Below are 62,734 nucleotides of genomic sequence, written 5' to 3' on the forward strand. Positions count from 1 at the left end.
CTCGAGCCTGGACACCATCACCCTCAGCTCAAGGGTGTAGACCCAGACCCAGCACGTTCTAGGGGCTCGAACTAGGGAAAACCTGAAATGCTCCGAGGCCAGCCACATCCCACTACAGAGACAGGGATGAGGGAGGGAGGGAGGGATGGAGGGAGGGCAGCCTGACTGCAGGAGTCAGCTGGAGTTTAGCTAGTACCCACCCCACCCCCACCCTCCAAGCAAGGCAGCTGCTGCCAAAATGCATTCAGAACAGCTCGAACTTTAATGGACACTCGGTAACCCCTTCTTGGCTGAAGGCCGTTTGAGGAGGTTCCCACGGGCAGCATTTGCCACCCTCAGGACACAGGGACAGGTACACAGGGTGAGGCAGGGAACCCGAACGCTGCGGAGTGGGGATCAGTGGGCCGCTCGCACCGGGCCAGGACTGGCGGCACTAGGCCTGGGGCTCGGGCACCATCCTCCACCATTTGAAGGCAAAGGGCACCCGGCGGATGTTGGCACAGGCACAGAAATCCCCGATTTCGGTCAGGTAGCAGTCAAAGTCATCGATGAAGGTGCACTTGAAGCCCAGGGGCTCGAGCAACTGGCAGATTTTTTCTTCCAGGCAGCAGGTACCCTTGATCTGGGGCCCAAAAGGCTTGGGGATGCCCAGATTCTTGCCCATCACAATCATCTGCAGCTGGCACACAGGATGGGCAAGGCCGAGGTAGGGGTCAGAGCCATGGAAGACGGCCTCCTCACCCCACCCCGTCCCTCCTCTCGGTGCCATTGGGTCCGACCCAAGGGGAAGCGCAGGCTGTGTTCAGGCTTGGCCGCAAGCAGTTTCTCTAGACTGTCCCTGCAGACACCACCAGTCAACTGCAGCAAGATCCAGCTCACTTTTGCTTAACCTTCCCCTGGCTCGGACCTGTTTCAGCAACACTGAAATCCTGTTGGGCCAAGGTCTGGCTCTGCAGACTTCTGGGGTCCCTTGTTCTACTGCTCTTCTCTTGCTCTGGACAGGAAGTTTCTTTTACACTGTAACCCAGGTGCCTCTCCTGGGGTGACCCCCCCCCCCCAGCTGTCGGTTGATCTCCATCCATTTCTCAATTCCAGCCTCTACTTCCTCAAAGACGTTTCCCCCACTGCTACGCACGTGGGCTCCCAGGGCCTGTGTCGTGCCCAGAGGGCCCCCTGGCCTCCTAGAATTAAAAGCCACCTATATGTGACCAATGCTGCAGGGCCTGTGTCCCTGGGACTCAGAAGAGGGTAAGCAGCGCCCCCATCCATGAGGTGGGCCCACAGCATTCCCTCGAGGTTGGGATGAGCCCAGGGCCTGGGGCTAGTCACCCAGCCTGGCACCTGCTGGCCTGTGCCCTGTAGCAGTGTTCCCCTCCCTGGGAGGGAGAGAAGCTTCCATCTCCCCTCCTCCCAGAGCACTCCTGCCTGCTATGCCCGAGCCTCAAGCCCAGTATCATGGAGGTCCAGAGACCAGCCAGGGTTGGCACAGCAGCCCCCCGCGCCACCCCTGCGCGCCTCACCAGGTCAGGGAAGTAGGGCCTCGCGAAGAACTTGCCGGTCTGCTCGCTGGAGGGCACGTTGGTCAGCTGCTCCAGGCAGAAGAGCTGCGGGATGTCGATGATGTCCCTCTCAACCAGGCCCAGCTCCTTCTTCAGGATGTCGCGGTTCAGGTTGATGCACTTCTGCGGGGCGGGGAGATGGGAGTCGGTGGAGCCCGGGGGGGCGACCGCCTCCATCACTCCCCGCAGACGGGCAGCCCGCCCTCTGATAACGCACACACGGTCTGTCCAGGGGGAGCGGGGCTCACGAGAGGCCGGGACCTCACAGCTGGTCTGTGCGGGCAGCAGCCAGTTTGATGCCGCTGCAGCGTGGGCGTCGTTTGGCCCTTGAGCCTGGCCAGGGTGGAGGGCCAGGGTGGGAGGAGTCCTCAGGAGGCACCCTGCTTCCTTCCTTAGGGACGTGAGCAGTTGCCCCCACACCTTGGGGCATGCTCCTGCTCGGACCACCTATTTCCCGGGTCTTGACAAAGGGCTCACGACCTCCACCCTCAGGAGTCACCGGGGCTGAGGTGCTAAATTGACCCCATACCTGGCCAGCACCCACCCTGCTGTACCCAGAGGCCATCCCTGTTCAGCAAAGGTCAGCACCGCCCTGGCACCGAGGCACAGCACACCCCCCTCAGCTTGGAGCCCTAAGGTCCCCGTCAGCAAACCTGTTTGTGCTGACCCCATGACCTTGGACAAGTCCTTGCCCTTTTCCAGACTTCCGCTTCTTCCCCGGAAGTTGGAGGATCTCTTCTGGGAACAACTCTGCTCCCAGCCAGTGGTTCACGGGGTGAGGCCCGAGGTGCTGGCTGGCCCCGAACACAGCTCGTGGGCCACTTCAGGAAGCATCTGGACGATGCTTGCACTTGGAGCTTCTTGGGGGGGAGTGGCGGGAGAGGGGCCCTCTGTTTTCTGGTCCAACACCAGGCAACTTGAGGGACACAGAGCGCCTGTCTTTGGGGCTCAGCTTGGGATCACGCCCAGTTCTCCCCACAGTTAGGCTCACACCTGGGCGCTAAGCCTCACTATCCTCCTGTGCTTCGGGGACTGAGCTCGGGGATCTCGGAGCTGTCATGATGCCTGGGCTAGAGCCCTTGCCAATTAGGACTTCCTCCCCCCACTCCTTTGGGGAAGGTCCCTCACACCCTTGGCCCCTACCTCTACGTAGTCATTCTGCTTTCTCATGTTTTTGTCAGCCAGAAGCTGATTGATGGTGTTGGCCTGCCGCCCTGTAGGGAAAAGGAGAGGGTGGGAGGGCAGTAAGGCCAGGGAGTGGGGCCACCCGGGGCCAGGCTGACCCCCCAGGGCACAGCCCACTGGGTGTATTGTTGCTCCTCTGTCTGATGGGCGACCTGGCTAGTCTCCAGTGACCTACTCAGGTCACCTGTCACATCTGGGGACTGACATACATCAGGGCTCTTATTAGACCCCAGGGAAGACTTTCACTGCCACCTGCCTCTCTGGCCCTGGTAGAAGGGGAAGCAGCCTGGAACGAGTCAGCAGGTGCCTCCTACCTGCACTCACGTCTCCCCTGGGCAGCGCTGTGCATCATTTGACCCAAACAACCCAGCCACCTTCTACGGGGGACCTTGACTAGATTTATTCCTCCAGTTGCTCCATCTTTGAGACAGGGGCCAGCTCAGGCCCCAGCTGACGTCACACAGTCTTTGGCATGTGGGGTGTGATACTTGGTTCGTGCTCAGTAAATGTCACCTTCTGGAAGTGCTTCTGGGACCCATGTGGTTCCTGGGCCCCGCCCCAAAGGTTGATTCACCAGGTCTGGCGTGGGGCTGAAATATTGTGTTTCCAACAAGCTTCCCAGAGACGCTGAAGCTGCACTTTGTGTAGCATGGGTCTAGAGAACTTCCCAGCAGCCCCCCTCTGGGGACCCACGGAGTTTCAAACAGAATGACTGTGCCCCAGCCAGCCGTCCAATCTTTGCCTGTCCACCTAGGTTTTCCACGTGGGTGACCTGGGGACCTCTGAAGTCCCAAAGCCCAGGCACCTGACTCCACATTTCCTGAGCAGACAGATGTGAGTGTTGGTAGCACCTGGTTTTGTCGCACCCCCCCTCCCCCCCGCTGCCCGCCACAGAGCCTCCTTCTCATCCGCTCGGCCACCTCTCTGCCACCCCAGAACTTCTGATTGGCCTGGGCGGCCCTAGCACTGCTGGAATAGCCCCGAACCAGAACAAGCTGTGCTCATGTGCTACACGTTAGGCTTTGATGCTTCCCTGGGATTCTTTGAACCAGGAGGAATAAAGGAGAAGCAGCCCTCTAGCAAGGACACCCTGGAAAGGAGGAGCTGGCCTCTGCTCCAGCGCCGGGGGCTTTCCTCACCGTTAGAAAGGAGCTGGTCCTCCCGGACCTCTTCAAACAGAGCCATGTCCCCGTAGCCCTCCTTCTGTTTCTCCTCGAACAGTCTGTAGCAGGAGCTGGGGCTGGCCAGTAGCAGCCGGAAGCCCTGGGGAACAGCTCGGGTCAGATGCAAGCTTCCCCGCCAGAAGCTTCTAAGGAGTTTGAAAAGGTGGGAGACACCCTCCCTCTCCCCCACCCCCCCACCCCCTCCAGACCTTTTCACCCTCACTCTTGTCCTGTGTGGGGATGAAGCACATGAACTCATCCATGTGGCCCACCATCAGCCAGTCCGAGAAGAGCTCCACCGGGGCCTGGACTCGCTGGGCGTAGAGGAAGTCCCGGAGGGCCTTGCTCATGTCTCGGCCCTCCTTGCTAAGGGAAAGACGGAACAAACAGCCCTCGAGCCGACATGGTGTGTGTTGGCGGCCACCTGCTCGGGGGTCAGGCTCCCTTCAGCTAACCGGCTGCTCTAACCCTTGGGCCCAGGTGCCCGGTCCATAAAGGAGGGGGTGGCTAAGAATCCCTTCCCCTGGCCCAACTCAGGGCCAAGCCAAGGGGTTCTAGCTAGATCAGTTCTGAGCCCTGGGATGCAAGGAGCTCTTAGCTTTGGATTAACGACCACCCAGAAGTCCACACACCTCGTAGAAATTAGCTCCTGCTGGCCACTAGGCCACTCACCTTTAACATCTAAACCCTGGAATTGCCACTCAACAGGATGAGCCGTGTGTCTGCTTTTTCTATCTATAATCTCCCACGACAAAGACTCAAAAATCCTTTCTTAGCAGTTTAGAGAATGATCCAGAGCAGATGACCTGCTGAGTCATGTGTAAGTCAGGCGGAGCCAGAGGAGTTACCAGGTCCCTTTAGTGTTAGGGCAGTTGGCCACCACCTGGCCCCTTGCCTCACCTGGGGTAAAAGCAGCTGCCAATGAGGATCCTGCCTAGGGGGTACTCTTTCCCTTCCACCTTGACAGGTGGGGACACCATCAGGTTCCCAATGGAATCCATGCTGGCCACCCTGTGGTCCTTGGTGCACTGGATCACGTAGCCAACCCCGGGGCTCTGGAAGACGACGCAGCGGGGCGGGCGGGCGGGGGGGGGGGTGGTAGGTTAGGAAGGATGGGTGTTCAGCCCCAGGCTCATCGCTAATCCAGACTCTCAGAGTCCCACACCCCCTGCCCCCAGAGGCCCCTCGGGCCCTCCCCCGCTTGGCACCCCCCTATCCCTTCTGGGCAGGTGGGATGGGGTCTGATCGGCCACACTGAGCCCCACACCAGTGAGTATTTCATGGGGAAGTCTTCCAGCGTGAGGACCCGAGGGGTGTCCAGGACCAAGGAGAGCGTCTTGTGGGGCGCCTGGGTGTAACAGAAGGCCATCTCGTCCTGGAGGAGACAGGAGGAGGAGTTGAGTCCCCTTGCTCTACCGGCTGCTTTCCTGCCCGGGTCTGGCTTGCCAGTCCCAACACTCCCTGCACACAGGCCGCCTCCAAGGGACGGGGGGGGCACCAGGAACCCCCATCTGCCAACTCCTGCTTGGGCCTTGAACCTCAGCCGGACATCCCCCCTTCCTTGGGGGCTTTTCCAGACCCTTCTCTGCATCACGTTTAAAACCTGGGCCACCTAGATCCTCCCCGCTCTTCGCGTCTGCACCCCGTCCACACACACACAAGCCTCAGCGTCTTCAGGTGGCAGGTGGACTCCTCCCTGAAGCCAGCCTGCTCCCTTCCCCAGATGCTGTGGGGCCCCTACAACCAGTTCACTCGGACTCTTGCCCCTTCCTAAGGCCACTTCTCTAGTTCTCAGCCAGAGGGGGCTCTTTAAAAACCTAAGTCAGAACATTTCACTCTGAATTCTCCCCTTTCGACATCATCCCACCTTGTGAACTCGTGTCTAGTCCTTACCTTGACTTAAAAAGGTCTCTAGTATAGGATCTGGCTCTTTCCTACCTCTGGCCTTTCTGCTCTGACCTGGCCACACAGCCCTTCCGTTCTTCTGATCCTCCGAGCACACTCCCACCCCCTCCACCCCATCGGGGTCTTCCCATCAGCTGTGCTCCTACCCGAAGAGCTCTAATATCTCATGTAGCACCTACCCCCAATCTTTGCGTGGCCAGCTGGGTTTCCTGAAGTTGAAGGTTTTCCTGACCACCCCAAACTGCCTAGTCTGGCTAGAGACTCACTATGGCATCTTGCTTTCCCAGTGCTTAGAGCCCTGTGTCCTTGCTAGTATAGGAGCACGATCTGTCCCATTGTCCTCTACCTCCAGGACGTAGAATGGTGGCCAGTGTACAGTCCTCACTCAGCCACCAGGGGAGAGGGGAGCACCAGACCTCAGGGCTCCAGCAGTCGGGCTGGACACTGGAGGGGTAGCCCTGCTCCGACGGCCCGGGGGTGAAGGTACCAGACTGTTAGCACCTAGGTGTTCTGTGGTCTCGAACACACACATCGTGGAATGGAAGGAAGTTGGACCCTAAGCTATCCCTTAGTGGCTAGGACTTGGGCACGTCATTCCATCTGAGTCCTTGCTAAAAGTCCTAGGAACAGATCCCCTCTGGTTAGTCTGAGCTTTGCTGGGCAGGTGGAGTGGTCACATGAAGCTGGTCTGAGATGCCACATGCAAGTCTCCCAGCCCCTCCCCAACAGGTGGGTTTACCTGGAGCCACCTGCCCAGGCGGTTGGGGTCCTCATAGACAGATGCCACCTGGCTGTTACTCTTCTCGCTCAGCTCCATCACCGTGTTCACAAAACCCTGGACCTGCAGCTCTCTGCCACAGGAGAGACGCCAACTGTGGGGAGGCCCTCGAGGCTCCCTCCACCCCGTCATGGCCTCACTCTCCCAGGGGCAGGAGGGACACCACCTTCTGGGCAAGAGAGATTATGCCCCCAGCCCCGAGGTAAGCAGAGCTGCTGTCCCCCACCTCCTGGAGCACAAGCTGGTTCCTCGATTGGGTCTCACTCAGCGGCACCCAGCTCATGCAGTCAGGTCAAGGGTTACCAGTTTCCATCCCCAAGAGCTTGCTTTGTCCCTGTCCTGCTGTCCCTCCCCATGTGTGCCTCCCAGCCCCGCCCCAGGCTCTCCCACACCTCAGTCTACCCAGAGGGCAGACTTCTACCCGGAAGGAGCTATAGTTTTCTCCCAAGAAGCCAAGCAGCCAAGCACCCCCGCCATGGGAGGCCAACAAGGTTGCCACGTTTGTGTGGTTGATGGGGAGGTAGGTCTTGGACGCTGGGATCGTAGTGCTGTCGTGCACAGCCACGTGGGACCAGGACGCACAGCTGTTCCTTGTTGGGGATAAACAGTAATGTTTGAGGTAGACATTAAGACCACTCATTTTATAAACAGATCCTTGGGACGCCTGGGTGGCTCAGGGAGTGATCCTGGAGTCTCGGGATCAAGTCCCGCATCAGGCTCCTTGCAGGGAGGCTGCTTCTCCCTCTGCCTGTGTCTCTGCCTCTGTGGGTCTCTCATGAATAAATGAATAAAATCTTAAACAGATCCTCACAAGCTGAATGCCAGTGGGGTCACTGTTGGGAAGTGCCAAAATGGAGATTCTAGTCTGGTTCCACGTCCAAGACTTCCATCGTTATTCTGTGGCCCTGAAGAACCGATCTCTCTGGTCAACAGACAAGGCTGCCGGTAGCTGACCAGGCTGACCAGGTCTGGAACAGTCTGAGGACATGTGCTGGGGGAAGGGCGTGTGGCCCCAGGCTGGCAGCCACGCTGGGTCAAGCTGTGCCTGCTGGCCACCCTCTAGGGGAGAGTCTTAGAAGACCAGGCTTTCAGCAGATGCCTCTTATGAGCGAGCTTTGATCTTCAGATACAAAAGACAAAGTAGAAAGATCTGGTGTCTGGGTATCTTATCAGCAAAATCCCTGGAGCGCTTTCACTTTTTAGTCTGAAGCCTGGCCTTCCTCTGGGGTCCCTTCTGGAAGGCCTCTCCTGAGGAAGGGCTAAGCTTTCTTCCATCCCCACCAGGCCTGGAAAAAGGAGCGTTGCCCCTCGCCATGAGGCACTGCTCGGGACACTTGCACTTCCTCCAAGCTCTCCATCTGGCATCTGGTTCCACCCCCTCCCAGCTCCCCCTTTGCTGGGACCTCTGGTCCTCAGCTGCTGGTCCCCCCGGCTTTCTGCTTCTTGGCCTTCCTCTTTCCCTTGGCTTGGAACCTAGGATCGTCGTCCTAGTTCTATGCTTGCCCGCGCACTTGGGGTGACTCGCTTGGCAGAGCCCAAGCCTGGTTAGTCCAGTTCCATGTTTCTTCCCTAGAACTCGAGTTACTGAGACTAGCTGGAGAAGAGCCGCTGGTGACAAGGGGAACTGGTCCTAGTCCCCGACAGCTGTCATCCTAGCACATCCCTCGTCCTTTCGCTCTGCTCTCCCTCCCAAGCTGCGAGTGAGCAGTCCTTGTACCTACGGACAGGACCTGTAGACACGTCCTACCAGCCTGGTTCCTGGAGCTGCCACTCCCCTCCCCTCGGATTTTTCCTGCTCTGCTGGGTCATTCCATTAGCATCGTTCTTTGCTTTCTACCTTAAAAACCAGCCTTCCCTTGGCTTCATATCCCCTTCTCGCTTCCCATTTCTTCAGAGTTTTGCAAAGTACTCCCTTCCCATTCGTCCTTCAGTGCTTCCAAACCCACCTCGTAGGATTTCTTGCTGCATGGTGCATGGCCCCTATCTTGCCAAAACCAGCGGGCATCTCGTTCTCTTGGGGTTTCACACAGCTGGCCCCTCACCTTTGCCGCTGAGTCTCCCCCTCTCCTGGTTTCTAACCGAACCTCCTCTGCCTTCTTGGTTGCCTTTGCCAGATTCTTGCCCAGACTAGCGTCAGGTCACCCCAGAGCTCACGGCCCAGCTGCCTTTCCTGGGTACAGTACTCCTCGTGAGCACGGCTAGGCCTGTGGCTGTGAACATCCTCCACCTGCCAGGGACACCCAGACTCATCTGGAGCTTCCAAACTGTCCACGGAGCTCCAGAAGTTTAGAAACCCAGTGGATGCCCCCAGCTTTAAGTCACCAGGACCAGAGCACCGACTCTACCCACGTCAGCAGTGGTATCACCATTCACCTTACTGTGGACCCCAAGCCCAGGGGACAGTCTTGTTTCCTTATAGCCCATGTGTCAGCAAACCTGGGTCAGGGGGTGGGCAGGGTCCACCTTCAGTGCACCCCTGAATCTAACCTCTGTGCTCCCACCCCCTGGCCTGAGCCACTACTGTGTCTGGCTCACACTGTTGCAGCAGCTGAGCCGGTTCCTGCCTTCTGCTTATGCCCCGGTTTTCCAGATGGTCGGAGCGATCGTATAGACAGGGCCCTTGATGGTCTCCTGCGGGTTTTACCAGCCAGGGCCCTTTGTCCCCTTCTCCATAGGGATGTGGCCACCTAGCTAAGACGCCAGTCCTGGCTTCCCTGCCCTCAGATGTGGCCCTCTGCAGGCCGTGAGCACTTGAGAAGTAGTTCAGGAGACTTCCAGACCTCAGCAGTGCCAAGTGACAGCTTTGCCCGACTTTGACACTTCTTTCCCAGGGGCTGGGACTGGACGTGCTTGGGCCCAGCCTCCATCACGAAGATGAAGATGCCACCCCAGGGGCAGCCCGAGGGTTTCTTACCTGCACAGATAGACCTCCAGAGGCATCTGGGTGCTGGGAATAAAGACGCAGGGGGCCACCCGAAACACTACCGTGTCTTTGTACACCAGGGTCTCTGGAATGGACTGCAACGGCCCCCACGGCCCCATCAGCGAGCTGCTTCCACCCCCCCATCCCCCTCGTCCCCACACTCTCCCCCTCCCACGCGGGCCCCGGGCTGCTGGTCTACCTGGGGACCTACCGGGTCCTGAGGTTCTTCCACCAGGGAGACGGAGTAGGAGATCAGGCCCGAGAAGTCGGCAGACGGGAACTCGATGGCTTCCACGTAGAAGGTTTCCTTCAGGTTGTTCTCCAGCGGGGCGAACGTGTAGGTGCACTGGCCGGGCCCCAGCAGCACCTCAAAGGTGCTCGAGCTGTCTCCTGGGGACAGAGGGACGGGCCAGCTGCCGGCACAGCCCAGTGCCTGCCTGCGCACCGGACGCTCGGGGTGCCGGCTCCCTGCTCCGGGGAGAAGCCAGGCTGGAAGCCCCCCGGGGAACAGGAGCCAAGCTGGCTTTCTGTCCCTGTGTTTCTGGTGTTTAGGGCTTAGTGGACAATCCACTGCTCGTTCCCGAACGGGGGCCAAGGCTCAGCGACCCAGCTCCCAGACCCATCCCACATCGAGGACAGGGGTTCAGATGAAGATCCCCGCCTTCCCGGCCCTCAGGCCAGGGCAAGACCCGAGGGAGGCGGATCTACACTTGGGCCAGCTTTGGGGAGATCCTAAAAAGCCTTAGAGGGGAGAAGCTACAAGGGGCGGCTTGGCAGCCTCATCTGAAAAGTCCGAGCCTGCCCGAGTAAGCGCTAGGGAGGCGTCCGTGGGAATGGCCTGTCGGACAGGGCAGGCCTCGGAGCGTTTCCTGAGAAGCCAAGGAAAGTTCCCCTCAGCTGTGCGGAGCCCAGCGCTCCTTGGGGTGTGAGATACAACACCACGCACAGAAGAGAGAAGTGACCCCACCCTGTGGTCATATCTAGTTAATTCAGTCCCAGATCGGTTCGTTCTCCGTTCACAGAGGAGGTCCTGACCCGAGGCCACCGAGCTTCCCCACCGGACCTTCCTGCCACCACCTTCGGCCTTCTGACTCCTTCCCGGTGTGGCCACTCTACCCTGATGGCAGCTGCTCCCACTCAGAGCCTCTAGACAGCCTCCAACTGTAGGAAATCCCAGGTCTACCTCGGTCCACCCAGGCCCCGGACCATCTGGGCACTGCGTCCTCTCACAGCAGGTGCCAGCAGATGGCTGCTGCAGCCACCGCCACCTCCGGGCACAGGCTCGGCTCCAGTTCACTGACCCCTCGCTCTGGGGGAGCGCACTGTGGTGGCCCGCGTGGGGCTGTGGGTCCAGACAGCTGCTAGCTCCCGGTCACTCTGCAGAAATCCTTACAGGCACCCAGGCCTCGAAGGAGAAAAGCCGGACAAGATAGAATCTGCCACCAGAGCCCCCGAAGCTGCTCAGCACAGGGACACAGCCCTTTCAACTGGCTGCAGAGGTTCGCAGCAGGTAACTTGGAGCCCTGTGGGGTTCCCAGCTACCCAGACAGGCCTGTGCTGGCCACCACTCGGCACCCCAAAAGCTGCTACCATAGGCCTAGCACCTTCCACTGCACCAGGGCCCCGGGCTCCACCCAAAGCTGACTCGGCATGGAGTGGTGGGAGGCAAGGGGGTCCCAGGTCTGCCTGCCACGGGCCTTCCCAGCCACTTCAGTTCTTCTGCCGTTGACTGGGGGAGGGGGTGCTTCTCTTCTAGCTGCTGGTGTTTAAGCTCGGCTGAAGTTTTGTTGTGCACATACTATGTGCCGGGAACCGCGGCGGAGACCCGTGGATTCCTATGCACCTTCTCCCCACCTTGGGGGCAGAGGCTGTGACTGCCATCCCCGTTACAGGAGTGAGGAGGGAGCAAAGTACCTTGGGCCCCAGACACGCTCTTCTGCCCTCATGCCTGTTCCCACTCAGCTCTCAGCTCCGCTACCTCTGAACTGTCCATGACTGTCCGTCCCTAGCAGGCTTGCAGAGCAGCCAGTGAACCTACCCTTGGAGCTGGAGCCCCAGAACAGAGTAAACACGGGTCGGAGCTGTGCTTTTTTTCTCCTACCTTCTGTGTACCGCAGGGTCTGACCCTCCATACCTCTAGCCCACTTCTTCATCCCTCGAGAATCCTAGTCCCTTGGAAGCACATGCTAGCAGATAATGCCCCCGTCCTCCATGGACTGTTCTAGCACCGGCTCGTCTCTACCACGATTGTGGTCACTGCTTGTCACACCGTAGACCACCCATGAGCTCTCTACTTTGAGCTCATTGCAACGAGCTACAGCTCTGCGCCACCTCGGCCGCGAAACTCCGTGCTCACGGCCCGACACCCCCTCCAAGCAGGTTGTCGTCATCTCGTCTTTTCAGCTCATGTACACTCCACCTCTGATGCTTAACCCCAGCCCCCACCCTGCTGACCCATCTCACCCCCCCACCCCACATGCACGCACATTCTAAGAGCCACAGCTACGCCTGCTCCCTGGCACACGTACCATCGGCTCCCACACCAAGGCCTCCACTCCAGTTAAGCCACATCTGCAGGGCTCTCTTGTATCCGAGCAGCCAGAGGAACCACCATGCTGAACGACCCCACTTTAGCAGGGACCAAGCCTCAGAGCCACCCTCAACCCTGCTCGGGAACACCACGGTCGTGCTGTCCGCTAGCGCACCCGCTTCCCGTGTCCCCAGGGTGGGATGGTCTCCTGTAGCTCCTGCTCTAGATGTGCTTCCTCACCCCCGCCAGATCCGGGCCACCTGCAGGGGTGCTGTGCTCTTCCTGCTTCAGACATCACCCCTCCTCCACCTCCACACGGTTCCCTCTACGGCAGAGTCCTCCCACCTGCATCTCCGTCTGCTTGCTTCGCGGTGGCTTCCACCCCCACTGCTCTCATCAAGTTCACAAATGACCATCATTTAGAAAAACCAAGACTTTACCATAGATTTGATTCTTCTAGCAACAGCATTGGCTACAGTCAGTCACGGCCCTCCTGAAAGGCTTCCTTTTCCTTTGTACCAGAACTTCTGCTCCGGCTTTCTAGTTCTCTGGAATCTCCCCTTAGTCATCTTTGCTGTAACTTTTAGAGCAGGGATTCTCAACCTTTAGGCTGCTTCAGAATCACCTGGAGGGCTTGTGAAAACAACGTCTGTGTATCCCTGCCCTGTTGTAGAAGTTAAACATTTTTAAGAATTAAAACTCTAACCCCAACGTGGGACTCGAACCCACAGCCCTGCAATCAGCAGTCACATGCTCCACTGACTGCACCAGCCTGGCATCCGGTTGCCCTGTATTCCTAAGCTGTTTTTATTTTTAAGTAATCTCTACACCCAACACGGAGCTCAAACTCATGACTCCGAGATCAAGTCACACGTTCTACCGACCTAGCCAGATGCCCTTAAGTTTTTGTTTAAAAAAGAAAAAAAGAAAAAAGGAAAAAACAAAAAACAAAACAAAAAAAACCACCCTGACAGCTTGGTACAGGTGATGAAGCACAACATCTTCAGCAAGCTACACATGTCACGGCTTCTGTTGTCTGTACACAGCGGGTCACACTGGGCCAGAGCCTCCTCGGGGCCTGAACCCGGCTTAAACCCCTCGGTTAAGGCTCGCTCCCAGCCCACATACGACCAGCGTGGGCTGCCTCACTCCCAAGTTCAGCCGTGGTCTGCAGAAGAGACGGAGAAGACAAGCTAGCAGGCTGAGCACAGGCGGGGAAGCAGCTGAGGCATGCTCTCCGGTGCAGGAGATGGCGAGATGGGCACGCCATAGCCGAGCGCTCCCCAGTCGCCCAGCCGAAGCTGGACTTGGCTTTTGAGAGAAGGCACTGAATCCTACACCTGGTTAGATGCGTCAGAAACAAAACAAAAAGCCTGTTCGTTCAGGGATGTTTTGCTGGACACGCCGACCTCCACTTTCTAAACCAACAGCCTTTGTGGCTTTATCTGTAGAAGGTGAACACGCCACCTGTCTCTCAGGTTGACAGAGCTACAGATGGGATGGGCAGGGGGTGGTGCGATGCCGGAGACGGACATGCCAGCGCCAAGCTGCCACTCCGCTCCTTGGCCTCCGAGTTCTGGGAACAATACGGCGGGGTCTTGGTACAGGAGCGAGATGGCCCCTTCTGGCAGGAGCAACTGGCAGAAGAGCCTGGCTGATGCGTAGGAGGCAACAGCTTCCAGCCAGCATGGGTTTCCTCTCCCCCAGCCACGGGAATCCCGCAGGATGGGCCGCCACTACACCACTGCTACGGTCGCTATTGGGGAAAGTGGCTTAGAGGCACAGCCACTCACCCGCAGGTCTCGGCTTAGTCCATGGATGTGGCAGCCAGAGAGTCCCAGGGACGCAAGTGTGGCCACACCAGGCCCCGACCTGCAGCCCCAGGTGGCCTCTGACGGGGTCCCTGCCGCCAGGAGCGATGTGGCCACTGCCGGCCCCTGGGTGCGTTGGGAGAGCAGGTCAAGCGGGAGCTGGCACCAAGAACACTCACTTTGGGGCCGATAGACTCGGGCTTTCCTCGCCTCTTCCTCGGAGGTGTGGAGAACCAGCCGGTATTTCTTTAAAGTGGCGCCGGGCCCTTGAACGTTCAGGGTCATCTGGGACAGGCTCTTTATTTCTGGACAAGAGACAAGGTGAAGGTTTAGGCGCCTCCAGAGGTGGAGGGAGGAGCTGTAGGGCGAGGGCTGGGGCTTGTATGTGGGGGCACTGGGGACCTCCCACCCCGTCTCTGCCCTGGCCCAGCCCCGCAACAGGTGTCTGCAGCAACAGGTGTCTGTGGCTCGCTGCCCCACTTGGCCACAGGCAACTTGCCATCTCTGGGGTCTGCTTGGAGTCAGGTCAGCATTTGCCCCATACGGCCTGGGAGAGCACCTGGCCCCCACCCCCAAACACAGGGAACGGGGCCTGGCACGGTCAGCTCAGGGAGGGTCCCCCTCCAGCCTTGGTGTGAGCCAGGGCAGCCCCTCCTGCTGTAAGGCCCGGAACCTGGGTCCCAACCACAAATGAGGACCAGATCCAACACTGCTCTTGCCCAAGACAGGTCGGGGTTCCCAGCCCAGGTCACGAGGGGGTTTTTAGGAAGATGCTCGCATCCTCCTCGTGCTTAGTCTTCTCAACTGCTTAGTGAAGCCAGCTGGATCATCCCCATTGTACAGATGGCAAAGCGAGACCCGGTAAGTGGACACGCTCAAGTCCAGAGACAGGAAGTAGTTTGTTGTCCGCCCTCAGGGCCCACACTGCTGCCATGGGGCCGCTTTCTTCCTGGTTACAAGCTCCAAGCCTCTGATGAGGGGTTGTGGGCGCAGAGGGTGGACCTCCACCTGGGATCCGTGTGCACCGAGGGGGGCGGCAGCAAAGCCCCGGGAGAGGCGGACCCCAGCAAGAAAAGGTGGCAACAGTCCCAGGACAGTGGCCAGTTCTTACCCTCTGGAAAGAACACCTTGGTGGTCTTCTGGTCTATGATCTGGCCCTTGTCGGCAGGGCTGCAGTTCACAAGCAGGATGGCACCCCAACCGCTAGGACCCCAGACCCAGTTTTTCTGCAAAGACAACAGGAGAGTGGATTCAGGAAGCAGCCAGATAAATCCTGCTTTCCAGAGGCCACCCCACATCGGGAGCAGAGCCAAGGCTTTCTCCAGGGTGACAGGGACCTCCTTGCCAACTCGACACCTAATAGGAGAAGGCAGTGCCAGTGGAGTGGGGCACCCAGGGAGTGGGTCTAGCGGGAGGGAAGAAGCTGGGTGCAGGTTGCAGCTCCCCGCCTGGTTTCAGTGCCGGAGAAGCAGGGACAGAGGTACAAGGGAGAGACCCGTCCCACCTAGGGGGCCTGTTCTGGTCGACCACGTACGACCAGGCCAAAATGGGGACCTACCATCAGATAGATGTGTTTTTAAGGAGCTAGACATGGACTTCATCCATTCTGATTGTAGTGGAGCAATTTGACATCAAAGACACTACAGGATCCAGACAGTGTGAACCCGCGCCCTTCCCCGGGCCGCCTCACCTTGGCCTGCTTGTCACTCGCTATCTCCACCTGCCCACTGCGGTAGATGTCCACGTCCAGGGAGACCACTGAAACAAGAGGGAAAGTCTCCGCCACCCAGACCTGCTGGATGGAGCCTCGCAGCGGCAGGTAAGGCCAGCGCTGCCCAAGGCTGGATCAGGGATGCCCAGTCTTGGGGGCATGAGGTAAGCTGTCGAAGGAGGTTTCTGAGAGGGGAAAGGACCTGAGAAGGTTAACCTTGCACCAGACTCACCCCAGTTGTAACAGAGACACAGAGTGCAGGTGGGGCCGAGAGTAGGTGGGTAGATGGCGGGGTCGCGGGGAAGGTCCCATGCTGCCCGCAGGGACCAGGTCAGGGTGAGGAGGGCGGCCGGGAAGGGACGGTCCATCCAGGACCCACGGGAGGCAGCCTATTGCGGGAAGAGCCCCACAGACCCTCTTGCTGCTGCGATGCCTGCCCCTCGCCCTGGGGTGGGAGCCCACTCACCAATCCCGGTGAGGCGGAGCACGGCCGTGGCCACGGGGGCGTCCTCATTGGGCAGATAGTAGGAGACCAGAACCTGTGGAGATAGAGCCCAGAACAGGTGGAGCGGAGGCTTCCTACCCACGTCCGGCCATTTGACATCGGTCTCACGTTCCAGCCTCGGAGCTTCTGAGGTCTGCCCAGGTGGGGCAGGGTCCTCCAGGGGTGGGCCTGGCCACAGCCCACCCGAGGCTCGACCCCAAGGGGAGACACCAAGGCACCTGCCCTACATCATTCAACCAGAAAGGGGTGGCACGAGATGGGAGATCCAGGCTGCCTGGCCCCGGAGGTCGAGATTTAGGCCATGCTGGACATCCTCCTCGCCCTACCCCCACCCTCCTGGGGTCGCACCTGTTGCCTGGAGATGGGCAGCGGGGAAGCAGGGGTGCTTCTGAGTGTTCAGCTGATTACTCAAAGGTAGGACACCTGGGATGGGGCCTGGAACCAGAGTAAAGTCTTTCCTGCATCCTGCACCAAACTGCTTCCAGAAGGGCCTTTGTACTTGAGACAAACACCTGCGCTTCAGCCACGGGCCCGGCCCACCAAGCCCTCATCACGGACCAGAGAGCTAACCAGTACGTGGGGCCATGTGACCCACCACCTGCTTCCAAATGGAAGCTTCTGTCCTCCAAAGTCCAGGGTCTCCCTAGACGCCTCCTGACGGTGCTGGAGGCTGAGCCCCGGGCAGAGGACACTGCTCAGGTCCTCCGGGCTCAGCCAGGACACCTCACAGCTGTGAATCCTACCTGTGAGCTACGCAGGGCTTAAGTGTGCTGCCTGCCGCCGAGGGAGGCCCTGCGCTGGGCACAGAGCGCCAGCCGACCATTCCAGCAAGTTCTGCAGACCGCGTGCCCTAGTCCTCGCCCCCACTTCACATTGGGGGCATCTGGTGGGGGCTATGAGCCACAGAAGCCAGGGGCCCACCCAGAGACTGGCGTAATTGGCAGGGGCTGTGGCCGGGGTGGCGAGTTTTTCAAAGTCCCCGGTGGTTCCAATCACCCTGCACGGGCCGTCAGCCGCCGCCACAGAGCCGCCACCACCAAGCGGAGCCCGCCTCACAAGCTCAGCCTCCCGCCACCAACGGTGCCCTTTGGGAGACGGCTTGCCCAGGAGAAAGAACACGGCCCTGGGCTCCAGTCCTCGATCTGCCCCACTCTAGTCACGTCATTCAGGCTGGGGAGAGGTCATTCTGTGCCTCAGTTTCCTTGTGTGTAAGCTGAGGGAAGGCGGACCTCCTGACCTCCAGATAGCCAGCGCACAGCCTTCGATACACGTTAGCTCTTAAGTCTCATTAAAATCTCCACCCCGCAAAATAGAAAAATAATGAAGGGCACCTGGGGGGGCTCAGTGGCTGAGCGTCCGCCTTGGGCTCAGGGCATGATCCCGGGGTCCTGGGATCGGGTCCCACATGGGGCTCCCCGTGAGGAGCCTGCTTCGCCCTCTGCCTGTGTCTCTGCCTCTCTCTCATGAATACATAAAATCTTAAAAAAATAAGATCTCCACACCCCCAAGGACCAGCCTTAGTCAAAAAGCTCATCTGCGTTTTGCCGCTAAAACCTTGGAGCCAGACTTTAAAGGCGGCTTGTTGGGAAGCCAGCCCGGTGCGGTCAGGAGGTGGGGAGGAGACAGGCGTGCTTGAGCTTGCATCCGGGTCAGCAGGGGGCCGGGCACCCCCTCTCCTGGGCTCCGGGCCCAAGACACCCCAGCATCAGGAGGCCGCCCTCCCCCCCCCGAGGTGGCCCCGCCCCAGCGCACCTGGTCTCCGTCACTGGCGGAGCTGGGGCAGGTCATCTTCACCAGCACATCCGTGGGATTCGACAGAGGCCACCGGGTCACGGCCGTCCCCTCCTGGCCCGTCCCCGGGAGCGTGCCGTGGAGGTCAACCGAGACCCCTGGGGAGCTGCTGATGGTAAACGCCTCACACCTCTCCGGGGTGCACCTGGTCGGCCCGACGAGACGAGGAGACTTTAGGGCACAAGAGCCTCCCTCCTCGGCCCACAGCACAGCCGGCTCCTTATCCTCTTTCTCCTTAGGGTGCTGAGCCAAAGGCGGGTGCTCAGGGCAGCCTCGTGGTCCTCACAGACCTGAGCCCCCCTCCTACTTTCCCCCACTCCAAGGGCCCCGTAGCCTCCCTCCCACCAGCTCTAGCCCAGACCCCACCCTCCCACCCAGGCTCCAGAAGTCACTAAGGCTACATCTTATTTGTAAGCCCATGAAGAGAGGAGCTGTTTGAGCCAGAAGGGACCCCTATAGGGACCCCTATAGGGAGCCGGGTCTTGGGAGGTCCATGCTGTGACCCCGGGGAAGACTGGAGCTCTCAGGAGCGAGTCATCCCCCCCAAGGCTCCAACTTATAGAACACCCCCCCCTTAATCCTCATGGCCTCCTAGAGAGCCAGCCTCATGCCACTTTCACCAGTAAGGGAACAGAACGGGCAAGGCCCTGGTTTCTCTGAGGTCCCACAGCCCATATCGAGCAGAGGCAGGATTTAGGGGACTTGGGTCAGGATTTTGCAGTGTTGGGACTGGGAGGTCCTTAGACACCCAAGCCACACTCCTCGAGGTGAGGCAGGAGCCAAAGCTGCAGAGAAAGGAGGTGACCCCGGCCCCCACATAGTTTAGGGGCAACCCCAGTATGGGAGTCAGGCACCGGCGTCCCTGTGCACACCTGTCCCCCAGGCAACCCCAGCAGAGCCCCCAGCTCCTTACCCATTGACATCCAAGCAGATTTCCATGCCCAGCACACACAGGGCACGGACAGGGCTGTCCAGGGACAGGTGGATGATGCTCTGGAAAGACATGGCACGGCTCTCCAAGCCGACTACCCTCAGACCTACACGACAACCCGAGGTCAGCACAGCAGCCTCAAATAACCCCACTCTCCCCCGACCCCTCCTCTCTTATGGGCTCAGGGCCTCCCCAGCCCGCCCCTTGTTAAGGACACTTCGGCAGCTGCCCAGGTGTGACTGATTTTCCCCAAGGAGACTTGCTGGGGTGGGAGGTGGCGCAGAGGAGCAGGTGGGGTCGGAGCCCGGCCAGCGCTAATCCATCAGCTAGCTAGTTCCTGCAGATCCAGGGCATCTGAGGCTGGCTGCTCAGGTCTCTGGCCTTCAGCTGGGAGCAAGAGGTGGTCTGGGGAGCCCGTGCAGGGCAGGGGTGCAGGGCGACCCGGCCATGGGCTGCAGGACTGGCTCAGCTGGAAGTGTCAGGAATACATATCTGCAGGGTGGGGTGTGGGGCGGTGGTCAGGATGGCAGCGTGTGGCAGCATCTCGGGGCCCTGGGGCCTCAGTTCTAGGGCGTGTGCTTCCTGGAAACTGAGGAGGTGAGCCGGGCAAAGGGCTGGGCCCGGGGTTCTCAACGCAGGGCGGTTGCAGAAATGATCAGGGCGCTCGTCAACGTCATGGACTCCTGGGCCCGCCAGGCCTGGGGTCCCATCCTCAGGTGATTAGGGGCGCGCGGGAGCCCGATGTGGGACTCGATCCCGGGACCCTGGGACCATGGCCTGAGCCGAAGGCAGATGCTTGACAGACTGAACCCCCCCCCGCCGGCCCAGGCACCCCAGCAGCGAACTTTAAAGCAGTGTTCATTTTATGGTTTAAAAGTGAAGGTTTATGGTTGTTTTTTGAAATAAGCACATTCACAGGGTCCCAAGTTCAAAGGGGGCTTGCAACAGCGCCCCCCCTGCTGTCACCTGCCCAGTTCCTGATGGAGGCAGCCAGCGGCATCCGTGTCTGTCCATAGAAACGTCACGCATGACCGGCAAATGCGTGTGCATGTCCTCCCCTCCTCCTTATCTTTACGTGCGTGGCAGCACGCGCTGCCCAGGGTCCGTGTCTCGCTGTCTGCACTTCATGGTGCGACCCGGAGAGAGGCCTTCCTGGCAGCATGTGAAGAGCATCCTCATCCCCCTTCCTGGCTGCAGGGTCCTCCCAGCAGAGCCGGACCGTTGCAGGTAGACTCGTTGGTCTTCAGGCTTTGGCCCTGACGCGCAGCGCTGTGACGGGTGTCTGGTGTGTAACGACCGGCACAGGGGGCGTGAGTTGGGTCCTGAGTAAAGTCCGCTCCGTCAGCCAGGCTTGTTAAATTCGGGACTAAAAGTAGAAGTATCCCTCCTTGGAAGCGTTAAACGCGCAACATTTAACTGTCAGGGGCGGCTTTATTTAGGGGCTTGTCTTGGAGACAGTGGGTGGGCCAGGAAGACCCTAAAAGCCCTTCTGGTTGGGCTGAAAGTGGCAAAGATTCAACAGGGAGGAGGCGCTCAGCCCGAGTGTGCTCACGCCCACGGCCGCCCACCTGCCTGCCTGGCTGCTCACACACAAGCCGGAGGAGGTGGGCTGGAGGGAGGGGATGGCCGGGCTGGGGAGGGCGGGTGCTGAGCGCTGGGCTCTGGCTTCTGGAGCCTCTGGGAGCTCTGTCCCCCTGACCTTGGACCACCCTGCCTTGTGCCAGGGTTCTGAGCGGGGTGTGTGTGGGGGTGCAGAGCACTCTCAACTTGGGGGATGGAGACCCCTTTGGGCCTGGAGAGGACTTGGGGAGATCTAGAGTGGGTCTTGCTCCCCCTCCAGGGGGCTTCCTGTTCATCACTGAATCCCCAGCACCCACAAAAGGGTCCTGGATGTAGGAGATGCTCAATAAATTCTTGTGCAAATGACTACATGACCCCCATTCCCCTCAAAAAGATAACCCAGTGGGCTTCCCTGGGGCTCTCCAAGCAAACCAAGGGCTTTGTGACCCCGAGGCAAGTTTGCTTAGACACCCACAGCTCCCTGCATGCTTACTCAGTGTACACAGTCCCCCTCGGCTCCTCCACGAAGCTCACTCCCCGGTCACCGGGTCCCACGGTCACTTCAGGTCACTGTGGGGGATGCTATGGTGCGCCACCTGACCCCCTTTGGGATGCAGGCACTCACTCATTCCCCCAGCTGCTGCAGGGCCCCCCTCCTGGAATTGTCCACCCTGCCAGTTCCCAAGGCCACATCCCCCCCCTCTGGGGGCAGCTTCCTCCAACACGGGGGGAGGGGAGGACAAGGGCAGGCTGTTTATCTTAATTCAGGACAACTTCAAGGGTTTATCCCAGCACCAGGGCATCCCCCGGGTCACCCAGAACCATTGTAGCCACCACACCGCTCATTGTCTCCTGCTTCTCCCCCACCTCCCCGCCCCCATCCCCCACCTGCCGGCACATCTCCCCCTCCCCGCATCAGTTTCTGGGAACCAGACACAAAACAGTGACCAGATCATTTCAACTCTGAGGTTCAAAAGTCAAACTCCACACAAAAGAAAACCTCCCACTTGGTTTTATAAAATTAAATCTGCCCCGTACCCCCCCACACACAGAAGACAGGATAATTATGTGGCGTGCAGAGGTGTTAGCCACCACCATGTGGTGATCCTATTGTGTGTAAGTGGATCAGATCGACGCTGTACTTCTTAACCTCGTCCAGTGTTACGTGTCTATTATAGCTCAGTCTTCATTGATTGATTTATCGATTTATTTATCGATTTATTTATTTATTTATTTATTTATTTATTTATTTTCAAGAGAGAAAGCAGAGGGAAGGGCAGAGGGAGAGGGAGAGACAATCCCAAGCTGACTCCGCATTCAGCGCAGAGCCCCAGGCGGGGCCTGATCTCATGACCCTGAGATCAAACCGGAACCAAAACCAAGAGTTGGCGCTTAACCGACTGTGACACCCAGGCACCCCTATATCTTAATGTTTAAAAAGTTGAGTTTTGTCCCTTTGCCATTAGGGTTTATTTTTTTTAAAGATTTTATGTATTTATTCATGATGGACACAGAGAGAGGCAGAGGGAGGAGCTGGCTCCCCGCCAATGCAGGACTCGATCCCAGGACCCCGGGATCACGACCTGAGCCAAAGGCAGAGGCTCAACCACTGAGCCCCCCAGGTGCCCTGATCATTAGAGCTTAATGCAGGTGCAACGCTTCAGGCTGTGGAGAAGGGATGCTCAGCTTCTCTCTGCCCCTTCCGCCTGCCGCAGCTGGACCGGGGGGCTCCTGACCTGTGGCATGTGGACTAACAGCCCCAGCCCCATGAGCTGTCAGGTTCTAATCCCTGGAACCTGTGCCACCTCGTACAGGCAGTCTTTGCACATGTGACCACGAGTCCTTGAAATGGGGAGATTATCCTGGCTTTTCTGGGTGGATCCTAAAAGCAGGGACGAGCGTCTTTGTGAAGCAGCAGAGGGAGATTTGCCACATAGAGGAAGGCAAAGTGAGCACAGGAGGGTTCTGGAAGCGTGCCGCGGCCACCAGGAGCTGGAAGAGATGAGGAACGGACTCCTCCAGGAGCCCCCCCCCCCGGGGGTGGCACAGCCCTGCCCCACCCCCTTGATCTCAGCCCGCGGACCCTGATTTGGGGCTTCTGGCCCCCAGAACTGAGCGGATCCATGTCTCTTGTGTTACGAACCCCAGTTGGCGGTAACCTGTCACATACGGCAGCCTCGGGAAAGTAGCCTGTGGCCGCTGGCGAAGGGACGGGAGGCAGCTGGAAAGTTCTAGCTTCCCAGGCGCTGTCCTCGGATGGCTCGGTGCTCCAAGGGGCTGGCAGGACTCACAGCCGGTGCTTTCCCTCCCCTGGGCTTCCCTGGCCCTTGGCAGATGCTCTCACGCCGTGCAAGCGGCCCGCGGAGGCTCACCTGCGTGTGTCGTGGTGCCAAGGCTGCTTCAGTCACCAGCCCGTCCCTGGGTCCTTCTGCAGCCCTACAACCTGGCCAAACCGTTAGCTTTTGTCTGCTGAGCCCGTCGGTCAGGTCTGGGGATGACCTCCTGGGCACAGGCCCCTTGCTGGTCCGCAAAACCCACTCGTGTATCCTTTGCCTGGCAATTTGGGAGGCGAAGCAGCGGACTCTCCTCAGAGAAGCACAGTTCGAGCCAGGTTTTCTGGGATCCCTTTCTGTGTGGTGCGAGGGTGGAGGGGCTGGATGTCCACCTTTTCCACCATCGTACGTTCTCCAACGACCACATGAAACCAGTATCTCCGGGTGTTTTCTGAGCATCTCAGGCTCTATGCAGCCAAGATCTGGCCTTGATTTTTAAAATCTCCAGGCACCAGATGCATCAGATTTTGTTTTCTGCAGAGGAACCTAAGTCCCCATGTCAGGGCCATGAAAGGAAACATAAAGGCCACAGAGGGAGAGGGGGACTTCCTTCCGCAAAGCCTGGGGACAGAGTCACACCGGGCCCTTCACCGGGCTGGAATGGCAACGACAAGTGTGAGGGACACAGAGAATTCGCTGCTCCCCGGATGGATTTCACGATCCTCACGCTCCCCTCGGGTTCTTGCTCCAGGCGTCTGTTGCCTTTGTCTCAAAGGACAGCGTGAACAGGAGTGCAACCCCTGGCCCCACCTTTGCCCTGGGAACTTTATGCGCATCCCTTTGGGGTCTCCGACCAGTCCGAGGCCCACAGGACTGTCCCTGCCGCTCTTCCTGCCCATGTGCTCGGAACCCGGTGTACTTCCTATAATTCTCCTTATCATGAAGCACACAGCACAGGTGCGTCCTTTACACGTCCACACGACAGCGAACCATCAAACGGGCATCCGTATGCCTCAGGATGTTCACGCAGCTGCCTGCTTGGAAACGGACTTCAATGCACTTTGGAGGAGGGATGTGCTGCATCCCCGGGGCTGGAGGGGGAGCTCAGCCCTCCCCTCACCCCCCACTCCCACCCCTGCCCCATCAAGGGCTCTGTGGGAGCTTAGAATCAGCTGGGCTCTGGTCACAGAAGACATCACAGACCAAGGATAGGCTGGGAGAGAAAGCCACGCGTAGTCACGCTGGCCTTCCACGTGCCCCAGAGCACCTTCGAGCCTGTGACATTCAGTCTGACGGTGACAACGAGCGAATGCACAAAGGATGGCGACGCTGGCTTGACCTCACTTACAAAGAGATTATAAAACTTTATTGCGGCATCACACAGCGGAAACGAGTTTGCAAGGCCAGGACTATCTTGGGGTCCTCAGAAGGGGGTACCCCAGAGGCCAGGGCACAGCGGAAGGGGGCAAGCTGCTGCCGGGAGGGTGGCTACAGCCAGGGAGCCAGCCTGTGCCCAGGAGCTCTTGCAATGCCACACTGCAGGGGACCAGAGCGTCTGGCCGGGAGCTTCGGGAGGGCAAGGACTCCGGGGTGGCGGGTGGAGGTGGGCTCAGGGCACCATGTTCCACCACTTGAAGGAGAAGGGCTGCCGGCGCACGTTGGTGCCACAGTGGACCTCCCCGTGCCGCACGTGGTAGGTGTAGAAGTCGTCGATGAAGGTGCAGTGCAGGCCCAGTGGCTCCAGCAGGGACCGCACCTTCTCCTCCAGGCAGCACTGGCCGTTGATGATGGGCCCGAAGGGCTTGGGGATGCCCAGGTGCTTCCCCAGCACCAGCATGTTCACCTGCAAGGAGGTGGAGGGGGGTTCCCAGCTCAGGGCAGCAGCCTGCATCACCACCCGTGTGTCCCCTTTTTCTTCTGATCTTCAGAAATAGCAGCCCCACTTCACAGATGGGGAAACGGAGGCCCAGACAGGTAAAGTGGGCGGACTCAGGCCACCCAAGTCTATCAGACTCTGGGGCCCATGTTATGGATGCTACACTCTCCTTCCCCATCTGCCACCTTCTGGCAAACTCTGTGTGACTCGAGGCCCAGCTCCAGGGGTGCCCCCTCTGTGAAGCCGCCCGTGAGTCCCCGAACCCTGGCAGTTAGTGCTCCCCGTGTATTACCACTTATGTAAATAGCTGTTTCCTCCCTTATCCCGGGAGGTGAAAGGAGGAGGATTTTGGCTGCAGGCCAACCCGGGTTTGAATCCCAGCCCGGCTACTCAATAGCTGCGTGACCTTAGGCAAGTCACTTGGCCTCTCTGAGCCTCACCAGCAACAGGAGCCCAAATGCGGTTACGTTGCTGGGACAACGAGCTGTCACGCTCATGGAGCAGGGGCAGGGTCAGTCTCCCAAGCTCAGGAGTCGTTGTCACGGCTCAGACCAGCCCCTGCTGGCCGAGTGTCTCACTCCCTGAGTCTCTCTGCCGGTTCCACGTCCACACCCGCACCTCCTGCCGGGGGTCCCTGGGGCTGAGCCAGGCTCAGGCCCCCTGCAGAGCCCGCAGTCAAGGCACCGAGTGGCACCCACGCCTTCGTTCACGATGCCCCATCCCCTGGCCGCCAGTGTCGGCCTTTCCTGCCTGGGAACCCCGGCTGGGCTCACGTGACGCAACTGAATACTTGGGGCCAAGGAATTTTGTTCAAGGGCCCCCCCTCCTGCCTTCTGCCTTTCTTTAACCACAGACCCTCTTCTTCTAAACAAAATCTAAACAAAATCTCCTGCAGTACCTTGATGCCTAAAACAGAGAAAATCCAAACCACTGGGTTTTGAGGCACTGTCTTTGAACCCCAGTGAGCCGGGGGGAACCAGTTTGACATCCACTGTGCCAGGGGCTCCCCGCTGCCCCTGACCTGTGACCTCCAGCCCCGGCAGGAGAGGGGAGCCGAGGGGCCCCCGGAGAACTGGGTGAGGTTGCCGCCTGGCCCTCCGGTATCCTTGGTGGAGACGGAGGAAGGGCACAGGGACAGTAAAAATATAACAGGCGGCCTTGAGATGGCGCTGGTGGGAGGGGGTCACAGTGTAAGGTCCTTGGTAAGGGCGGGAGCCCCCTCAAGTCTGCCCTTCAGAGGAGAGAATCTGCCCAGCCCGGCAGCGCTGGCTTCCTGCCCTCAGAGGGGCCTCCCTGAGCACCCAGTCTGCAGTGCTGCGCCCACCCTTATCCCTTCCAAACGCGACCCGAGAGCACCCTGGTAGCGGCTTGCTCTGCCCACACGCCCCCACCGCAGCCTGCGCGGGGAAGAGCCCTGGTGGTGACGGCGTGGGCTCTGCAGCCAGACCCTGGCTTCGGGTTCCAGCTCTAAATCCCATTTTACCAGCTATGGGTTCCTGTGCCGGAGACCCGACCTCTCTGGGCCTCATCCGTGAGGGGGACCCATGAGAGTCTGGGGCTCCCAGGGCGGCTGTGAGATGCCCAGGCCTCCTGGATCCGCACCCCGGGTCCCTGACTTAAGGCCCTGGGCCCACCCCGGAGCCCACCTCCTCACCATGTTTGGAAAATAGGCTTCGGCCTTGAGGATCCCACTGTTCTCCTCCTGAAGCTTGAAGAGCTGGGGGATGTCCACGATGTCCCGCTCGCTCAGGCCCAGCTCCCGCTTCAGCACCTCCCGGTTCCAGTCGATGCATTTCTGGGGGGGCAGGGGGGGTGTGGTGGGGCCAACTCGGGCAGGGGCCGGGCGATGAGGGGGTGGAGGGCCGGTGGGGGTGATGGGGCGCAGCAGGGCGCCCCCGGGGGTTGGGGACCGTGGTGGGGAGGGCACCAGGGACAGCGTGGGCAAGGCAGCGATGGCACCTTCTTCGCTTCCCTCCTTCCCTGGCTCTGCTCTGCTCCAGCCCCCCGCCTCTTGCTTCTGCCCGCCTGTCCCCGTGCTCCTGGCCACCCCGTGTCCCTCTAGCACTTGGCCTCTCTCCCACCTGCCCCTCCGCTTCTGAGACTTGCACCCATCTTCCCGGGGCTCCAGCTTTCCCGGCCTCCCTTCCCCCCTTTCCCACGCATCCTTCGTGCGTGTTCCCACGGTGGTGACTAGCGTCTGTCTGTCGGTCCCACGCACGGCTACCCAAATCCCAAATCCGTTCACCACCCCGCCGACACGCAGCCGGCGGAAGGGGAAGGCTCTGCGTCGGGTGCCCAGGTGAAGGCACCCGCCCCGCACCTGTCCGCCCGGACTGTGCGTCCCCTGCCTCCCAGGCTGGTACCTCCACGTATGAATTCTGGTCTCTCAGTTTCTTGTCTGACAGGATGTCCTTTATTTTCTGGTTTTTTTCTGTCATGGAGAAAAAGAGAAAAGAATGCCGATGAGTTCAGAGGCCGAGGTCCCCCCTCCTGGTGGGCCCGGTGGGGCCTCGGCCTTCCCAGCTATAAAAAGGCGGCGGTTGTAATTCCTAATGCACAGGTTCGTTGTGAGCATCTAGGAGGCGAATGCCTTTAATAAAATATTTCAAGAGCGTAAGTTCTCCTTAAAAGCATTTTTCTTGGGGCCCCTGGGTGGCTCAGTGGTTGAGCGTCTGCCTTCGGCTCAGGTTCTGATCCCGGGGTCCTGGGATCGAGTCCCGTGTCGGGCTCCCTGCTCAGCAGGGGGCCTGCTTCTCCCTCTGCCTCTGCTGCTCCCCCTGCCTGTGCTCGCTCTTTCTGTCTCCCTCTCTCTGTCAAATAAATAAATACAATTTTCAAAAAAATAAAAAAAATGTTTCAGTCCCTTAAATTACCTCCAAAGGGATCCCATCTCCGAGAGGCAGACGGGGGCCTAACGGGTCCCTGATATCACACGACGCCCTGCAGATACTTGGTAAAACCTCTCGGCGGTGGAGGCTCACCAACCTCTGAGCCAGCGCATGCCTGCGGACGTCAGGATTTCCTTCTGTGCTCCAGACGGACAGAACTTTCATTCGCTGGTTCATGTACTCGCTCACTCATTCATTCATTCACTCCTTCAGCATTTGGGCCGGACTGGACTTCATTCGGGTCCTCAGACACTTCATTTTGCTCTCTCCTGCCTCTGAGCCTTTGCATTCCCTGTTCCCTCTGCCTGAGATGTGTCTCCTCCTCCTCTCATCCCAGCGCCCCGTTGGGCGACCTCCTGCTCACTCATGCTCCCGCTCGCCGGGTCTGTTGCCTCCTCCAGGAAGCCTCCCTTGGACTCCTCCTAGGGACCCACCACCTCCCTTCTCACAAGGCCCCCTGAGCTGTTGTCATTTACTTGAGTCACTTCCCCGAGACCTGAGCCCCAACGGCAGGGCGGGGAGCTACTCGGCCCGGGGTCACGCGGAGCCTGGCGCACAGCAGGTGCTCAGGGGACAGCCACCGCCCGCTCGCCGCCATCCCCTACGGGGAACCCCGTGACGGTGGAGAACGGAGCCCGATGCGGGGGGCAGAGCCAGCTTACTCTTGATGCCTTCAAAGAGCGCAGCTTCCCCGTGGCCCCCCTTGAGCTGCTCCTCCAGCAGTGCGTAGCAGGCCCGGGGGCTGGCCAGCAGCAGCCGGAAGCCCTGGAGGCAGGAACACGGGGGCAGAGGTCAGCCGTGTCCCCGGGGGCTCCCCAAAGCATGGGCTCCGACCCAGGGAGGCCCCCTCCTGGGGTGGAGGGAAGGCCAGGCGGCTGGCTGTACGCGGCCGGGCAGGCCTCCCGGGGCAGTCGGCAGAGCGAGGCTTAGGGGCCCGGGGAGGAGGCATGGGGCTTCCTTCAGGGAGCCCCCCGGGACTGCACCTTCTTGGGCGCGGGCACGAAGCTCAGGAACTCGTCCACGTGGCCCACAAACAGCCAGTCGGAGTAGAGCTTCACGGGCGCCTGCACCTGCTGGGCGCTGAGGAAGTCCTGCACGGCCTGGTGCATCTCCTGGCTCTCCTTGCTGCCCGCACAGGACGGAGGGGGTGTCACGGGGGCGGGGGCAGCAGGGGAGCCTCTGAGGGACATGGAGGCCTGGCAGGCGCGTCAAGCCTCCCCCCTTCAGCGAGGAAAGGGATTCAGAGGCCTGGACTCCTTTACGCCATCCTCCAAACGGGAGGAATTTACCAGTTTGTTGGAGGGAGGGAAACTGAGGCACCAAGTCGGCACAGTCAGTAAGACCAGAGCTTAGCCTCAGAACACACTGCTCACTGACTCGGCCCAGATGCTGCTGTTGGGGGTAAGCCTGAGGCTGGCCCGTATTACCCGGTGGATGTGGAGAGCCGGCCCCAGCCGAGTGGGTAAATCCCTCCTTGGCGGTGAAGACCGGGGACCATTCCTCCACTTCCACGGGCTTCAGTCTCCTGGCTCTGTCTCCACGGTCCTTCCCAGTCTAGCCCTCTGCTCCCCATCATGCAATCTGTTCCGGCCACTCTGCCTTCTTGAACACCCGCAGGGCCTTTGCACGTGCTCTTTCACCCGCCAGGAACCCTCCACCCCATATCCCACACAGCCCTGTCCTTGTTGTCATCGGGCCTTAGCTCCAGGGCTGCCCTCTCAGTGAGCCCCGCCCTAGTCACCCTAACAGTTCCCACTCTTCCTCTGCCCCTCTCTTTTTGCTTTCTTCACTATTTGAAATGATCTTATTTGTCTAACATTGTGTCTCGCCCACTAGAACAGCAGCAAGGCCTTGTCCCTCTTGCTCACGGCTGCCTTCCTTCCCCGCGCCAGCAGAGCCAGCCCTCCCCTCCTCACCTGGGGCCCCTGGGTCCAGCCCTCTCCACCCCTCCCCTCCTCACCTGGGGCCCCCAGGCCCGGCCCTCTCTGCCCTGCCCTCCTCACCTGGGGTAGCCGCCACTCCCAATGAGGATCCTGCCCAGAGGGTACTTCTTCCTCCCGACGGTGACCGGGGGGCTCACTTCCAGGTTTCCAAAGGAGTCGAAGGTAGTAACCTCTCCAGTATCGGGCCCTCGAGTCACGTAGCCAAAATCTGGACCCTGCGATGGGAGAAGCGCATGCCAGGCGTGGAGAGCGGGTCCCCGCGTGAGGACGGGCCTCCAGCCGCAGGAAGGCTCGCCGTGGCCGGAGCTGGTGCAGCGCAGACCCGGGCGGACTCGCCGGCCGCGGAGGGAGCGGCGGTGGGGGCCTGGTGCGAGCCCACGGCGTCGCAAACCTTAACTGGGGAGTGACAGTGAATCTGCCAAGTAGCATTTTTGTCCTCATTCCACAGACAGAAGGCTGGTCAGAGTGGTGGGTGGCTTCTTCAGGCCCCACAGCCAGATGATGGAGGGACTGGCCGTCTACACAGCGAGCCTCCTGGACCGCACCGTGCTCCCTCCCGACTGGGCTGGAACCGGCTTCCCCAAGTGGCTGTGGCATCCCTCGTGGATCTTCATGGGAAGAACAGGCAGGCGACACGTCTCTCACCCCCACTATGAGTTTCCTGTGGCTGCTGTGACACAGCTAGTGGCTTAAAACAACACACATTTGTTCTCTGTGGGCTCTGAAACCAGGGCTAACATCAAGGCAGGCTGGTTGCTTCTGGAGGCCCCGAGGGCAGACTGTTTCCCTGCCCTTCCAGCTTCTGGCCGTCACCGTGCCTGGTGGCCTCTTCCCTCGTGGTCAGGGTACTTGCTGTGTCTACACGGCCCTTCTCCCACTCCGTCTTCCGTCTTCCAAGGAGCACCAGGATGGTTAGAGCCCGCCAGATAACTCAAGGCGCCTCCCCATCCCAGGGTCCCGAACTGAGTCACACCTGCCAGGGTCTTTTGCCACAGGAAAGCCTCGGGTTCTGGGGATTAGCACGAGCCTGTGTCTGAGGGCCACCATTCTGCCTACTGCACTGGCCCCAGCGTTCCCACTTCTCCCTTTCTCTCTGACACCCATGCCAGCCCGACTCCCATGCCCGCTGTGCCCTGGAAACTTCCTGACCACACAGCTGAGCCCTGAGAGCCGAGCCCTCCGGCGTCAGGAGAGTCAGCTGGTCACACTCATGTCCTCGCACACTCTCTGTGCTTGGCCTTCAGGACACTGCACGCTGTCGGGTCCTGCGTCTCAGGCTCCTGTGCACGGGGCAGCCTGCCCCAGCCTCTTCTCTCATCCTTTATTCTCTATAGTTGTCTTCCTCCAGGTGCTGGCACCATCTCCCGGAACATGGAACACGTGCTGACCACCCCACACATCTTTCTCCCGTCTGCACTTCCCTGCCAACCCCTGCCCCCTGCCTCCTCCCTGCACTTCTTGTCCCTGCCCACCTGCCCACCTGCCCCCCTGCCCCTCAACAAGAAACCAGAGCTTCCCTTTTGTAACATCCATCAGGTCAAATCCTCCGTTTAAGACTCTGCAACAATCCCCCAGTTTCTCAGGGTTTAAACAAACAGCCCCGCAGTGGCCACAGGACCTGCCCCCGACTCCATCCCCATCACCTCTGACAGCCTCTCCTCCCGCCCTGCCTTCATTCTTCCCTCCAAGTCAATCCAGCTTTTATTGCATCTTTCAAATATCACAAGTAAGTCTGAAAAACCATCCGACATCTTGCTGTTTCTGTAGCTGTGGATCTTATCCATCAGCCTGGTGAACTGTTCCTTTTTCAGAAACGTGGATACCGTCCCCAGATTTTCCGATATCCTTACTTTGAACTCCCGTGGCTTGCCGAATCGAAGCTGCTGAGTTTGATGCAAGTTCAATGCCATTTCCTTCAAGAATTAACTCGTTTTATCTCGAGATACTGAACACGCAACACCTGGCCTTATCCGAGCCCAGGGGACGTATTTTTCACCCCAGAAATGTTGGATTTCAACACGAGAAGCATCCTCCTGCACCACGACGTTGATGGGGAAGTGAGCGCACGCAGACCTCGTCTTGTAACGGAAGCCCGGAAGCCCGGCGCAACGCCCTTGCCCTGCTCTGCCCACGACTCCAGTTCTGCTCCAGTTCCCACCATGTGTCCACTTAGAGCCTCTTCTTCTTCTTTCCAACGAGACTGGCTTCCTCGTGGATGTGACTGAAGTCCCTCCGCGGGGTCCCCCTGGGGCCCTTCGCAGTAACAGTGCGTCCCTCCAGAGTGACGTCCGCGTTTTCTGGAATGTCGACAGTCTGATCATTGAGAACGGTCTCCCTTCCCAGCAGGTGCGGCAAAGAGATCCCACCCTTCCTCTTGCTCTCTCTGCTCCACCCCTTCTGGCCTCCTCGCTCTTTGCTCTTCGTGGATCCTGCCGGGCTTGCTCCTGCCCCAGGGCCTTTGCACTGGCGTTCTTCTGCCTCGGACACTCCTCACCCAGACATCCTCGCAGCCGACTCTCTCACCTCTTTGGAGTTTTTGCTCCAGTGTCCGCTTCTCAAAGAGACCTACCTTGACCTTTTCCTATTTAAAATTGCCATGTAGGGACACCCGGGTGGCTCAGTGGTTGAACGTCTGCCTTTGGCTCAGATCATGACCCTGGGATACTGGGATCGAGCCCCACATCGGGATCTCCGCAGGGAGCCTGCTTCTCCCTCTGCCTGTGTCTCTGCCTCTCTCTCTCTGTCTCATGAATAAATAAATAAAATCCTTAAATAAAAAAATAGAATAAAATTGCCCCATAATCCCCCCACTACTCCAGCACCTGGGAGCCCCTTGATTCTGTTCCTTTTTTTTTTTCCCTGTGGCGTTAGATTCCACTTTCCAACGTACGATATAATGTATTTGTTCACGGTACTTAATGTTCACTGTTTGTCGCCTTGGGCTACAATGTCACCTCCATGAGGGTGGGATCCTTGGCGCTGCTCATGATGTATCCCAAGTGCCCAGAGCGAGGCTGGGCACGGAGCATGGGCTCATTAGAATATTTGATGAACGAATGATAAATTCACTGCCTTGGCCTTTGGCCTTTGCCACAAGAGGGGCTCAGCTCCACAGGCCGCGGGCTTGGATTTCCCAAGGCAAGTGGGGGTGCACCCTTGGCCCACGTGCAAAGTGGACCCCCAGCAGCAGGGGGGTGCAGGGGCCACTCACACCTGCTTGTGCAGCTTCCCGCACAGACTGACACGCGTCGCCCTGTGAGCTCTCCTCTAGTGTTTCAGGCTCATCAAGGACCCAGAGTGTGCAAATCCATCCTCAAAACCCATGTTAACATCCAGGGAGCAAACCTCGGCTGCTCAGCTCTTGCACCCCCTTGTGTGGAGCTGGCTCCGGTGGCATTATTTTCACTCTGTCTACCTCCACCGTTGCCCTCTGCGCACAGTAAGTGCTGCTGGTTTTCCACTCACTGCTGGTGTAAAAATTTACTGATGTTTTTTCTTAGGGGAAGAACAGCCCCTGCGAGCATGCAGTGTGCTAAGCGGCCGTCCGCGTGATGGGCGCCGTGGCCTTGGCCCTGCTCCCCCCCGCCCCCCAGTGCTGCTCACAGTCTAGCGGGAAAACAACAAAAGCAAAACAACAAGTCAGAGATTTATGTGAAGCGGGAGGAGCACGGTGGGCAGAGAACGGCCCTGCGGAGGCTCCGGTGCGGGGGAGTTGGGCACGTTGGAGAACAGGAAGGCGGCCTGGAAGGTGGGGTTGGAGCTGGGTGAGGAACAGGCAAAGCGGCCCATGAGGAGTTTGGAAGAGCAGATGGCGACGTTGTCTGGTGACAAGTTTGACTTTTACCCCAATTCCCCTCCTGGGTGATGCGAGTCAGAAAACCGCAGCTGCGCTTGCCTGAGCAAGCATCGCAGCCCCTCGCACAAGGCCAGGTGTGGGAAAGGTGGGGACACCTGTGCTGAGGTGACGCTGGCGATTAGGCTTGTGATGTCAGAGACTCTGGCCTCTGTCACCCTCAGCACAGCGAAGCGGGCGACAGGCCGCTGAGCGGAGCAGGGCTGAAAGCAGCGGGAGGGACCATGGTCCCTGCAGCAGCTGCCCCTTGATCCCCGAGGTCCTGAAACAGGAGGAACCGGATTCCAGCCAGAGAGACACCTGGACCCAACGAAATCTGTGTGGCACCGCTCAGCGCGGGAGAGCGAGCGAGACTCGGACAAGGTGCAGAGTCGAGCTCAGACTTGCTTTCAAAGCCTCCCGTGTGGGCAGGCCTGCCTCCCCTTCCCCGGGGCGCAGGGTGCTCCCCGGAAAGCCATTCCTCGGTGCAAACCTTGCACCCTGCGCCTCCCACTCCTTTTCCCCTGCGCTGCCCTGGCACCTGCAGTGCACACCTGGTGGCATCCTGGGAACGGAGCTCGCTCCCGGGGCCAAGCCGCCTGGTTCGAGGGCCAGCTCCTCCCCTCTTTTGTGTGACCTTGGGAAAGCGACTGTATCTCTCTGAGCCTCAGTTTCCTAATCTATAAAATGGGCCTAGTGATAGCATCTAGATTCAAGGTTGCTGGACGAATTAAACGAGTCCGTGCTTGTAGAGAACCTGGCATCGTGACCAACACAGAGTGTGTGCTCAGTCAATGTGACTATTCCTATCATGATGATTCTCTCTCTTTTTTTTTTTAAAGATTTTATTTATTTATTCATGAGAGACGCAGAGAGAGCGAGAGAGCAAGAGAGAGAGGCAGAGACACAGGCAGAGAGAGAAGCAGGCTCCATGCAGGGAGCCCGACGTGGGACTCGATCTTGGGATTCCGAAGGTGGCGCTAAACCACTGAGCCACCTGGGCTGCCCCTATCATGATAATTCTGTGCTGAGTCTACACGAACCCACCGGGCTGGTCCAGCATGACCCACCGATACATGCCCCCCACTCCACCCCCACACACATGCAGACTCACATCTAGGAAATGACCACTCTGATCCCCAAACCCGCCCCATATCCCAGATGGACCCACCACGAGGGCCAGATCCCTCCTTCCCAAAAGATAGAGCTTCCACTCGGAGGGTTGGGGAGGTTCCAATTCTGCTCCCCCCCCCCCCCCCCCCCCAGCGAGAGCATCCTCAGTGGGACCAGGACGACCCAGGGTGACCTGCCGTCCTTGGCAGGGTTATTCTGAGGACAGGCTGAGCTCATGGCTGGAAGGAGCTTTGGGAAAGGGAGAGCCCGCTTTCATCTCGGCAGTGACAAAAATACAGGAAGTAACCTGCCGAGCCTGGGGAGGAAGGAGGCCTGGGGCAGGGGGTCCCGGAGCCGCCGGCCCCCCAGCACGTACCAGCAAGCACTTGATGGGGAAGTCCTTCAGGCCCCTGTTCCTCGGAGAGTCAAAGACCACGGGCAGGGTCTTGTGCGGGGCTTGGATGTAGCCGATCTCTATCTCGTCCTGTGCAGGGCGAGCGGAAAGAGGGCTGAGGGGCGTGGGGATGGGGGCCTGCGCGCGGTCACCCTCCCCTGTGCTCAAGGGCTAATCCCTGTGCAGTGTGTGATCCCAGAGAAGGGGCTCTGAGGAAGCAGAGCTTATTATCCTGTGTGTGCCCAAAGGGGCTCACCCCCACTCCTGGTGAGTGTTGGGGCCAGGTGCTGCAGGTGCTGGGGACCCGGTGAGCGAGAGTCAGGCCCTGTCCGCAGGGAGCTGGGCACCTAGCACCCAGTGTGAGGAGGGGAAGGAGGGGTTCCTGATGTGCTTGGGACAGGAAGAGAATGGGAACTGGCAAGCTGAGACCTGGGGCGGGGGGGAAGAGCAGCCCTCCCCCAAAGAGGGGGCAGGTCAGACCCAGCCTTGCCCAGGGGGCAGAAGCAGGGAGGGCTCAGAGATGCACCCGGTTTTCTGACAGATGTGATGTCGGATGTGAACTCAATTAGGCTGAACCCCCTGAAATTGCCAGTTTTGTAGGTTAAAAATGGTGCTGCCAGCAGTCTTATGCTCGTCAGCCCAACTTCACGCAGACAGGACGATGGGAAAGGCAGCGAGGGTGCTATCTGTGGGCTTAGGAGAGGGATGGGAGACTTCTGGAGGGGAAGCTTTGGAGCTGGGATTGTACAAGCAGGACCGGTTGGGGGGGATGGGAATGGAGAGCGGAGAGAGGGACCATCAGTGGGTCCAGGCACAGGGGCGGGAGCAGGGTGGAAGCGCCAAGAAGGGAAGGGAGTGGTGAGGAGGTTGGGTTCAGCCTGCCAGCACCTGCAGCCACTGCCCATGCCGGTGCTGGGTGCTGAGCTGAGTGAGACTCAGTCTCCGTCCTTAGGGAGCTCGTGGCATGATGGGGGAAGCAGAATAGGGATGCGGTGCGGCCAGCAGGCTGGCAAAAGGTGAGGGGCAGCCAGATTGGGGGTGGGGGGCCCTGGAGGCAGGCTGAGAAGGAGGAGGTGGGAACCACGGAAAGTGCTGGAGCAGGGGAGCGGCCTGGTGTGATGGCTGAGCTTGGAGGGAGGGCCACTGGAGGGACAGGTTTGATCATTTCTGGAGGGTCATCTGAGAGTTTTCAGGCAGGAAGGTGGCTTTCATCTTGGTGACCATGGCAGGCATGCCGTGGCTGGCAGCCAAAGCCGGTTTGTTCACTTGCCTGAGACCCCATGTGCCAGGACCCTCAGCGGTTCCTCACTTCCTGCCCATCTGAGGAGAGGTGGCCAGCAAGCCGCCAGGCCCAGCCCCAGGAGTGGGGGCCCCCTGGTATGTCTCAGGCCCCCTGCCTGCCCCACAGGGCCACGTACCTGCATCCACCGATCATCGTTGCTCTGTTCCTTGGAGGGGATGGTCAGCTTGCACTTGGCTTCCTTGGCCAGAGCAGTTACTGATTTCAGGAAGTCCACATTTTCCAGCATCCTAGAAGCAGAAGACAAGCTCCTTAGTGCTCTGGATCCTGGAGGCAGTGGCCTTGGCCAGGCTCCAAGGGGGCAAGCTGGACCCCTATAGGGTCCCCAGGACTGGAGCAGGAGCTCAGGCCTGGATGGAGTGGGCAAGGTGCACGGTGGCAGCTCAGGAGATGCCTGTGCCTGGATGGAGAGGCCCGGCTCATCTCGTCTCTCTGCTCTCAGCAAACAGCTCACTGAGCTCTTGTGGCGATCCACGAGGGGACCGGCAGGTTCCCCTTCCATCCAGAGGAGGCCACCATGAGGAGGTCAGTGCTCGAGGTCATGCCACTGCGGGGGGGGGGGGGGGGGCAGCACCAGGATTTGAACCCAGGCCTTGCTGGCTTCCAGGCTGCGTCCTGACCTCCAGGTTGCCCCTCACCCCTTCTGCCCAGAAGCCGCTGAAAGAGTAGATGGGAAGCTCCTCCCCGAGGCCCCAGCATACTCAGCAGGTGCTCTCAGAGGGCAAGGTGGACGCCGAGGCTCCCAGAGCAGCTTGTTACAGGGCAGACAGACCCCGGACCCAGCCCCGGCCCCAGACCACAGACCCCAGACCCCACAGCTCTGAGGTTGGCCAGAAACAGGCATTTGAAATGGTTTCTGGTGCAGAAGGTGCAGAGGCCTGAGCCCTGAGGCTGGCTCACAGGCTGAAGGTTTTCATCCATCAGGTCTAGCAAACTCCACGGGCCTTCAGGAGAGAAAGCCGCCCTCAGCCCGCATCAGGGCGGGAAAGTGGGGACGAAACGGTAGCAACAGGAATTTTCCTGCCTTTTTATTCCAAACTGGCCAGAGAGCCCCTCGGCATGCTGCAGCAGGGATCGTCTCCCCCCATTTACACAGCAGATATTCGGGGTGCGGGGGGAGGCTGTAGTTGAACCCAGGGCCCCTGGGGGGGTGTCTGTGCCCCACCCCCTGGCCCCCAGGTGCTCACCTGCACACGTACACCTCCTCCGGGGGCTGAGTGTTGGGGGTCATGATCCAGGGGGCCACCCGGAAGATCACACTATCTTGGAAAAGCAGGGACTCGGGGAGCTCCTGTAAGGAGGGCAAGGGCAGGGCTGCCACGGCCGCCAGGGCCCGACACCCGCTCCTCCCCAGCTGGGCTCCGCACCCCCGGCCTCTAGCGGGGCTCGGGGTCCCCGGGGGCTGCCCTTGGCCTACCGGGTTGGCCGTGTCCAGCAGGGAGACGGTGAGGGAAACGAGCCCCGGGAAGTTGACGTCGGGGAAAGCGAGACCCTCCACGTAGAAGTCTGTGCTGTGCTGGCCTCCGGGGAGCTCCAGGGGGTGACAGGGCTGCTCTGGCCCTAGGACCGCCCTGTACCTGGAGACCTGTTTGCCCCCTGGCAGAGACAAGGGAAGCCCGAGTCTTAGTCTCCCCAGGGCCGCCAGGCCTTCCCAGAGCCACCACCGTCACGACGACACGTCGCAGCAAAATGAGCCTCCCGTAGGGGAGGGAAACCAGAGCGTCAGCTGGGACGTCGCGCTCCGGCTGGGGGTCCAGGGATGGGGTGACGCGGGTGGGGGGGCGCCCGAGCCGGTCCCGACCACATACATGCAAGTCCAACATGCACAGGGTTCATTCATTCATTCACTCATTCATTCCTGAGCGCCTGCTCTCAGCTGGCAGCTGGGGAGACCAGGGACATGGTCACTGTCCTGGTCCCCAGGGAGCGCACAGGCTCCTGGGTGAGCGAGGAGCAGCAGAGATGGTAGTGAGTGCTGTGACGGGGGGAACCCCGGAGGGCCGGGGCCGGCTTCCGGAGGAGGTGATGCCTCAGCAGAGGCCAAGACTAGGTCTGTCACCAAATCAGTAGCAGGCTAGTCACTCGGATCTCGCATGGCCTCCCCCACGGCCCTCAGACTGGAAGCCAAAGCTGTCCAGGCCTCCCCGAGCTGGCCCGTCCCCTTCTTCTCCCCCTCATCTGCCATCCGAACGCCCGCCCGCCTGCTCCGGTGCTGCTCTCCAGCTCGCTGGCCTCCCTGCCTCCCTCCCTCAGGCCCACAGGTGCCACCCACCCCAGGGCCTTTGCACTCACGGTTCCCTCTGCCTGGAATGCCCTTCGCCTGGTGCCTGCGCGGCTGTTCCCTCACTTCCTCCGCTCACGTAACTCCCCCCACCCCTGCCCCGGACTCTCCCCCTCATCCACACTCCCCTTCCCTCTTGCTTCTGTGCAGCATTTAACGCCTTCGGACACACTAGATGTTTCATGTAATTATTTTACACTCGGTCTCCCTCAACCACCCAGAGGAAGGGGACACGAGGGCAGGGGCTTTGTTCTGCTCTTTGCTCTACGCCCCGAGCCCCGAGCCCCCCGAGCAGGGCCGGCACCCAGTAGCAGGTGCGGATGCTGGAGGACAAATTATTACGGAATGTACGCAGTCGGCTTGGATTCAACAAGCCCTGGAAGCAGGCGTCCTGTGTGTGTGCGTGTGTGCATGTGCGGGCGTGTACAGAGAGGAAGACACAGACACAATTACAGCCGTCCTTGGCAGGGACGGTATTTCCTCCTCGGTGGCCACCAGCACCGGACATCGGCTTGCTGCGTGTTTGCATCTCGTCTGTGTTCCCTTTCTAGAAGGGGGTGGAGGGATGGCCGTCTGGCTCGCTGCCGCAGCCTTGGTCCTCGGAACAAGCTACGTAACGGGCTCGGGAGTTATTCACCGAAGGGGGTGCAAAGGGGCTGTGCCGGGGGTGGGAAGGGGACACCGAGGGGACGGCCGAGGATGACTCACGGCTGGCGTGAAACACCCTGACTTTGTCCATCTCCGATTTGGCCACGTGGAGGAGCAGCTGGTGCTTGGCGAAGAAGTCTCTGGGGGTGTTGGTGCTCAGGGTCACCAGGGACATGTCCTCCAGGTCTGGAACGAGAAGACCCTCTCCTCTCTCACTGCTCCCTTCAGATGCCCCTTGACCCCGTCACCTGGGTTTCTTTTCTTTTTTAATTAATTAATTAAATCAAATTAATTTATTTATTTGAGAGAGAGCACAAGTAGGGGGAGCAGCGGAGGCAGGGGGAGAAGCAGGCTCTCCGCTGAGCGGGGAACTGGATGTGGGGCTCGAACCCAGGACCCCGGGATCATGACCTGAGCCAAAGGCAGATGCTTCACCGGCAGAGCCCCCCAGGTGCCCCTGGCCTGGTTTTATTTTCTTTGTGCCCCTGCTGGGATTTAAAGGATGATTTTATTTTGGCATCAAAGCTAATGACGTTTTGGGGCTTCTGGCGCTAGAATGAGCTTCCGAGGCGCTCGGTGAAGGGGGGGCCACGACCATCCTGTTTATTGCTCCGTCCCCGGCCCCTGGAGCCTGGAAGCACCCAGAACTGTGATGAGCGCGTGGCAGGCTGCTTGATGACGAGTTGTGGAACCATCCGGGTTTCTGCCCTGGGCCCAAGTGGGAAGTGAACCAACCCGAATAACGGCCAACAAAGGCGAGGGCGGAGCAAAGCTGGACCTCGGTCACCTCCGGGCAGCAGGCACCGGGTTGGGGGACCTGGGGCCCCGGATGTGCGTGAGCCTGGGAGCTCCTTTGGCTCCCCCGGCCTCTGCGTCCTTGTCGGTCAGCAGAGCTCGGAGCAGGGCCCACGCAGAGGGAGGAGGGAGGTGACACGCGGGAAGGGAGCCGGCGCCCTGGGGCCCCTTCCGACTGTTCCGTGTCCGGGCACCGCAGAGATGCTGCCCCTCGGCAGCGGGCGGACACGATCACACGGACCCTCAAAACGCATCTGTTCCTGGGCTGTCCTGGCAGGTCCCCGGGAAGGCCCCGCAGCAGGCCCTGCCAACCTCACGCCCTCGGCGCCCTCCTCCAGGGCGGGTGGGCAGTGTGTCTTCCACCCCGGCCACACTCAGAGGGGTGCCAGCAGAGGCCCTGCGCCCGCCACCCTCCTCGTGCCCCCAGACCTGGGTCGGGATGCCAGGGGTCTGGGTGCCCGGGCCCAGATCCAGAGCTTGTGACTTACCGGCTGTGTGACCTTAAGCAAATTGCTTCCCCTCCCTGTGCCTCAGTTTCCCCCGCTATAAAATGGGGATGAGGACAGGACGTACCTCCAAGCCTTGTACTCAAGGATCGGATGAGTTAGTGATTCTGAGGTGGTCAGAGCAGTGTCCAGCAGGGGGCAGGGTGGCTAGACTTGACTTTGGGGCAGTAGTGAGGCTTTCATTTTGATTTATTCCCCAGGTCCCAGGGTTTGACTCAAGAGCAGAAATGTAGGTCGGGCAGCAGATGGGAACATGGGGCCCAGAGGCGTTGGGAGACTCGGGTCTGGTCCCAGCTCTTCTCTGGCTACTGTGTGACCTTGGGTGGGTCACCTACCCTCTCAGGACCTTGTCTACTCTTCTTATACAACGGACAAGCTAGGGACAGCCGGGTGGCTCAGCGGGTCATGCCTTCAGCTCAGGTCACAATCCCGGGGTCCCAGGATTGAGTCCTACACCGGGCTCCCCGCAGGGAGCCTGCTTCTCCCTCTGCCTGTGTCTCTGCCTCTCTCTGTGTCTGTCATGAATAAATAAATAAAATCTTAAAAAGAAAAACCCAATGAACAAGCTAATAAGAACACGCTTCTTATAACCCCCATTTCTGAGGCCTGATACTAAGCTCAGGCTGCGTAGACAGGAGGGTTTTACAAAAAGACAAAGCTCTATTTCCCTTACTCTCTGGGCAGGGGGGAGGCTGGGTGTGGGGGTCCTTACCTTTGCTGTCAACCACCTCATCATCCTTGCAGTCCATGGTGGAAGATTTGGGCTGGTCTCTGTCACAGTTCACCAGCAGGATGGCACCTTGCCCGTGGGGGCCCCAGGTCCAGGTCCTCTGTGGACACCCAGCAGAGACGGGGCATGTTGAGCAACCGTGTGCGTCCCTCCAACTCGTGGGGAAGCCCAGCCACCTTTCCCCAGCACCTCGATAGTCTGTGCCATTTACACATCTCGATCCTACACCAGCTAATTCTTTGGTTCCCAAGAGAGTCTTGTTTGCCTGCTCCAAAAATCCTAAACAAATTCACCAAAAATGCAATTTATCCACTTCAAAAAAAAAAAAAAAGTTTTGCTGTCTTGCAAAACTGATTTTCACAGCTTTTAAAAAACTGTCGGATTGGCAAACCGGACCGTGCTGAATATTTATGTCAAGATCCTAATCTCAATAGTTGCTCTTGTGTGAACTCTTAATTACTCATTCACCAAAGTGTGGGTGCTATTCTTAGCAGCCAGTTGCTGTGTGTCCAAAGATCAAAGCAAATTAAGCAGCCCCTCCCGGCAGGGATATATTAGTGATGACGTCTTGGTTTGCAGGACAGCGTTGGCCCCGGGGAATGACCGCGTTCTGGGTGGGACGTAAGCGTGGATTCCACTCCAAGGTCGTAATTCCTCCCTCCCCTCTTGGCTGACCCCACAGAGGGATCCTCATCTCTTGGTGGCCCATGTCCTCCTAAAGTGCACACCAGCATTAAACCGTGCAGGCGGCTTTGGGGTTTCAGGGACACCCTGAGGTTTTTCCGCAGACCCAGTTAAGGCCACCTGCACGCCCCGCTTCTGCACACCCCACTTACTCTGCCTTTGGCTCCAGACTCTCCTGCCCCCGCGTGGCTCCTTCCCTCCTCTGCCCCCTGCCAGGTCGCCCTTTCTCTAGTCTTCACTCCTGGTGGGCAGCTCCGCGGGACCCTCTCCCACCAGCCCAGAAACCCTGGGGTGGGGGAGTTTTATTCCCCCCTCCCACCCGAGTGAAGAACTGCCTACAAATTTTTTTCTCGGCTGTGCATTAACTGGGTGACTCTGTAGTTTCGAATTTGTGGGACAACACATTCTCGGGACTCACAACCGGTGAGAATCTAGTTTTGCAAAAGAGATGGGGAAATACATAGAGCAAAATGGCAAAGGCAATTTGGGGTTTCTCCTTTCTGCTGTTCTTCAAGGGACAGGCGGCCATTCGTGTGGCCACCACCAGGGGGCACCAGAGGAGAACCCAGCGGAGGGGGAGCACCTGGCGGCCAGGTGGCTCAGCGTACCTGGCCCTTCTTGGCTCCGGCAGGCTTCACTTTGCCCGTGCGGGCGATGTCGGCGCTCAGGGAGATTTCTGCAATCCCACCAAGTGAGAGGAGAGGGTTGGTGAGGGCACGAGGGCAGGCACTCCGCGTGGTCCCACCGGATAATCCTCCCCCCAACCCCGGGGATGACCTGCCCCATGGCTTCTCTCCCTCCCCTTCAGAGGAGACACAAATTCAAGGACACCCCCATGTCCCCAGGGAAGATGTTTGACTGCAACTGGGACAGCAGAGCTGGAGCTTCTGGCCACACCCATCCTCCTTTGCCACAGCTGAGGCCAACACACCTGGCCACCTTCAGGGGCCCAGAAAGAATTCCCAGCCACCCCAATGGGACGCTTGGTGCAAAACCCCTGCAAAGACACTTAGCCAGGCTCTCACAGGCCTCTGGCCCCAACTCCAGCCCCCAGTGACCTCGGGGTGGGGGACACAGTGGTTACTCCAACCCCACCTGGCTCTTCTTTGTGTGCATTATAGCTGCACTGGGGCCAAATCATACACACCCCACTCTATCCAAATGTCAAGACCGAGAAAGCACACATCTGTTTCTAAATCCTTCCCGCCCTCATCAGAACATGTGATCAGTCTTTCCAGTGACATAGATCCATGTGCCTACATTGTATGTAGCGACGTGGGGGGCTCACGGGAGGACACTGACCTGGATGACCTTTTAAACACACCCATAGCCGTGTGTTAGTGTCAGGCCAGAGCGGCAGAGAGTCTAGGCTCTGTATTTCCCGGCTCCTTCACTAACCAGCTGCATGAACTTAGGCAAGTCTGTCTACCCCTTGTGCCTCAGTTTACTCATCTGTAAAATGGATATAATAGTGCCGATTTCACGGCATTGTTGTAGGGTTTAAATGTAGGGTCTCAGTGCAGTGCCTGGTATAGAATGAGTGCTATGTTATTCATATGATTTAAATGTGTGCTCATGAAATAAATGTGTATTACCAAATGAAATTCATCAACGAAATGAAACCTGAAGTTTTCACATGCTGCTCTGACGTTTAGTGCCCATCTAAGTGGTAATAGTCATCTTACCATATTATTGTTCAAGATGAGGTCAAGTTAGAAAGTGATTTAAAGAAGAATGTGAAATAAATATGAGTCTGTGCAGATCATTGATACAGCAAAACAGTAAAGATGGGATGGAAGTCATGGCATTTGGGGAATATCAGTATATATATTATCGTATATGACATTGACATCATCTACGTTTCTTATAGATATTTGAAGTATCAAAAAGGTGTAGAGATTCATATGTGGAAATCCATGCATCACTTCCTAAGTTGAGAAAACATTAAGATGTAACTGAACTCCCTGTAAATGCACTCTCCTCTCTTCCCAGTTGAATTTATGGCTCATAAACTGGGGAGGGGATATTTATGAGCCACCATATATATGACTAGCTAGAAATCGTCCCTTTTCTCCGCTCAGTCTAAGGTAAGCTCCAGAGTGTAGTTTCTCCTGGAGAGACCCATAGCAAGGGCGTGTGTGTGGAGGGAAAGGCAGTGGCATCCCAAGATCCTGGTCATTCACTTACCAACACCGGTGACATAGAGCAGGGCTTGGACTGGGTTGGTCTTGGGTCCATAGTATGAAATCTGAACCTAAAGGACAGAGCAAACCATGAAGGTCTTCTCTTAGTCATTCAACAAACTAACTGGGCCCCTGCTGTGTGCCAGTTCAGGGTGAGAGGCCGAGGAAGAGACAAGGATGAGCAAGAAGTGGTGCCAGCCTATAAGAAGCATCCCAACCGGTGGGCACGGAGGGGTAGCAAAGTACTCCAATGCCTACGCCACTTAGATGAGGGTGCTGTGGGAGCCAGGAATGGAAGGGCTGTTTGGGTCTGTCCCATAGATAGTGGAGATCCAGGGAGATGTCACGGCCACCATCGTCTCATGTCTAGGCCATGGCATCAGCCTCTAGTGGATTGCCTGGATCCAATCTACTCAGGACACTGCAGCCCACGGGGTCTTTCTAAGATGGGCAGACTTCTAACTCCCTGGATGACAGGTTTTCCCTGGCTTCCTGTTGCCTTCAGAAAATGACATCCCTGATGCCAAACTCTCTAATACTGCTCCCTCATTCCCCACTTCCCTCTTCACCATCTTTTCTTGCCAGATAGATCTTCCTCAGTTTCCCCAACACATGCCTGGTCATCTCTTCATCTAGAGTGTGCATACAGGCCACATGCCCCGTAGAGTTCTCACTCCACTTTCCCTCTCTGAGGTGGGTCATTCCTCGCATCCTTTAGCTTGCCATCTCTTCCAGGAACTTTCCCCTGATTGCATCCTCACCAACCTACTTTGATGCCCAAGTTCTATGCTCCTATAGCAGGCAACAATTCTGCCCCAAGGTGAAGACTGCTTGGCCTGCCCTGCTGGAAACAAGTGCTCATTGGCCCAGATCTCTGTGGGAACCCCAAAGGGCCCTGTTGAGCCCATCTGCAGTCACAGGGGGATGCAATGAGTTCAGTGGTGGTCCTGAAAAAGCTATGTCCACAGCCAAATCCCTGAAATCTATGAATGTGACCTTATTTGGAAAAAAAAGGTCTTTGCAGATGTAGATAAGGGTCTTGAAATGAGATGGTCATGGATTACCCAGGGAGGACTTAAATCCAACGACTAGTGTCCTCATAAGAGTGAGGCAGAGGGAGATTTGACAGCCTGAGGAGGGGGACCGAGACCACAGAGGCAGAGATCGGAGTGACATGGCCACGAGTTTAGGAAACTGAAGCTGAAGGATGCAAAGAACTGGTTCTCCCCCGGAGCCTCCAGAAGGAGTGCCGCTCGCAGACACCTTGATTTTGGGCTTTTGTCCTCCAGAGAGGATACATCTCTGTTGATATAAACCAGTAATTTGTGGTCATTTGTCCAGGAGCCACAGGAAACGAATGGACATGGAGCAGAGCTTCCCAGCCTGCCAGGCTGTGGCCTTAGAGCCCCCACCACCACTTATAATGGCTTACCTGTAAGCCATTACATGTGTTGGTTGTAAGCCCCCTGCAGGCTGCAACCTCACCTGATCTGTTCCCTTCTGTGTCTCCAGAGCCTGGTAGTGCCCAGCATGTAGGAGGTGAAGGTGAATACTAAACTCTGCTGAATGGATGAATTTAGTAAAACCCCGGCCTCTATGAACCCCTGGCATCCCTGTATTGTCTGTGAGGATGCCGTAGCTGGAATAGTCACCATAGTATCCAGAGAGGAGGAAGCTCTACAAGGGCTATGGGACAATGCGAGACAGACCATGGGTAGCTGACCTGCTGCAACCTGCTGACCTCCTCTCACACATCCCACCTCACAGCTGCCACACTCACCTTTTGGTCACCTGTGCTACTGCTGGCGGCTCTCATCCTCAGGCTCACCTCCAGGCTGGGGTCCAGGGACCACTTGGAGGAACCTGTGGAATTCTTTTTGGCTGGACGGCTGTGGCCAACATCCACGACCACTCCTGGGGAGGCATTGATGCTGAAGGACGTGTAGCCCGTGGGGGCAGAGCTGTGGATGAGACAGTGGAGAGGACAGAGGGACATAGTGAGGGAGGCCTGGCCCCACATTCTTGCTTTTCAATCAACAAGTGTAAACACCACATGGCAGCCAGGTGACCCTGACTGTAGGGGTAAGTGCTGTGAGGTTGTTGGGAGGTAGTAAGAAACAAACAAACAAAAAATCTCCTGACCTGAAGGACTTATATTTGAACTAGGAGAATTACAGAGCTATGTGCTTACCAAAGGCACACACAGATGTATATGTACAGCAGACAGCACACCCAGAGTTTACACCACACAAGTGTGCACACAGAGGACCGTGTATTTGTAAACAACCACAGACTTCTGCTTCTGGAATATGGTGCGCCAGTACTCTGAAGGACCTTCCTCTTACAAAACAACTAGATCCTGATTAAAGTATACTTTTTAGGGCACTGTTGAGATCATGAGACATAAGGGAGGATCTCCAAGGACTCCCTTCTCTGTATGCGCATGCACACACACACATACACACCATGGGGGTTAAACTGAGGAACACCAAAAACAAAGAGGAGATATTGAAGGTATCCAGAAAGGAGAGTCAGAAAATCTACAATGGAATTACTAGTAGATTAAAAGCAGGCTTCCTAATAGCAACAATGAAATCCAGAAGACAGTTGAATAACATGAATCTTCAAGATATTTTTGAAAAAAAAAAAACTGTTACTTAGAATTGTGTACCCCACTAAATTATCTATTCTTTAAAGATTTTATTTTATTTTTTATTTAAGAGAGGGAGAGGGAGAAGGGAAGAGAGAGAGAATGAATGGTGGGGATGGGTAGAGGGGAAGACAGAAACAGACTCTCTGCTGAGCAGGGAGCCCAACCTGAGGCTTGACCCCAGGATCCCCAGATCATGACCTGAGCCAAAGGCAGATGCTTAACTGACTGAGCCACCCAAGTGCGCCAAGAAAAAAAAACTGTACAGATAAAAATACCAAAGGGGTAAAAACAAGTCCAAATATATGAATAATCAAAATAACTGTCAATGTATCAATGTTACTAGTTAAAAGAGAGTTTTGACTTAAAGAAACAAAACTCATCTATATAATATTTATAAGAGGCACCCTTCTAAAATATAAGGATCCAGAAAAGATGAAATATAAAGGAAAGGAAAAACATACATTAAGCCAATACTGATCAAAAGGGAGCTGGAGTGGGTATGTTAATATCAGACAAAATTAATTTTGTATAAAAAATTAATAAATTTTTAATAAAGCCATGATCATAGTTGAAGACTTCAAGTCTTTTTTCTCAATCAACACAAGATTAAGCAGACAAAAAATTAGTAACACAATTGACAAGCTCAATTTGGTACATATATATAGAATTCCTTGCTCCACAACTAGTGAATATACATTTTCCCAAGCAAAGTGCACGTGGATCAGTAAAAAACATTGATCACATAGTTGGCTATCAAAGCAAAGTTGCAACAAACGTTAAAGAACAGGTCACATACAGTGTAGGTAGCACATTCTTTGATCAGAATGTAACTAAGCTAGGAACCACTAACATAAAGTTCATTTTTAAATACCCCATACACTTGGCAATTTTAAAATCAGACTTCTATATAACTTAACAAGGCAAAGGACAATGAATGGAAATTAAATAATAATACTTGGAACTGAGCAATACTTAAAAAATGCTACATTTCAACACTTTTGGGGGAGCTAAAGGTGTTGCTTTGTGCCTTAAATGCCTAGATCTTCAAAAAGAAGAGAAAAGGTAAACTATGAGTATATAGGATAAAACAGAAAAATCAAATACAATGTAATCTACCCCCCCAAAAAAGAAAATAAAGATGGTAGAAATCTGTGAAATATAAAACAGGTAAATCAACAGAGCCAAAATAGACTGATACAACTGGTAAACCTCTGGCAAGATTGATCAAAGGAAAAAAATAGAAAAATGAAAAACATCCGTATAGGAAAAGCAGATTATTTTGTAGATAATTGATAAAAGGTTACAAAAATCCCAGAGCATGATTATCTGCAACCTCTCCCCCAAACTTTAAACTTTGAATTTAAAAGATACACTAAGAATTTAATAAGGTAGGTAGTAAGGTGGAGAGGCAAAAATCAGCTGCCTTTCTGTACATCAGCAATAGTTAGAAAAATAATTTCTATAAGCAGATATAATTTACATTAGGAAAAATCCCTCTAAAGTACTTAGGCTACATCTAACAAAAGATATGTAAGGATTTTATGGAGAAAAACAAACCTATTCAAAGCACTAGAGAAGACACAGATTAATAGAAAGAAATACCACATAGTTAGAAAAGCTTAATATCATTAATGTATGAATTCCCTCCAAATGAATGGATATATTCAATGGAATTCTAGGACATTTCATGGACTTTGACAAGTTGATTCCAAGATTGACAAAACCAAGCTGCTAAGACAGTCGACGTACTCCTGAAGGAAAAATAGCAAAAGGTGAGGGACTTGCTCTACCAGGTGTAAGTTACCAGAAAGCCATGGATGGTGCTGTGATGGCTCAGGCAGGGACAAACAATAGATATAGCTGAGAGAGACTGTCCTTGATCTGTGACAGAGGTGGTCTTGCAGATAACCGGGCAAAGGGAAAAATGACATCACAAATGGTGCTGGGACAATGGCTTGTCCAGATGGACGACAGTTAAATAGGATAAATAATTAAACTGATCCCACCTTCACACCATATACAAAAACAAGCTCCAGGTGGATTTAAGACTTAAAAATGAAAGGCAAACATTTGAATATTTAAAAAAAATAGATCTCTTTTAGAGAAGTTTTAGGTTTATAGTAAAATTGAGAGGAAGGTACAGAGATTTCCCGCGTATCCCTTGCCCCCCGCTCCCATGCACAGCCTGCCCCATTATTAGCATCATCCCCTGGAGTGGAACATTTACTAAAATTGGTAGGCCAACGCTGTTACATCATAAACGCCCCAAATCCACAGTTTACATTATGTTTCCCTCTCGGTGTTGTGCATTCTATGAATTTAAACAAATGTACATATAATGATTTGCAGCCACCATTATGGTATCATACAAAGTAGTGTCATTGTCCCAAATACCCTCTGTGCTCTGCCTACTTATCCCTCCTTCCCCCAACCCCTGGCAACCACTGATCTTTTACTGTTGCCATACTTCTGTCTTTTCCAGAATATCATACAGCCAGGGTCATAGTAGCCTTTTCAAATTGGCTTCTTTCTTAGTAATATGCATTTTAAGTTTCCTCCGTGTTTTTTCATGGCTTGATAGCTCATTTCTTCTTAACACTAAATAATATTCCGTGGCCTAGATGGGCCACAGCTTGTTCATCCATTCACCTACTGAAAGGTTTCTTGGTTGCTTCCAGGTTTTGGCAACTGTGGACAAAGCTGCTCTAAACGTCCATGTGCAAATTTTATGTGGACATAAATTTTCTTTTTTTAAAAGATTTTTAAAATTTCTTTATTCATGAGAGACACACAGAGAGAGAGAGAGAGAGAGGCAGAGACACAGGCAGAGGGAGAAGCAGGCTCCATGCAGGGAGGTGCCCTACATGGACATAAGTTTTCAACCCCTTTGGATAAATACCGAGGAGTCTAATTACTGGACTGTATGACAAGAGTATGTTTAATTTTATAGGAAATCACCAAACTGTCTTCCAAAGTGGCTATCCCATCTTGCATGATCGCCAGCAATGGAATCAGAGTTCCTATTCGTCTGCATCCTGTCCAGCATTTGGTGTTCTCAGTGTTCTGGATTTTGGCCATTCTAATAGGTATGAAGCAGCATCTCATGGTTGTTTTAATTTGCATTTCCCTGATGGCATATCTCGCGGTGGAGCATCTTTCACATGCCTCCCTGCCATTCGCATACCTTCTTTGGTCTGTTAAGATTTTAGCCCATTTTTTAACCAGGTTGTTCATAGTTGTTTTAAGAGTTATTTGTATAGGGACTCCTGGGTAGCTCAGCAGTGGAGCGTCTGCCTTCAGCTCAGCTCATGATCCCAGGGTCCCGGGATCGAGTCCCGCATCATGCTCCCTGCAGGGAGCCTGCTTCTCCCTCTGCCTGTGTCTCTGCCTCTCTCTCTGGGTCTCTCATGAATAAATAAATAAAATCTTAAAAAAAATGTTTTGTGTGTTTTGGGCAACAATCCTTTATCAGATGTACCTTTTGTAAATATTTTCTCCCAATCTGTGCTTTGTCTTTTTTACTCACTTTACAGTCTTTTTTAGAGCAGAACTTTGAAATTTTAATAAAGTCCAACTTATTAATTCTGTCTTTTCTTTTCTAGATGGCACCTTTTGTGTCATATTTAAAAAGTCACTGCCAAACCCAAGGTCGTCTAGATTTTCTCCTGTGTTACCTCCTGAGAATTTTATAGTTTTCTGTTTTACATTTAGGTCTATGGCCTATCCTGAGTTAATTTTTGTGAAGGGTGTAAGGTCTGGGTCTAGATTCCTTTTTTGGATGTGGATGTCCAGTTCTTCCAGTACCATTTTTTGGAAAAACCTCCTTTTTCCATTGTATTGCCTTTGCTTTTTCTCAGAGGTCAGTTGATTGTACTTATGTGGACCCATTCCTGGGCTTTCTACTCTGTTCCATTTATTTAGTTCTCTTTGTTTGCCAATACCACACTGTCTTGATTATAACTTTATAATAAGTCTTTATAATATAATGTCAGTTCTCCAACTTTCTTCTCCTTCAATACTGTGTTAGCTATTCTGCGTTTTTTACCTCTCCATTTAAACTTTAGAATCAGTTTGTCAATATCCACAAAATGGGATTGCATTGAATCTATAGATCAAGCTGGGAAGAACCGGCACCTTGACAATATGAATCTTCCTATCCATGAACATGGAATATCTCTCTATTTATTTACTGCTCTGATTTCTTTCAGCAGTTTTGTAGTTTCCTCATATAGATATTATACTTATTTTATTAGGTTTATACCTAAGTATTTCATTTTGGGGAGAATGCAAATGTCAGTAGTATCGTGTTTTTAAATTTCAAACTCCACTTGTTTTTTGCTGGTAAGTAGGGAAATGATGGACTTTTTAACACTGTATCTTGTCATCTTGCCATAATAGCTTGTTAGTTTTAGGATTTTTTTTAATTAATTCATTTGGATTTTCTACACAGATGATCACATCACCTGCAAACAAAGACAGGTTTATTTCTTTCCGATTGGCATCTCTCATATTTCTCTTCCTAGTCTCATTGCACTTGCTAGGAATTTTAGTATGATGTTGAAAAGCAGTGGTGAGAGGGGACTCTTTGCCTTGCTCCTGGTTTTGGTGGGAAAGCTGCAAGTTTCTCACCATCAGGTTGATGTTAGCTGCGGGTTTTTGTAGATACTCTTTATCAGGTTGAGGAAATTCCCCTCTAAGTTTACTGAGAGTTTTATCGTAAGTAAGTGTTGGCATCTTTTTAAAAAAAAAGATGACACAGGCATCTTTATGCCCTTTCTTAAACAAGATGTAAAAGCAATAAACATTAAAGGAAAGGGGCACCTGGGAGGCTCAGTGGGTTAAGCATCTGCCTTCAGCTCCACAGGGAGCCTGCTTCTCCCTCTCCCTCTGCCTTTATCTGCTGCTCTCCCTGCTTGTGATCTCTCTCTGTCAAATAAATAAATAAAATCTAAAAATAAAATAAGATAAAGAAAGAAAAGATTTAAGTTCAACTAGATGAGAATAAATAACTTCTGTTCATCAAAAGACACTGTGAAGTGAAAAGCCATAGGGTAATCTACAGAGAAGACTGCGCTTAGCGTCTGCCACTCTCGCATTCAGTGGCTCACACAATCCTTACGGGAAGGGGCACCTGCCAGACACTCGGCATGCCTCGTGCAGTTTAACCCCCACCACAGCCTGGCAGCATGGATGCAAATAGTCCCATTTTACAGATGGGTAAACTGAGGCTCAGAGACTTGTCCATGCTCTCTGCCGTCACCCTGAGTGGCCATCTGCTGAGAAGGAGACACTGGGAGGAAGAGGAGAATCCCCCTAATTGCAGTGCCAGAGCATCTACCATCTTTCGTGGTTGACGACTTCCAGACCGCACCCCACTCCACCCCATTCTAGGCCTCCCAAGCTCTCTGGAAGCTCCCTGAGCTCCACCAACCAGGCAGCAGTGCCCAGTGAGGCCAGCCCCACAGCACTCAGAGGCCACATGTGCTAGGGAAGCAGAATGAGTTTGGGGTTGTATAGTCCTGGGTTTGAATTTCCTGGCTTCCTCACCTTGAATTTGCATGACCTTGACACCTCAGTTTACTCATCTCTAAAATGGGTGTGATGCTCATTAGAAATCAGGGACAGAAGGACCTGGCACCTAGCAGCAGAGGTCGTGATAGCTCCCTGACTCCAGCCACAAGCACCGCGGAAAGCCCTCTGCAGGTTTCAGTATTCATCTCAGGTCAGTGGGATTTTGCTGGAATATAATCAATGTGTTTCCCGTTGCGGGAGAGGTACTTTCCAAGTGCAGAGTGAAAAATCACAAGCAGCGTTTGTAAGGGCAGCTCTGGATAGGAGCCCACACCCCTGGGTCTGCTCCTGCCTCTGCAGCCCTGTGCTTCTAACCCTGGGGGCTCTGAGCCCAGTGACAGAGGTCATGCTCCGGCGGGGGGTGGTGTGCAGGTGCCGGGAGCAGGTCAGGGGAGCAGCATTGGGGAGGAGGCAGTGCCAGCCCGTCTGTGCAGGAAGAGAATCCAGGCCACAGTCAGAGCGGTGGCCGCTCAGGGGACAGGCTGAAGGTGCTGGCCGGGGGCTGCTGTCATGAGCAGGTGGGAAGTGAGAGGGAAGGGTCTCAGCCTGGCTGTCTGCGTTTGAACCTATGAGCTGTGTGGCCTCAGGGGAGTTACTAAACCTCTCAGAGCCTCAGCTTCCCCTTCTGCCAAATGGGAGCAACAGCACTGCCTGCCTCGTTAGGCTGATGAATGCGTTCTGCGTAGGCAGCCGGGTGGCAGCCCCAGCTGTTGTCCCTGAGACATGCAGGGGGTGGGATGTGTCACTGAAGGAGGAGCCCACTCTCGGAAGGGTCATGGGGCCTCAGGCGACCTCGGCCTCTCTTTCCCTTTGCCCTCAACCTCCCATCTCCTGCCTCCCCTCCACAGCTCTAGGAAGCACCCCCAGACCTTTGCTGCTGCTCTACCAAGGCCCAGATGCAGGCAGCCAGTGACACGTTTAAAGAAATGCCCCAGACACCCGTGTGGGCACCGTTCTAGGACCACACATGTCCTGGAGGGGGGAAGCCGGGGGAGGCCCCGACTATTGCTCATTACAACGACACCAACTGGGCGCACTTGCTGAGCATCCCTAGACCATTTTGTTTAACCAGAGCCTGGCCCAGGCTTGGCGCATAGTAGGTGTTCAGTCGGTATAGGATGGAAGGATGGATGGATGGATGGATGGATGAACAACCACCAGCAGTACGTCCAGCTCCGTGCTAAGTACTGACACACTCCCATGGTCTTTCACATTTAATCCCTCTAACCACCCTAGGAAGTGGGTATTATCTCCATTTCACAGAAGGGGAATGTGAGGCTCCGTTGGCCAAAGCCACCAGCTGGCCCACAGCAGGGACGGCCTTCCCGCCCTAGCCTCTTCCAACCCCAGAGCCTGTGCCATCACGCATATGATGTTACACAGCCATGGAGTGAGGCTTGGCTGCGAGGTAGGGGGTAACAATCTGCATCATGAACCAGGTGTGGGTCATGAAGCCAGGGCCCGGCCTTCCTCCCAGGCACACCTGCTGTGTGGCCTCAGGCAAGTCACAGACCCTCTCTGAGCTCCAGTGCCTCAATGGTGAAAGGAGAGGGTCCTGTGGGCCCTGTGATAATTCACTGGTGGTGAGGCCTTGAGTCCAGGCACATCCCTGGGCCACTCAGGTCCCACCCTCCAGCTTTCCCCCGGCGCAGCCTGAAGCCGGAGCCAACCGCACACCCCGTCACCCCGTGCCGTTGGAACCTGCTCCCCAGCCTCCGTGGCCCTGTGCCCCGCCCCTGGGACGGCCCTGCTCACCTGTAGACATCCAGCTGAGTTTCGGTGCCCAGCACGCACACGGCATAGGTGGACTGCTCCGGGGCCACGTGGATCACCGAGCCCTGGGCCATGGTCCTGCCAGCCCGTCCCTCCAGCAGCACGAAGCCCCTTGGCTGCTTCCTTTATACGGCCCAGCAGAGCCATGAGTCAGCACCTGCGGTTTACAGGCGGCCCAGCCCCTCCCCACTCAGGTCCCGGGGCGTGTTCTCTCCACCCTTCGTGCCCCGCAGCTGCCCCTCGGACCCGGGCCGTGTGAGCGTCGGTGCCAGAACCAGGGCAGGCAGGCTGGCTCCGTCAGTCTCCCGGGAAGGCCCGGGGCTCAGGACGCCGGGGGGTGGCGAGTGCAGGGGTGCATCTTCCGGGGACAGCCCCGTGGGCGCCCGGGGCCGTGAACACCTGAGGGCGGCCAACCTTGCCTCGTGGTGCCAAACACAGTCTCAGACAGGAGGAGGCGCTCGGGAGGTCGCAGCTGGAGCTCACCCCCCCACTCCCCGGCAACACATTCGAAGACGCGCGTGGCCTGGGACAGGTCCCTGCAGGCTGGGCCCCCGCGTGACAGCTCACCGCCTTCTGTGTGCCAGACGACTAACCCCATGAGGCACGTGGGGTAAACGCCGTCATCCTCCCCCCACCGGGTCCCCACGGTAGCTCCCCGAGGTCGGAACCACCATCGTTCTCACGTGACAGAATAAACTGAGGCACAGAGAAGCCAAGTGATACCCCCGAGTCTCCCCAACCGTAGAGAGCGCGTCCGGGCCCCAGACCACCTTCTCCAGGCCCAGAGCCCCTCTTCTGTGCGGGCGGATGAGCCGGTCACTGACCCCGGGGCGCAGCCCCGTGGCTCCTTGCACACAGCCGGGCCTAATGAACCCACTTTCTCCAGCTGGTCACGGGGTTAGGACTAGTTTGAGCTCCGGACGGAAGCCGGGAGAGGGGGCTGTCACCGCCAGACCCAAGAAGGCGCTCACCACTAGATCCAGTCACCCTGTGGACGGGGCCCGAGGCGCCGAGAGGGCTGACATGCCCACTGTCACCCAGCACATCAGCGGCAGGGCTGGGCTCTACCCTAAGCCTTAGGCCTCTGGGGGTGATTTTCTATTTTTCCTTTTTGCCCTGTTTTTCTTCAGCATCTTGGGGGTTCACATTGGCTATGAATAAGCCACAGAGAGAACAAGCCCAAAGCAGTTTTATCAACTCAACAAATATTTCTTGGTTGCCTACTGTTTGCCAGGCCTATTCCGGGCGCTGAGGATGCAAAGTGAACAAAGCAGACAAATATCCGGCCTTCGTAGGAGCTTTTCTTTTTTTAATAGAAAGAGACAGCCAATAGGCAATAAATAAGTGAATTGCACAGCATGTTAGCATTGCGGAAAAATGAAACGATAGGGCAAGGCAAGGGGTGGATTGTGATTTCAAATTAGGGTGGTCAGAGGAGGTGACATCTGAGGGAGATGGCAATGTGGATATTTAAGGCCAGCACAACCAGTGCAAAGGCCCTGAGGGGGTTCAAGAAAGCAGGAGACCAGTGTGGCTGGAATGCAGTGGAGGAAGGGGCAGGGGGGACAGTGCTAGGAGCTGGGGGGCGGATCACAGAGGGCCTTGCAGGCACTGCGAGGACTTTGGCATCTACCCTAAACCATGTGGGAGACATAGGGACGTTTTGAGCCAAGGAGGCCCATGGTCTGATCTGTCTGGCTGCTGTGGGATAATCAACCATGAGGAGACCAGCGAGGAGGCCTTTGCCCTCCGGCAGGTGGTAGATGATGCGGCCAGACCGCAGTGCTGGCAGCGGAGGAGGTGAGAAGTGCTCAGACCTACACTGACCCTACAGCTAGTAGGATTGACATGGACCCGATGGGGGCCATCAGGGGGTTCCATCAGGAATCAGGGGGTTCTCCAAGATCCAGGGAGGCCTGAGCCCCCGGAGGGATGGAGCAGGCACCTACTGACAGGGAGGGCTGTGGAGGGCCGGGCTTGCAGGCGGCGTGGCGATCAGGAGTTTGGTCCTGGCGACGCTGAGCGTGGGCTGTCTATTCGAGTCTGTGTGGGGACACCCTGCAGGCCGTTGGTTGGACACACGATTCTGGAATTGGAGAGGACCAAGCTGAAAAGGATAAATCTGCGGGAACATCAACATCTAGAGCTTCCCTAGGAAATGAGCACAGACGGTCATTGTGAGAAACCAGCCTTGTCTCTCTCTCTCACACACACACACATGCTTGCACACCCGCACACGCGGAAAGCAGCCATACGTCAGAAGCAAAGCCTTTTTGCAGACTCATATGCTCCGGCTGGCAGAGCAGGGATGAAAGTGGGCCGGGCAGGGCTGAGGGCACACAGACCGTTGGGGAGCGTGGACACCGCCCGTGCCAGCACCCCGGCTGCATCGTTGCACCGCTGCTCCCTGTCCTGGCTCGGCAGCATCACAAAATAGCCTAGGCTGGGGCCCTAAACTATTGAAATGTATCTTCTCGCAGTTCTGGAGGCTGGGAGCCCGAGATCCTGGGGCCAGCGCGGTGGAGTTCGGCGGGGACCCTCCTCCTGGCTTGCAGGTGTCCTCTCGTCGTGCTATTGCATGGCGAGTGGGGGCGGGGAGGTGGGCAGAGGAGCCCACCCTCACGACGGATTACCTACCGTGGACCGTCCCCTGTCCAAATACCACACTGGGGGTTAAGGCTTCAACTTAGGAATTTGGGGGGAGCCACGATTCAGTCTGCAGCACAGTTGGACCCAAAGGCTGTTTGCAGATTTCCAGCATATAAACCACGTTGTGATGCACAAACCGCCTCCATGTCTGGGCGCGTGGGTGATTCGGTCAGCTAAGCGTTCGACTCTTGGTTTCAGCTCAGATCACGTTCTCAAGGCTCTGGGATCGAGCTCTGAGTCAGGCTCCATGCTCAGCACAGGGTCTGCTTGGGATTCTTTCTCCCTCCTGCTCTGGCCCTCCCCTGCTGTCTCTCTCTCTCTCTCAAATAAATAAATAAAATATTAAAAAAAAAAACCAACAAATTGCATCCATGTCTGTGGCTGTTTTGCAGGGACTTCATGGGTTGATCTTTGCTTCTCTTTATTCTCTTACTGGGCATTTTGGTTTTTTCCTGAAATTTGCTATAGCTTCTCATTATGTGTATGTGTTTCAATGTCTGTTCCCTAATCAACCATGAGAGCAGAGCTTCTGTAGGTCTCACCTGCACCCCGGAGCCTAGAACAGCTCCTGACTCATAGTAGGTGCTCATTAAACATCGCAGCTGAAGACTGCGGTCTTCTCCAGCACCCAGCCCCATACTGGACCCCAGGGTGGGGGCCGCAAAGGACAGCTTCCTGCGAGGATCCCTCAGAGCCCGGCCTGGCTGTTACCTTGCGGAAGGCATTGACTTCGGGAAGTTTGGGGAGCAAACTGGTACATGAGGGCAGCTGGCTCAGAGCCCAGGCCAGAAACGCTGCAGGAAGGGGCCCTTGTCCCTGCAGAAAGGCGGAATCACCGGCGGGGCTACGCAGTGGAGGAAGCAAGGTCGTGTTGGGGTTGCCCAATGCCCTCCGGCCCCTGAGCTGATGCCCCAGCCTCTGCCCTGGATATATGCCTTTCCTCCACGTGATGGTGATGTCATTGGGAAGAGGAACTGGTATTGGTCTCTCCCTGAGACCCCGAGACTGGGGGTAGCACCACTTGTGTTCGGAGTGGATGACTCAGCCATTCCTTCAGCGCTGCTCGTTCACAGTTAGAGTTCAGATCCACATACTTAGCTCTTCACTCAACAAATATTTATCAAATGCCTCCCAAGTGCCTGGCACTCTCTCAGAGGCGAGGTTAGGCTTTATTTAAAATAGATTTGCCAGGACCCGGGGTGATAACAGAGACCAGAGTCTATTATATATCCGCTAGGAGCCAAATTTGTCACCAGGTCCTCAGCTATATTATTTCCAATTTCCACTCTAACCCAGAGGGCAGGACTTATGATCCAATTTCTACAGAGGAGTGAAGCCCCGTGCTCAAGGTCGCCTGGCACCTGAGCAGGTTCCAAATCCACCTTTGCCTGGCACGCTCTGCTCTCCACTGGGGTCCTCGCCCGTGCCAGGCCACTGACACTGCATCCTCTCCGATCCTCATACCGACCTTAATGTCTGAATTACGCTCTCCCCACTTTCCAGAGGAAGAAATTGAGTCTTGGAAGGGCGTAGGTAACTTGCCCAAGGTTACGCAGATCGGAAGTGGTGACACTTGGGTCTCACTTTGCCCCTTGTCCCACCTGCCTGCCACGCAGCTGCCTCCCGGTCAGGTCCCTTGGCCGATGAGCTCTGAAACCCCTTCCAGCACAAACAACCCCCAACTTCTCCATAACCTCAAGCAGAAAATTGGGAGTGTGTCTAGATCATTCAGATTGGTAGAAACTGGCAAATCTTACCTTCCCACAAAGGTGTTTGTCTAAGTACAGTGTGACTGCCCCAGGGGGGAGGGGGTCCTTGCTCCCTCTCTCTGCTCCCCAGCTCTGTCGGGCCCAGCACCTCTCTGCTCTCCTTCACAGAACCCCTGTAGGCTCTGCAAACACTCACGGGCACGCAGGGCGACATGGTGACTGACACGAGCCAGGCCCCACGCCGCAGCATGCTTACTGCGCCCGTTGAGGTGGAGCGCACAGCAACCTGATGAAGGGAGGACACCTGCTAGTCATCGGTGGGTGAGCGTTATGCCGGGGACAGAGATGGGAGGTGGCATCAAAAGCCTGCGAACTTCCACGATGCCATCTTTGAGCAAAGGAGGGCGACCCCGCCAGATGGAAGTCACTGGGTCCGCATTCCTTTTCTGGAGCTGGCTTCCACCTTGTCTGTGGTCCCAATGCCCACCTTCCTCCTCCAGCACCCAGAATTGTCCTGGGGACCATGACCATGAGAATGCCAGCACCTCAAAACAGGGGCTTTCCTTTGTGTTCCCTGGTGCTTAAACTACTGTCTGGTGCAGAGGAGGTGCACAAGAAAAACCGTATCTTCTTGAATAGAAAACTGTTTATTTTAAGATGCATCCTTTGCTTCATCAACCATTTGTTGAAAAAGACTTTCTTTCCTCCCTTGAACTGCCTTTGCAACTTTGTCAAAAAATCAGTTTGCCGCACCGTGTGGGCTGTTTCTGGGTTCTCTCTTCTGTTCTATTGACCTGTGTGTGTGTTCCCCGACCAAGCACAGTCTTGATTCCTATAGCTGTACCTTGAAATTGGGTGGACTCACTGCTCCCACTTTATTCTTTTTCAAAAGCATTTTAGCTATTACAGTTTCTTCGTCCTTCCATAGGATTTTAGAATAATCTTGCCTGTATCTGCAGACAATCTTGCTGGGATTCTGACAGTGACTGCACCAAAACCTGGATATCCGTTTGCAGAGGGTTGACACCTCGCTATGCTGAGTTTTCCAATCCACGAACACAGCGCCTCCCAGGTATTTAGAGCTTCCAGCACATAAACCTTGTACGTGTTTTGTTGGATTTCTACCTAAAGATTTCATTTTAGTGGAGTGACTATAAATGGTCTTGTATTTTTATTTCTTTGTTTTTTTTACACCATTTGTCATAAAGCTCTATTTACAGTCGCCAAAATGTGGACACAACCCCAATGTCCATCAAAAACAAAAAGTCACAGATGAATAAAGTATGGAACATCTTTCAACCCGTAAGAAGAATACAATTCTGGCACGTGGTACAACATGAATGAACCTTGCAAACCTTACGCTATCTGAAAGAAGCCAGACACAACAGGACCAATATTACACAATCATATCTATATGATGTGCTTTGACTACTCAGTTCTTTTTTTTTAATAATAAATTTATTTTTTATTGGTGTTCAATTTGCCAACCTACAGAATAACACCCAGTGCTCATCCCGTCAAGTGCCCCCCTCAGTGCCTGCCAGTCACCCCCACCCCCCGCCCTCCTCCCCTTCCACCACCCCTAGTTGGTTTCCCAGAGTTAGGAGTCTTCCATGTTCTGTCTCCCTTTCTGATGTTTCCTACCCATTTCTTCTCCCTTCCCCTCTATTCCCTTTCACTATTACTTATATTCCCCAAATGAATGAGACCATATAATGTTTGTCCTTCTTGTATTTTTATTTCTTTTTATTTTTAAGTTTTATTTATTTATTTTAGAGAGAGGGGGGACACACATGGTGGGGAGGGCCGGAGCAAGAGGGAGAGAGAGAATCTTAAGCAGATTCCCCCGCTGAGTATGGAGCCCAACTCGGGGCTTGATCTCGCAACCCTGAGATCACGACCTGAGACGAAACCAAGGGTTGAGTGCTTAACCAACTGAGCCACCCAGGTGCCCCTGGTCTTGTATTTTTAATTTCAGCATCGACATGTTCATTGCTAGTATATTAAAATACAAGTGATTTTTATGTGTTGGTCTTGTATTCTGTGACCTTGCTGAACTCATTTATTAGCTCTAGGGTTCTTGTTGTTGGGTTTTTGGGTTTTTTTGTTTTGTTTTGTTTTTTGTTTTTTTGTAGATTCCTTGGAATTTCCTAGGTAGATAATTACGGTTTCCACAATTATAGGCAGTTTTATTTCCTCCCTCCTTGTTTGTATATCTTTTATTTCTTTCCTGGCTTTATCACACTGGCTAGAACTTTCAGTGCTGGGTTGGAGACTAGTGGTGAGAATGGTCATCCTTGTCTTGTTCTCAGTCTTGCGAGGAAAGCATTCAATCTTTCACTGTTACATATGTTGTTAACTGTAGTTTTGTTTTGTTTGGCAGATGCTCTTTATCAGACTGAGGAAGTACCTTTCTATCTCTAATTTACAGAGGGTTTTAATCATGAATGACCATTGGATTTTTTCAAATGCTCTTTTGGCATCCATTGATATGAGGGTAAGATTTTTCCTCTTTAGCCTATTACGTGGTGGATTACATGGGCTTTGGTCGAGCAGAACACCGGATACCAATAACCAATGCTGGGGGAGGATGCCCACTACACGGAAGACAGCAAGATCATTACAATGCCAGCCTCCAAGAAAGAAGTCCCAACACTTCTGCCCTTGGATCTCGGTATCGGAATTACCAAGGAAAACCCAACACAGTCAAGCAGTTTTTTCACTTTATAGGAGTCAGACAACTTTCTATCTTGTATGTATAAATCCGTTTTCTTTTCTTCTTTCATTCATACATTTAAACCGCTGCGCCACCCAGGGATCCCTATTCATACATTTAAATAGTAAAAGATGTCTGCAAAGCAAATCGTGCCTAATGTAATCCCTTTCCATGGGCAACGATTACTACAACTACCCCCATTTATTCATTTTGCCATTTCACAGATCACTTCCTTCTGCAGCCAGATTTTTTTCACTTAATACAAGAGAGGTATTTGTCACATGACCATAAAATCCTTGGAGGTTTCCTACATGGCACGAAATGGAGGTATCACATTTTCTTACCCAGCCTCAAATGCTTTTCACATTTTGACCGAGCACGATTCTCATTTTTTTTGCTATTATGAATCTCAAATAAGCATTTGTCTTTGAGTAGGATACCTTTCTTGTGTATTTTCCTAGAGGTATAATTCCTAATACTTGAAACTGCTTTCCCAAGAACTGTGCGATCAAATCATATCCGTATAAGCAGCTTACAAGACCGCTCAACCTCCCTCACCTTCCTGACAATCTTTTCAGGGGGTTTTGTTTCTGCTATTCTGATGGCGGTACTTTGTGTTTAGTTAGTTCGTAATGAGGTTGATAAATGTTCCAGATGTTTGCCACCCAGTTGCTGATGCTGTTGAGCCGCTCTGATCAGGAGAGACGTTAGGGAAGGAATGAGCCAGGGCCGGGAGCTGCAGGCAACGTGTGTCCTCACCATTGCTTTGCTTTTTCTCATTAGACCATGATTGCATTTCTCCAGCAGCAGTTTGAAGGTTGAACCCGGAGCTACATTAAAATAACATTGCCGTGTAAACTTGAACCTAGCACCGGTTTAAAATAACACTGACACCTCACATTCTTCTCAGCCAGGCTTGGGTGATGATCTTCTGAGGAATTTGTTTGCTCAGTGGATTCACACCCAACCAGGAAGCCAAAAGGCGGGGCTGGGTGCCTCTGTGGTGAGGTCTTGGCAGGGCCTGACTTGTTGGTGGCTGGTCCTTCTGGGGATGTCGGCCTCAGGAGGCTGCAATATACTATTTGTGCACCATCTCTCCGTTCTATTTACTGAGCACTCACTGTGTGCCAGACCCTCTCCCCAGGTCTTAAAGGAATCCAGGCCTGAATTTTTCTGGGATGTTCTGATTTCCAGTAGGCTATCCCAACATAGAGCTTCCTTAAGCATCTCAGTGCAAAGAACGTTACAGTCCTGCTGTCTGTGGTCTCCAGCCACTAACAGAGATGACAGGGGACCGAGTTCTGGGCAGACTCCAGGCCAAGCCACTGACCTACACCTCCTCATGTGATCCTCGGGGCAACCGCACAAGGAAGGGAATTTGTAGGCCAGGAAATTGAGCTCGAAAAACTTGAGTGACTAGAACAAGATCACACAAACTGACGGTAAGAGAAGTCAGCATTTGAATCCAGATCGAGGTGATTGCAAAGTCTTAACCACAAGGCTTTACTGGCCAATTGTGGAGGGCAATAAAAGCTCCCAGACTCTTTGGTCTTCTGATTTACATTTCTTCAATAGACACCTGCTGAACCCCCCTCTGCGCCAGGTGTTGTGCCAGGTATTAGGGATGCATATGGTAGAAGGGTTCTTGCCTTCAAGGAACATGAGACAGAGGTCCAAGAAACAGAACCAAGAAGATCTCTCTCTCTCTCTCTCTCTCTCTCTGTCTTTCTCAGATATGTATATTCTAGGGCAAGGATTTGAGTGCAAGTAGTCTATCCAGGAGATATAGGATACACTAGGATGGATGAGAAAGTGAGACAGGGAAGGGGAGCCAATGAAGGTGGGTTAGTAAGCTGGTTGCCATG

General features: G+C 55.7%; 2 protein-coding genes across 2 annotated transcripts; both read right to left on the bottom strand.

Moving 5' to 3' along the window:
• Window positions 1-277: 277 nt before the first annotated feature.
• On the bottom strand, window positions 278-11,666 carry PADI6 (peptidyl arginine deiminase 6). Its single transcript, XM_072828454.1, has 11 exons — window positions 11,615-11,666; window positions 9,725-9,903; window positions 9,505-9,608; window positions 6,552-6,663; window positions 5,175-5,282; window positions 4,808-4,962; window positions 4,117-4,273; window positions 3,884-4,007; window positions 2,703-2,773; window positions 1,521-1,682; window positions 278-679 (listed from the first exon to the last, which is right to left on the bottom strand). Exons 1-11 carry the CDS (start codon window positions 11,664-11,666, stop codon window positions 434-436), a joined length of 1,470 nt encoding a protein of 489 aa, XP_072684555.1. The 3' UTR covers window positions 278-433.
• A 12,303-nt stretch (window positions 11,667-23,969) lies between these two features.
• On the bottom strand, window positions 23,970-53,932 carry PADI4 (peptidyl arginine deiminase 4). Its single transcript, XM_072828169.1, has 16 exons — window positions 53,778-53,932; window positions 45,579-45,759; window positions 43,803-43,869; window positions 42,224-42,291; window positions 40,914-41,031; window positions 38,961-39,086; window positions 37,389-37,567; window positions 37,159-37,262; window positions 36,090-36,201; window positions 34,654-34,761; window positions 29,393-29,547; window positions 28,373-28,514; window positions 28,052-28,154; window positions 26,865-26,932; window positions 26,156-26,296; window positions 23,970-24,468 (listed from the first exon to the last, which is right to left on the bottom strand). The coding sequence occupies exons 1-16, from the start codon at window positions 53,867-53,869 to the stop codon at window positions 24,235-24,237; spliced, it is 1,998 nt and encodes a 665-aa protein (XP_072684270.1). The 5' UTR covers window positions 53,870-53,932; the 3' UTR covers window positions 23,970-24,234.
• Between the last annotated feature and the right edge of the window lie 8,802 nt (window positions 53,933-62,734).

This window comes from Canis lupus, chromosome 5, assembly GCF_048164855.1.
Source record: "Canis lupus baileyi chromosome 5, mCanLup2.hap1, whole genome shotgun sequence".
Taxonomy (NCBI): Eukaryota; Metazoa; Chordata; class Mammalia; order Carnivora; family Canidae; genus Canis; species Canis lupus.

What these genes read in the sequence shown, in the direction of transcription:
- PADI6 (XM_072828454.1), bottom strand. Translation starts at nt 11,666, where the DNA reads ATGAAGAAGTGGGCTAGAGGTATGGAGGGTCAGACCCTGCGGTACACA. An exon ending in TCCCCATGAAATACTCACTG is followed by an intron (nt 4,963 to 5,174) that starts GTGTGGGGCTCA and finishes GTCGTCTTCCAG; the next exon opens with AGCCCCGGGGTTGGCTACGT. An exon ending in GGCAGCTGCTTTTACCCCAG is followed by an intron (nt 4,274 to 4,807) that starts GTGAGGCAAGGG and finishes TCTTTCCCTTAG; the next exon opens with CAAGGAGGGCCGAGACATGA.
- PADI4 (XM_072828169.1), bottom strand. Translation starts at nt 53,869, where the DNA reads ATGGCCCAGGGCTCGGTGATCCACGTGGCCCCGGAGCAGTCCACCTAT. An exon ending in CAGGGTGTTTCACGCCAGCC is followed by an intron (nt 37,568 to 38,960) that starts GTGAGTCATCCT and finishes TGTCTCTGCCAG; the next exon opens with GGGGCAAACAGGTCTCCAGG. An exon ending in TCGTGCCCGCGCCCAAGAAG is followed by an intron (nt 28,155 to 28,372) that starts GTGCAGTCCCGG and finishes TCCTGCCTCCAG; the next exon opens with GGCTTCCGGCTGCTGCTGGC.